The following is a 72,089-nucleotide window of genomic DNA, read 5'->3' as shown; positions in this document are numbered from 1 at the left end:
GAAAAAGTCAAAAGTTATGACATCATGCATGATGCCATAACTAAATTAATAAATTGAATTATTTAATTGGGATTTTTTTTGTGGTCTTCCACAAATTAAATTAGATAAAGGAAAAGAAAAAAAAAAGAAACAAAAAGGTCTTCTTCTTCCCTTGGTTGCCGCCCACCTTCTCCCTCTCATCTCCATGAAATTTTCTTCCTTAAGCTTACAATTAAGCTTGATTCTCTCCACTTAATCAACATAACTCCCTTAAATACCTCACTAGAACTCGTGATCTCAACTTGAGAAGAGGATTTCAAGAAGAAAGAGGAGTTAAAGATAGTGATTTGAAGCTTTAAGTGAGGTTAGCATATCAAACTCCTTATTTTTCCATTTACATGCATAACTAGTGGTTGAAATGAGTTTAGAACTTGATTTAAATGAAATAAAAATGGGGGAAGAACCAAACTGAATTTTTGGGCAGCTTGAGAGGAGTGTGATTTGCATGAATATGATACATTTGAATGAGTTTAGAAACCTTCCTTAGTTGAATGATTAGTATTAAAACCATTAAGTGTGATTAATTGCAACAAAGTAGTGAAATTGATGAGTTAGGGTTTTGAATGCTAGGGTTTGTGAACCAAATTTTGGAAAAATGCATAAATGGCATGTTGAACCTATTGTAAAGTGAAATAATGGTCAATTATGACCAAATAACTTGTGTGGGAATGATAGGAAACTAAGTTAAATTCGGAGGTAAATGGTCATGCTGCTGGCAGCATGACCAAACTCACTTTGAAGGACCAAAACTCAAATTTTACAAGTCCAATTGATATGCCACCAATTGGGGATGAAAATAGACATAAAATAGCACAATTTTCATTAAGGAACCATGGCAAAAAACTGACTAAAACTTGGTGAAACAATTGACCAAAGTGAAATGAGAGCAGTGCCATCGCATTAAACCGACCAAATGAACAGTAACTATTCATTTGGTCATAACTCGAGTTAGACAGGTCAAATTGACCTGAAATTTGGCCAGAGGTTAGAGGAGATATAGATCTAAAACGTTCATGCAGAATATCACCCCAAATTATGTCATTAACCCATTCAAATTATTGAGCAAAGTTGAGTTACCAAACCTGCAACTCTGCAGATTTTCATGTGAGCAGTAATGTTTGGATGGCTATAACTCTCTCTAGGAAACTCGGATTTAAGCAATTCTTGAACCGATGGAAACGTAAGACATAGTAGAACATTTCATATGAAGAAAGTTAGACCAAATTATGAACTTAACTTGATCAAATTACTGACCAAATTTGGATCAAAATCTGCCAGAACCCAAGATACCAGTATGAGCGATTGCGTGAGCAGAAATTTATTTTGACCATAACTTGATCTACAAAACTCCGATTGAGGTGATCCAAAAATGAGAATACACTTAAGACAATAAGGAACATTTTCTATGAAGGAAGTTTTGTCAAATTTTAACAGTAGATCGACTAATGGAACAGTGCAACTTTGAAGCACTAAAACCGAAAATTGGCAATTTTGCCAAAATGACCTAAGCTTTGAAAAAGTGACCAAAACCAACAAGTTTAATGACCAAAATGTGGTATGTGGGTGAAGTTGGAGTTCCCATACCTATTAATCCCTAAAAAGTCAACAATTTGGCTTGAATAGTGTAGTGAATAGTAACCCGAAACACAAAAACTTTGAGAACGTCGAATTTAACGCAATAGAGCTAGTTAAAGTGAAGTTAAATTTATTTTTGGACTTATGTTAAGTTATGGTACTGAAACACTATGAAATTGTGTGTTTCAGCTGAAAAAGACTTGGAAGCTCGGAGAGACTGAGTCAAGGCCTAGAGGCGACTCCAGTCAGGTTTGTGCACAATAAACCTTATTTAAGCATTTTACCCTTGAAAAATTGACTTAGCACGCATTATGAATTTATGAACTTTGGTGTTGCCACCTTGTGATCAAATTGTAACTTTGGAAATTGATTTGATTTTTGTATGCAATATTTGAATGAAATGTTTGAAATGGATTTTGATTCACACTTAGCATGACAGTTACTTATTATTCCTCCTCCATTTATGGGGTTGAGATCGTTTATTTTCCTCCCTCTCTGGCTTGCCAGTTGAGGTTGTAGATCGGATGAGTACTCATTAGCTAGCTAGCCACCTCCCTCATTGGTTTCGATTAATGGGGTTGAGATTGCTTTGTCGTGGTGTACAACGCGGCATTGATCGAAAATTGTGTCATGGCTTAAGTTGTGTATGACTTTGGCAACACTGTGTTTATGAAATTATTTGACTAAACTGTGTTTAATAGATTATTTGACAAAATGGTGTTATTATGAATTTTGATCATTATTGAAATGTGATTGAGAAACATTTGAATTGTGTTTGGCAATGAATGATTTATTTATTGCATTTTAAATTTTTATTGTGCACCACTGAGTATTTTTATACTCAGCGATGGCTTATTTTGCTGTCGCAGATAAGAGCAAGGAAAAAGCAGCAGAGTGAGCTGCAATTAAATCGAGGATTACATTGATCTTTTGTACGGGTATTATTTTATGCCCTTGTAGATAAATTTTGATGTAAATATGGAAATGTTGTATGTATCAATATAAAGTCGAGCAGTTATAAATAAATTGTAATGATATTATTTTGGACTTTCTTCTGTAAATTTAATATTTGTACATATGAAATTCCTACTTTATGCTTTGTGAATGGAATTATTAATTATTCTGAGTTGATAAATTTGATTTAGATTGTGGAACTGTTTTGAAATGAATTGATTGGAGTTGAATTCTGATTTATTGGAGGTTGGGAGTTGTGAAATATTTTTGGAAGTGCTTTTTACAGGTCTTTGAAGAACTGGTTTCTCAAAATACAGAGGGAACTCTGTCAAAATTTTTATAAAAATTGCGGCAAAATTTAAAATAGACAAAATTTTTACTAGTATTTAAGCTTGAATAAATGACTTTTTAATTCTCAGTAAAATGCTCACCACTTCCAAAATGTAAGAAAATTGTTTTAAAATCCCTTGTAGGGTACTTAATGAGTTATCGGTAGGTGAAGTTCGGTAGTTCATTAAGTATTCTACGGGATCATGTTATGCCTTACGGAGGGGTAAGGTGTGACATGTTTTAGTGGTATCAGAGCATGGTTTTGCAATAAATTTTGACTATGTATGTGAATATTTCTTTGATAAGTACAACTGCTCAAGTGTCTTTAATTGATACATATGACATATTTACATCATGAATATGCACTAACGGAGGTCAACCTCCTTGTGTTTAATCTCAGGAAGTAGAAAATTTGAGAAAATGGAATGGAAGGAGGAGATCATTCCGAAGAACAATCTGTTGAGGCTGAGGTTCAAGAGGAAGCCCCAGCACTCCAGAACGTGAGTGGGTTAGCCACTCCAGCTCCTGCTCCAGCACCGCAGTTTCCTGCTCAATTTATGCAGCAGATGGCTGCCTTCTTCCAGCAAATGGCAGGTAATGTGCCATCCCAAGCTCAGATGCCAATACCTGTAGCCCAACCACAGCCCTCAGCTTGGCAGTATGAAAAATTGATGAAATTTGGGGCCATTGAGTTTAAAGGCACTGTGGATCCACTGGAGGCAGAACAGTGGTTGGAAAGAATGGAACGAGTTTTCAGGAAGCTACAGTGTACAGAGGAATTGAAGTTTGAGTATTCTATTTCCTTGTTGCAAGGGGATGCGTTTGAATGGTGGAAGACCATCCCCCACAGCCTGGTTGAGCCACCTGTGCTGACATGGACAGACTTTTTGAGGGAGTTCCGACAGAAATGGGTTCCCGATGCATATGTGGATATGAAGTTGCAAGAATTTTTGAGTTTGAAACAAGGGAACCGAACTGTAGCAGAATATGAGAGAGATTTCTCAAGGCTAAGCCACTATGCTGGAAGCTTAGTCTCCACCCCCAGAGACAGATGCAAGAGGTTTGAATTCGGGCTAAGGCAGAGTCTGAGGATGCAAGTTGTGGGTTTCAGACATCAGAATTTTGCTGAATTGATCTCACAAGCCTTGGAATTAGAAAGGATAGAATCCGAAGGGGCAGTGAAGAAGGGTTCACAAGAGAAAGAGAAAACTGAAAAGACTACTGAACAAGCATCTGGAAGTTGTTCTGGGAAGAGGAAACAGTTTGGGGGATCTAGCTCCCGTAGAGGCAGAGGCAGATTTTCTGGCCAAAGACCACCCCGGTTTGGTCGTGAGACCAGTGAGCACCGAGGATCTCTATCGGTCCGGCAGTGTGAAACGTGTGGTAGAACTTATGGTGGGGTTTGTTTCAAGGCTACTGGTGCATGCTTTAATTGTGGAGGAAGCGGACATTTCGCTAAGGATTGCACTAGTCCGCGCTGGTCTGAATCTTTTGCCACACCTGAAGAATCAACTCAAATCTCTGCACCCAGGGTCACGATCATTCTAGAGGCAGAGGCAGAGGTAGGGGTCCTGGTAACACCCCTGGAAGTCAAAGCACTGTTAAACAGCCAGTACCTAGTGGCGCACCAGTCAGAGTGTATACCATGCATCAGAGGGAAGAGGCTGAAACATCAGATGTTGTAGCTGGTATTTTCTCCATCCTTGACCAAGATGTGTATGTGTTATTTGATCCTGGCTCCACACATTCATATGTTAGTGCTAGTGTGATGTGCTCTACTGCTATTCAGTGTGTACCAATGGACTATGATGTGTTAGTAACTAGTCCATTAGGCCAGGAGGTCAGGGTAAATAGACTATATAGGGACTGTCCTTTGGTGATCCAAAGACATACTTTTCTATCTGATTTAATTGAAATGCCCTTTAGAGATTATGACATTATCTTGGGCATGGATTGGTTAGCCAGGCATCATGCCATGATTGACTGTAGACTGAAGACAGTCACTTTTGATCTCCCTTTATACGGTGATGTGGTAATACACGGGGATAGGCATTTACTGCCATCAAATATCATTTCAGCTGCACTGGCCAGAAAAATGATTAGGAAAGTGTGTGAGATGTATTTGGCACATGTGATAGACACCCAAGTGGGGAGTCCAGCACTAAGGGACATCCCTACTGTATGTGACTTTCCGGATGTGTTTCCTGATGAATTGCCAGGATTACCTCCAGAAAGAGAGGTGCAGTTTGAGATTGATGTTATGCCTGGTGTGGACCCAGTCTTCATAACACCATACAGAATGGCACCAGCAGAACTAAAAGAATTGAAAGTGCAGTTGCAAGAGTTGCTTGATAAGGGCTTCATCCGCCCTAGTGTGTCACCATGGGGAGCGCCAGTGTTGTTGGTAAAGAAGAAAGATGGCACTCTCCGTTTGTGTATTGATTATCGGCAGTTGAATAAGGTGACAATAAAGAACAGATACCCATTGCCCCGCATCGATGACTTATTTGACCAGTTGAGAGGTGCAGCTGTATTCTCTAAAATTGACCTGAGGTCAGGCTATTATCAGTTGAGGGTACAAGAGCAGAGTATTTCTAAAACTGCCTTCAGAACCCGCTATGGCCATTATGAGTTCTTAGTCATGCCATTCGGGTTAACTAATGCTCCGGCTGCTTTTATGGATCTGATGAACACTATCTTCAGACCATACCTCGACCAGTTTGTTGTGGTATTTATTGATGATATATTGGTCTATTTGAGGAATACAGAAGAGCATGATAGACATCTGCGGATTGTACTGCAAACTTTGAGAGAGAAACAGCTATATGCCAAATTGTCGAAGTGTGAATTTTGGCTGAAGGAAATATCTTTCTTGGGGCATGTATCAGAAGAGGGTATTAAGGTAGATCCTAGCAAGATTGAAGCTGTCCTTAATTGGAAGCCACTCAGAAATGTCACAGAGATTCGCAGTTTTCTGGGGTTAGCTGGATACTACCGTCGATTTGTGAAGGGATTCTCCATGTTGGCATCTCCATTGACTAAGCTACTTAGAAAGGATGTGAAATTTCAGTGGACGGACAAATGCCAGCAAAGTTTTGATGAATTGAAAAGATGTTTGACAGAGGCTCCAGTCCTGACTTTACCCACACCGGGTAAAGAATATACAGTTTACAGCGATGCTTCTCACAACGGGTTAGGTTGTGTGTTGATGCAAGATCGAAATGTCATTGCCTATGCATCACGTCAGCTAAAACCGCATGAGAGGAATTATCCGACACATGATTTGGAGCTTGCAGCCATTGTGTTTGCTCTTAAGATCTGGAGACATTATTTGTATGGGGAGAAATGTTACATCTACACAGATCATAAGAGTTTGAAGTATTTGGGCACCCAGAAAGAGTTGAATTTGAGACAGAGGAGATGGTTAGAGTTGATAAAAGACTATGATTGTCTGATAGACTATCAGCCAGGGAAAGCTAATGTTGTGGCTGACGCCCTAAGTCGCAAGACTATGGCAAGTCTACGGGTTACTCCTTTGTCTTTGGTACATGAGTTGAGGTTATTACATGCCAGTTTAGAGATTAATGATGATGGGCAGGCAGCAGTTGCATGGCATGTACAGCCAGTGTTGATTGATCAGATCAGAATGGCTGCTCAGAATGATGAAAGGTATCAGAAGCTGTTGGAAAAAGTCCGGCAGGGCAAGAAACCAGAGTTCTCAATCAGAGATGATGGTTTACTGCTACACCAGGGCAGAATGTGTATTCCTAATGATGTTGAATTGAGGCAGATCATTTTGAAGGAAGCACATGAGTCTCCTTTTGCTATGCACCTTGGTGGTACAAAAATGTATAGAGGGCTAAAAGAGCATTACTGGTGGATGGGTATGAAGAGAGATGTGGCAGAGTTTGTGTCAAAATGCCTAACTTGTCAGCAAGTAAAGGCAGAGCATCAAGTACCAACTGGGTTGTTACATCCACTACCAGTGCCAGAATGGAAATGGGAGAGAATAACGATGGATTTTGTAATGGGACTTCCGAGGACACAGAAGAGTCATGATGCAGTATGGGTTATTATCGACAGACTGACTAAGTCTACTCATTTTCTGCCAGTCCGAATGGACTACAGTTTGGACAGATTGGCCAGATTGTACATTGATGAGATTGTGAGACTGCATGGAGTGCCAGTATCCATTGTATCAGACAGAGATCCTAGGTTCACTTCTAGATTCTGGGGTAGTCTTCAGAGAGCCCTAGGAACTAGATTGAACTTCAAGATCTTGCATTCCACCCACGCATGCATGGCCATGCGAGACGGTAATTTAGATCTTGGAGGACATGCTACGGGCTTGTGTGATTAAGTTTGAGGGTAGTTGGGATACACACTTGCCTTTAATTGAGTTTGCTTACAACAACAGCTACCAATCAAGCATTGGGATGCCTCCATATGAAGCTTTATATGGCAGAAAATGTAGAACCCCGTTGTGTTGGGATGACGTGGGTGAAAGAAAAATGATTGGACCCGAAATTGTTCAACAGACTGAAGAGAAAATCAAGGTGATCAGGGGTCGACTTAAAACTGCATCAGACCGTCAAAAGTCCTACGTTGATTTGAAAAGAAGGGATATTGAGTATGCAGTGGGTGAGAAAGTTTTCCTCAAGGTTTCTCCTTGGAAGAGGATTATGAGATTCGGCAAAAAGGGGAAACTAAGTCCTCGTTTTATCGGGCCATATGAGGTTCTGGAAAGAGTGGGTCCTTTGGCATATCGGTTGGCACTACCTCTAGAAATGGAGAAGATACATAATGTCTTCCATGTGTCTATGTTGAGGAGGTACCGATCAGACCCATCTCATGTACTACCAGTAGAAGAAATTGAAGTAAATCCAGACCTCACATATGAAAAAGAACCCATAAAGATTCTGGCTTATGAGGTGAAGCAGCTACGGAACAAGCAGATACCATTGGTAAAAGTGCTGTGGAACCATCATTCGGGCCAGGAGGCTACTTGGGAACGAGAGGAGGACAAGAGGAAACAACACCCACAGCTGTTCAGAGATTAATACCAGGTAAAATTTTGAGACGAAATTTATTTAAGGGGGGGGAGAATTGTAACACCCCTATTGGTATAGCCTGGTATATTTCATTGTTCCGGTGACCGGTGTCGGTCCGGACAATTAAGGAGATTAGAGCCACACTTAAGATAACATGAGAAGCCATAAACACAAATAATTAGTAATGTTTAATTAGTTAACTATAAATAAGAAAAACAGAACATAAGAGGTTAAACGAGCCGAGAGTCACAGCGATGAGTGACCTCCTCGGGAACGACTGCGAAGTCGTTTTAAACTCAAATTTCGAACCATAAAAAGTGACGCTGCGGTCCTTAGGACCCTTATGAACACAGTGAAAAAGAGAAAATCACGAAAAAGAACTGTTAAGCCAATCAAATAATTAGGTCAGGGAGCCGGAAGAAATATTGGATTATTTGCAAACCGGGATGAACCGGCGAGGGGCAATTTGGTCAATTGATCCCGAAAGCTGACTCCTGACCTAACTGTCCAATAAAATCGGAGAAAAAAATTTCGGAATCGAGAATTAAATTAAAGAACTAATAGAAAAAAGAAAAAAGAAAAAAGAGATGAAAATGAAAAAGTCAAAAGTTATGACATCATGCATGATGCCATAACTAAATTAATAAATTGAATTATTTAATTGGGATTTTTTTTTTGTGGTCTTCCATAAATTAAATTAGATAAAGGAAAAGAAAAAAAAAAAGAAACAAAAAGGTCTTCTTCTTCCCTTGGTTGCCGCCCACCTTCTCCCTCTCATCTCCATGAAATTTTCTTCCTTAAGCTTACAATTAAGCTTGATTCTCTCCACTTAATCAACATAACTCCCTTAAATACCTCACTAGAACTCGTGATCTCAACTTGAGAAGAGGATTTCAAGAAGAAAGAGGAGTTAAAGATAGTGATTTGAAGCTTTAAGTGAGGTTAGCATATCAAACTCCTTATTTTTCCATTTACATGCATAACTAGTGGTTGAAATGAGCTTAGAACTTGATTTAAATGAAATAAAAATGGGGGAAGAACCAAACTGAATTTTTGGGCAGCTTGAGAGGAGTGTGATTTTCATGAATATGATACATTTGAATGATTTTAGAAACCTTCCTTAGTTGAATGATTAGTATTAAAACCATTAAGTGTGATTAATTGCAACAAAGTAGTGAAATTGATGAGTTAGGGTTTTGAATGCTAGGGTTTGTGAACCAAATTTTGGAAAAATGCATAAATGGCATGTTGAACCTTTTGTAAAGTGAAATAATGGTCAATTATGACCAAATAACTTGTGTGGGAATGATAGGAAACTAAGTTAAATTCGGAGGTAAATGGTCATGCTGCTGGCAGCATGACCAAACCCACTTTGAAGGACCAAAACTCAAATTTTACAAGTCCAATTGATATGCCACCAATTGGGGATGAAAATAGACATAAAATAGCACAATTTTCATTAAGGAACCATGGCAAAAAACTGACTAAAACTTGGTGAAACAATTGACCAAAGTGAAATGAGAGCAGGCTGCCACTGCACCAAACTGACCAAATGAATAGTAACTGTTCATTTGGTCATAACTCGAGTTAGACGGTTCAAATTGACCTGAAATTTGGCCAGAGGTTAGAGAAGATATAGATCTAAAACTTTCATGAAGAACATCACCCCAAATTATGCCATTAACCCATTCAAATTATTGAGCAAAGTTGAGTTACCAAACCTGCAACTCTGCAGATTTTCATGTGAGCAGTAATGTTTGGATGGCTATAACTCTCTCTAGGAAACTCGGATTTAGGAAATTCTTGAACCGATGGAAACCTAAGACATAGTAGAACATTTCATATGAAGAAAGTTAGACCAAATTATGAACTTAACTTGATCAAATTACTGACCAAAGTTTGATCAAAATCTGCCAGAACCCAAGATACCAGTATGAGCGATTGCGTGAACAGTAAACTTATTTTGACCATAACTTGAGCTACAAAACTCCGATTGAGGTGATCCAAAAATGAGAATACACTTAAGACAATAAGGAACATTTTCTATGAAGGAAGTTTTATCAAATTCCAACAGTAGATTGACTAATGGAACAGTGCAACTTTGAAACACTAAAATCGAAAATTGGCAATTTTGCCAAAATGACCTAAGCTTTGAAAAAGTGACCAAAACCAACAAGTTTAATGACCAAAATGTGGTATGTGGGTGAAGTTGGAGTTCCCATACCTATTAATCCCTAAAAAGTCAACAATTTGACTTGAATAGTGTAATGAATAGTAACTCGAAACACAAAAACTTTGAGAACATCGAATTTAACGCAATAGAGCTAGTTAAAGTGAAGTTAAATTTATTTTTGGACTTATGTTAAGTTATGGTACTGAAACACTATGAAATTGTGTGTTTCAGCTGAAAAAGACTTGGAAGCTCGGAGAGACTGAGTCAAGGCCTAGAGGCGACTCCAGTCAGGTTTGTGCACAATAAACCTTATTTAAGCATTTTACCCTTGAAAAATTGACTTAGCACGCATTATGAATTTATGAACTTTGGTGTTGCCACCTTGTGATCAAATTGTAACTTTGGAAATTGATTTGATTTTTGTATGCAATATTTGAATGAAATGTTCGAAATGGATTTTGATTCACACTTAGTATGACAGTTACTTATTATTCCTCCTCCATTTATGGGGTTGAGATCGTTTATTTTCCTCCCTCTCTGGCTTGCCAGTTGAGGTTATAGATCGGATGAGTATTCATTAGCTAGCTAGCCACCTCCCTCATTGGTTTCGATTAATGGGGTTGAGATTGCTTTGTCGTGGTGTACAACGCGGCATTGATCGAAAATTGTGTCATGGCTTAAGTTGTGTATGACTTTGGCAACACTGTGTTTATAAAATTGTTTGACTAAACTGTGTTTGATAGATTATTTGACAAAATGGTGTTATTATGAATTTTGATCATTATTGAAATGTGATTGAGAAACATTTGAATTGTGTTTGGCAATGAATGATTTATTTATTGCATTTTAAATTTTTATTGTGCACCACTAAGTATTTTTATACTCAGCGATGGCTTATTTTGCTGTCGCAGATAAGAGCAAGGAAAAAGCAGCAGAGTGAGCTGCGATTAAATCGAGGATTACATTGATCTTTTCTACGGGTATTATTTTATGCCCTTGTAGATAAATTTTGATGTAAATATGGAAATATTGTATGCATCAATATAAAGTCGAGCAGTTGTAAATAAATTATAATGATATTATTTTGGACTTTCTTCTGTAAATTTAATATTTGTACATATGAAATTCTTACTTTATGCTTTGTGAATGGAATTATTAACTATTCTGAGTTGATAAATTTGATTTGGATTGTGGAACTGTTTTGAAATGAATTGATTGGAGTTGAATTGTGATTTATTGGAGGTTGGGAGTTGTGAAATATTTTTGGAAGTGCTTTTTACAGGTCTTTGAAGAACTGGTTTCTCAAAATACAGAGGGAACTCTGTCAAAATTTTTATAAAAATTGCGGCAAAATTTAAAATAGACAAAATTTTTACTAGTATTTAAGCTTGAATAAATGACTTTTTAATTCTCACTAAAATGCTCACCACTTCCAAAATGTAAGAAAATTGTTTTAAAATCCCTTGTAGGGTACTTAATGAGTTATCGGTAGGTGAAGTTCGGTAGTTCATTAAGTATTCTACGGGATCATGTTATGCCTTACGGAGGGGTAAGGTGTGACATTGTAAATTTGCCAATTAATAGATGTGAGGGACTGATAATAGATAAATACGAGAAACTTAAAAAAATGAGTTCTGATGGAGTACTTACAGATGAAGCTTGAGAATGCTATTATACTTTTCAATGACTTCTAAAGTGCATTTGATGACTGTAATGCCACCACCTAGCACCACTTGTTAACCATCTCTTTCAATAAAGTTTATATATATATATATATATATAGAAACACCTCCCTTCAATTGAAAGTGTGCTAAGGTTATGTCCTTTGACGTCCGCAGCATGTGTTCAATTCCAATGCAACTATAAGTTGCAAATTACAAATAAGTCTCTGTTTTTTCTTCTTTTTTTTTTTTTGAAAATTTTAGGGGGCCCCAATTTCCCCCTTGGCCCTAGTGTGACTCCGTCCCTGCACATGGCACTTTCTATGAAGAACCTGGTTTTTTGTAACTTGATAAATTGGGATTTTTTTGTAGTTGAATGACTATTTTTGTATTTATTGCACTCCAACGATCATTTTCTTGCCAAAATTATAAATAAAGACCATTTATGATTGGAGGGAGTTACAATAATTATTTTTTGAGAATTTATTATGTTATAAAGATTTTCACTCTTTCTCTCTCTGTAACGATCTGGCTCCAGCCACTAGAGGAATTGTCCGCTTTGGCCGTAAGCCTCATGGTTTTGTCCCATAGGTAAAATGGAGAACTTCCCAGGAGGTCACCTATCCTAGGATTTCTCTCAAGCGAGCACGCTTAACCCTGGAATTCTTCCAACTCTCTAGGCCATTCCACCAAAAGGAGCATCTAGTGATTAGTTCCCCCATTTTATATATCATTACCTTGTCCTCCTATTTTGATGTAGAACGTGTTTCCTTGTCTTTCAAAGGAGCTTTACGCCACATCCAGCCTAAGCCGGGCTCATCACCCCCTTAAGCTTCGAGCGTCCTCGCTCTCACACCGTACTGAGGGAGTGTCCGACTCTGATACCAATTGTAACGGTCAGGCTCCAACCACCAGAGGAATTGTCTGCTTTAGTCGTAAGCCTCACGGTTTTGTCCCATAGGTGGAATGGAGAACTTCCCAGGAGGTCACCCATAACCATGCTTTGATACTAATAAATGTGACACCTATCGCCGTAGGTTCGGCTCGTTTAACCTTCTTGCAGTTCATTCTCTAAAATTTTTTCTTAATTTTTCTTATCATCATTTGAGTTATTTATGACTCCTCACTCTATTTTAAATATAGTTCTAGACATTATGGCTGTCCCGACAGACATTGGTCATCAGAATAGTAGAACGTATGGACTATCTAAAGTGAGGATGTCACACTCTCTCTAGAACTTGAGCTACCATAATTGATTCTTGAGAGCTTAATTGTTTAAGCTGTAATCTTTGAGTTCAAAGAGTTTGTTCAAAGTTGTTGTGAGCATTTATTGTAACTTGAGTGTGATAGAGTATTAAATTGCTCTTGTGAGAAAAGAGATTTGTAAAAGAGTAAGAGTTTGCTCTTGTGGTATTTTTAAGGGATTTATTCTTCACCCAAAAAAGAATTACAGTGAAGTTAATTCTCAAGTAGGACCTTGAAGAGAGTACATAGGCTTGAGATAGCTGAACCTCTATAAATTTTTGTGTTCCTTCTTTTTTTTTTCCCCCTTTTTCTTGTGCCTTTTTCTCAACAATTACCTCTTAGCCTTTAAATTTTGTAATTAACACCCAATTCACACCCTTCCCTCTTGGGTTGCTACAAGGGATAATAATATATATAAATCATGCATGTTTTCCTTTGATGTTATCACATGGCACTTTCTATGAAGAAATTAATTTGTTAATTAGTAAGCCTTTTGTGCTATTTCAAGTGATGTTTCTTTTTTTTTTTTTCACTTTATTTGCCTTTTCAAAAATTAAGAAAATATTAATTATTTTTTAAACTTTATCTTTATCTATTGTTGTGGGTAATGCATTTATTTCTTCTTTATCACCTTTTTTATTTTAATTAAATATAATGATACTTTAGCCAATTATTAGTATTTTTTAAACATACAAATGAGATACTTTCTTAATTTTTATGTAAAAATCTTTAAAAACACTTGAAATGTAACTGAGAGAGTAGTTATTTACTATTAAGTATTGCCACATATCACTTTCCATAAAAAAGATTGACCACTAATTAATGATTATTTTCTATTAAAGTATAATTATTTTTATATAATTATTAATTTCTTATATATATATATATATATATATATAAAGAGGCATATTTTCTTTTAGTATTTTCATGTGATATTTTCTATAAATAAATTAATTTGCTAATTAGTACTTATTTCCTATTAAAAGTGTTGCCATGTGTCGTTTTTCATGAATAGATTAATCGTCGATTAATATTATTTTGTCCTTATTTTTGTGTTGCCATGTATTACTTTCTTAAATAATTATTTTCTATAAAAATGTAATTCTTTTTATACAATTATTATTGCATTGTGACACTCTCTATAAATGAATTAAATTGGTAATTAATTCTTATTTTCTATTAGAAGTACCTTTCATAAAAAATTAATTACTAATTAGTAATTATTTCCTGTTAAATTATATTTCTTTATAAGCTTTTAACATTGTCCTGTAAATCATTATTAATTCAATTATCGTATTAATTTACATTCTTTAATAATTATTTTCATACTTTTACTTGCGTCCAATAATTTATCCAAAAAAAAAATCATACTCTATTTAAAAAAAAAAAATCAAACTCTAAGATTCAGTTTGTTTCATGGAAAATATTTTTCTAAAAAATATTTTTTATATTTTATTTTTTAAAAAAATATTTTTCACATTTTATGGTATTTGAAACACTAGAAAAATTAATCAAGGAGAAATATTTTTCTAGTCAAAGAAAAAAATTGACTTTCATTTTTTAAAAGAGTAAGTCATTTTCTATTTTCTAGACTTTGATAATCTTATTCAAATATGAACATACTTTTATATATATATATATATATATATATATATATATATATATATATATATATAAAATAATAAATACATATCAATAATTTAATGTCATAAATAAACGATAAAAAATATTTTTTAAAAACATATTTTTCATAAAAAATATTTTTATATATAAATTATTTTTTGTGAAATAAATGGAGCCTAAATTATAATTAACACACACTACTCCTATTACACGTAAATTCCATCTCAATAACTTAGAAAGCAAATGACGTAAAATCTCATGAGAAATGATCTGATTAAAATTTAAAGTTCTATACATTGAAGCTCTTAATTAAAACTGACAAAATTATAATTTTGATACAAATTATCAAAGTCTTTTACTATTTAATCCAGAATCCTAAAAACTTTGGCACCACATTTAATTATTTGATTATTTAAAAATTATTTTTTTTCAATGAAAATATTTAATATTTCATTAATATTTATTTTAGTTTTTAATTTCTCCAGGTTTCCTTTTAATTTAATTAAATTATTAATATTTATTTTATTACAAAAATTTATGCATGTTATATTATAAAATTATTTAAAAAATAAAAATTATAAATAAATTGTGTTAGTTCAAATTAAATTTAAATTATATTTTAATTTAATATAATAATATTAACGACTAAACGAGGTTGAAACTAGTCAAGTTCAGATTGAGCCAAGTTGAGCTCGAGTATAATATTAGAGTATGAATTAGCTTGAGCTAAACTTGGAGCGTAAAAAAATTATAAGAAATCAAACTTGAGTTATTTAAAACTCAATTTGATTAAACTTCGGTTATAAATATATGCACTATTTTATATAATATATTTACATAAAATTATTATTGAAAAGAGCGGTCACAAACTCTAAAAGAATTAATTTCTTTATATATTATAAATAGAAGGTAGAAAAATATATGAGAAAAAAAAAAAACCCTTGGCAAACGCTAGTGCGGATTTCAATCATTTTGGATGATTGATTTATTTAATTTATTTATTAGATTGTTATATAATAAATTTTCAATAAATTTGAGTTAATTTAAATTAATTTTTTTTAAGTTAAAGTGTTATATAAAAAAGATAAAATTTATTTTTTGATTTTCATATTAAAATTCATAATGATTGAATCAATTCAATCATATCATTTTCTAATTAGATCATATGAATTGTTGTATTAATTATTAATTAAATCCTTAATTTTATTAATTGTTCGAGATTAAATTATTTTAAATTTAATACGAGTCCCGAGATTTTTTTAGTTAAAATATTGTTTTTTAAAATAATTTTTATTTTGCTTAAAAAATTTTATTTATTTTATTTTCATATTAAAATTCAATTATCAATTTAAATAGATTATTTTTAAATTATAACCCTGTTCCACAATATAAGCTGTTTTAGTAGCCGTTAACTGTTTTAGGGGTGTTTGGTTCACCTTTTAAGTATAGTTGATAGCTGATTGATATTTTATTTTCATATTAAAATTTAATTATCAATTTAAATAGATTATTTTTAAATTATGACCCTGTTCGGCAATATAAACTGTTTTAGTTGCCGTTAACTGTTTTAGGGAGTGTTTGGTTCACCTTTTAGGTGTAATTGATGGCTAATAAACACAAAAAAATATGAATTAGAGTGTTTGGTAATTGATGAGTAACTGATATAATATTTATACTATATTATCCTTTTTCATGTAACTCAAAAATTAATATTATTAATGCTTTTATTTTTTTTTATAATCTTAACGTCTTAATTAGCTTATTACAACATTGTTAAAATATTTTTTATTAATAATATAAAATATAAAATATATATTTATTATGAAAAAATAAATTTTTTACATTTAAAAACTTAAAATTAATTATAAGTTTTTTCTTTATCAATAATAATAATTACTTTATTATTTTATAACAATACTTTTAAAGTTATTTAATTATATTTTTAAAGAATTTAATTATTTTCTTATTTTAATAATAAAATAAGTAATATAATATAATAAATCAATAATTCTATATTTATTTCAATAATAAAATAAATGATACAATATATTAAATCAATAATTATATATTTATTTTAATAATATAATAAATTTATAATTTTATATTTATTTCAATAATAAAATAAATTATATGATATATGTCTTTATTAGTCATTTTACATATCAACCGTAACAGTTAAACATAATTTTACCAAGTACTTAATATAAATCATATATTATCAGCTACCAGTTATCAGCCATTGGTTAATAGTTATCAGCTATATCTAACAGTTAAACCAAAGAAGCTCTTAGTAGCTGTTACCTATTTTATTAGCTGTTAGCTATTAGATATTAACTGTTAACTATTAGATATTAGCTATTAATGGTTAGTTGTTTATATAGTGATTTGAAACAGAAATGTTCAGTAAAAATAACTGTTATATTAACTGTTAAATGTAAATATAGTGATATCTTCTTGTTAATCTTGGTCAAAACGCTTTAAATACTAGGAGGATAGCTTTTCATAAATTACTCTCTTAACCTTTAAAAACTAGGAGAAGTATTTTTTCATGAACTACTCCCTCAACCTTTAAATACTATTATGAATACTGTCATTTAATAGTATAAATAAGTGAGGAAGTGTTTTGAAAAAGTTTAGATTAATTAATTTTATGAATTATTTAAATTTAAATTATTTTAAAATTTACACAAAATGAAACGGATTATGAATATTTTAAGTTAAATAAATTCAAATCAAATTAATATATTAGATCAAAATTTATCATTTTTATATAAAATTTTACTTTATTCAATGCAATTCGTATATAAAACTAATTGAAAAATGTCTTTCACAACTTGAAACTAACTTTTTTTATATCTTTAAATTCAGAGCTTGAATTGAAATGCTTTTTCTTTGAACTAGAGAAAGCCCTATTTCCCATGCCTTCTTTTTATTGTTCGACTGGATGCTACTTTGGATTTTCTTTTAAGGAAAAAAAATGCCAAATGCATCTCAATTGATGGGAAGATCGAGCGAGTGAAAATTTGAATTTTTTTTTAAATAAATACATATATAAATTTAAAAAAGATACACGCTTCTTATTAAAATTATGATAAATTGCATTTAATTTTTATAAGTCTACATACCCATCCATATATAACTGATATGGGATCTCGAAAAATCAATTCATTGACAAATGAATACACCCTAAATTTTTCGTTATGAACACAACTCGAATCTAAATCCAGCATATGGGTGATATCAATAGCAAGTTAGATTAGGCCTAACTTTTCCTTTTTCTTGCAATTTTTTTTTTTAATTATCAGAGCCCACCAAATAGTGCAAATGTCCCAATCTTGGTTCAACAAACATAAAACTATCTCAATGGGTTTTGTTTATGGCTCTCATCACAAAGCCTATTAAATCATGGCCCATCTTATCTGCTCAAGGTTGGTTGAAAATTTCCTTGGCCAACAACTGAGGCCCCTATCCCTAACCAATGATACACCTCATGCTATGACTTGGGTCACAGAAACCAGTGTTCCAAATCCTTGTCATGATGGAAGCTCCCAAATTTTAAAATAAGCAAGAAAAAGAAAAAGAACCTCCCATTATTAAAGTCGCAATAGCAAATTGGGTACTTCTCCAATATCTTATTGTTTGTTGGAATTGAACTTATGCCTTTGTACAAGAATCATAGGCGAACAACTTTAGGCTGCATTCTTTTTGCAGTGTCAACAATGGAGGTTCAATTTACAGGTCAATTGATGTAAAAGACATTTGGGTATTGGATTGGATGGATTTTGGCCTCATCTGTTTAAGATGGGGAATATTGAAGTGGCCCTAATTTAGCAAGTATTTTTGGTGACATAATCCGGTTGCATCCTATCCCATTTTGGCCCCATGCGGATGTTTTCATGAAATACAATCCATTAAATATTTTTATGGGCTTTAGGTCAACATCTTGTCTTAATTTCGTATGGATTCTCCTGCCTAGTCCACAGGGATAATTATATGTTTTTTTTTTTTTTTTTTAAGGTAAAAAAGATTTTATTCATATAATCCGGTGGAAATAAAACTAGGGGTGAATAGATTTCGGTTTAAATTGAAAAACAGAATTAAATCGAGTCAATTCAGTTCAATTAGTTCAGTTTTAAAATTCAATCGGTTTAGTTTTAAAATTTAATCGGTTCGGCTTAGTTCAGTTTTATATTATAAAAATTTTGGTTATTTCGGTTTAGTTTGGTTTTGAAAAGAAAAAAATCAGTTAAATCAAATCGAACCGAATAATAATTTTATATATTCAAATCAAACCAAATTGAACCGAATTGATTTTTGAATTGATTTATTTTTATGAGAAATTTATGAATTATATTTAATTACATATATATAAATTATTTAATTTTATTGATTAATTGTTATTAGGTTCAAACTAAAGTCAAAATTAGATCAAATAACGTGAAAATCAAGTTTAAATTAAAAAATCAATTAAAAATCAAAACTAATGAGTTTGAACTGAACTAAACCAAACTGAAATAGAGTGGTTCAGTTTGATTTAATTTTTCATCCATTTCTGTTTCCGTTTCTAAAATATGTAATTCGGTTTGTTTGACTTAATTCGATTCGGTTTGGTTTGAAACGAATGCTCACCCCTACTCATAGAATAAAAACATAACAACATTTTCATACATTTATATTCACAAGAAAGGTTTGAAAATATTCTTAAAAAGATTTGGAGAATAAAAAAACATACTTTTTACCTTTATCTTTGTCGTTTACGGAATGAGAAATGCATTGATCTACAAGTAAATGTACAAAGATTTTTTACTATATACAAATTAGTGACATCGTATAAACTTACCTTGATATTCATGGTTGCTTGAAAATTATATTATTCATCAAATAGTTTGAAACAAAAATTTTTAAAAACCTTGATGGATAGTTATTTGAAAATAATCTTATTCACAAAGTAAGTTGAGGCAAAGATTTTCAAAAAATTATAGAGATAACTCTTCTTTTAAATACGAAAATAAAACCATATAAGGAAATCTCCATCAAAAGAAAAGAGAACTAAACAAATTCATGAAGAAAATCATGAATATGAAAGAACTACTTTTTATTAACTAATAAAATAACTAAAAAAAGGATAACCGAAAAAAAAAAAAATTTATATTTTTCAAATTTTTACAATTTTATTCCGTACTATAAAAATTATCAATCCTAAATTTTTTAACTCTTACCAAACCTGTCTCACCCTTTAAAAAATATTATCTCATTAACAGAGATGCTATGAATGATAACATGTAAACACGGCTTAATTGCAGTTAACATAAAAGAGAAAGACATATCTTTAAATGAAAGAAAAAGAACATGTTTAATTTAATATAAATATCTTATATTAATATATATTTGACAATTTACACTTAAACAGTTTCTTAATGTTGATCGATGAAACAAAAATATAAGGCTAAAATAATTTAAAAGACTGAGAACATATTTTTTTAGAAAAGAACATATTATTAAAGTTATATTTTTTATATGGCGCTTATATAATATTTTTATTAGTAAAATAATAATTTTTTTTAATGATAAATAAAATTAATAAGGATTAAAAAATTTAAAATTTAATTAATAATTTTTATAATATAAATAGAATTAAAAAAACTTAAAAAAACAAGGCGACTCTCAGTCAAAGAAGGGCGGCAGCAGCCCTTGAAGCCGGGTAAGAAGAGGGATGCGTACAAGTAAAGCTGTGGAACGCGTAAATAGGAAGCTAACGGTTATGGGATGATGGCATTAACGAGAGAGGACATTGTATGGGCAGTGTAAATTTTGGTTTAAGTTATGTGCGCGTGATGGTAATAGTAGAAGTAGCTTCTAAGCTTCAACATTAAACAGTAGTGTATTATAATATAATATAATATAATATAATATAATATTATTGCTCAATTTGCTTCGTTTGGCCCTTGAAGCTACTGGGTCAGGAGGAGGACTGCATCTTTCACTTTCTTTCCTTTCTTGTGAACCAAAATACAAAAACATAGATCCACAGCTCATATGCATATAGTTTTATACAATTATTGTTGGCAAATAATTTTGTTCAACAGCTTTTGCTTTGCTAGCACACAGAGAACCTAAAGCTAACATCTCCTATTGACTAAACAAGTAAAATCATTATCAACATCCCTAGTGATTATGATTTCATTCATCTTTGCATACAAATACAGATTGAACAATGGCAGAAAGGAACGTTTATTGGGGGTTATTTAGTGATATATGTCTTTGAATCTTCATGTCAAATCAAGGGAGGTTACCGCAGTTTTCATCAACTGGAAGGTACAATGGAGAGTTCTAATCTGCCTGTCCATTCCTCTCCTGGCTTCAATGTGATTGACTTCTCTATTGCTGCCCCATCAACACACAGCATCTGCTTGTACTCTTCATCTCCGAAATCTACCATGGACTTTGATTTCTTCTCCCATGGATTCCAGACCACTACTTACAAGCACTGCTTCAGTGCAGATTTCAAGGGTTGAAGAGAAAAATAAAGGAAAGGGGAAAGAAAAAGCTTACCAACATCAGGAAGTCCTTCTTTTCTTATCATGAACGTGCGCTTTCTCTCGTGATCAAAAACAGCAACAACATCTGAAGAACTGAGGTAAACTCTGTCCACCTGCAAGTTACAATTCTATGTCTATGCTTTGTCTTTCCATTTGTTAATTCATAATCCAGTCTCAGAATTCAGGGACAGGAAAATTCCAGGAAGGTAAATCAGTTTCGAAACAGAAAATCTATCTATTACCTCAGATTCAAACGTCAAGGTATCTCCTTGTTCTGTGAAGCGTTCCTTTTGGCACAGGTTGTCAAGATAATCAAGAGTTTCCAACCCTTCAACCCTTACTTCACTGTAAGCAAAGCTCCAATCAGATTGAAAAGCTACACAATTATTTAACTCTAATAAAACTGTTAGGTACTAAATTCCACAGAAGATTGCTTGTAAGGAAGGCTAATTCTATTATTAACATGAGAGAAAAATAATTCATACCTAATGTCTGAGATTGCGAAATACGTGTGGTAAGCGATGGAGAAACTAAATGGCTTGCTGTTAATATTCCTGATGCGCGATAGCAAGGTTAGGTTTCCATCTGCTGACAAAGACACCCTGAGACGAAACTCGAAACTGAAAACAGCAGGCCAACCGTTAATAAATAGTTAGACATCACTCACAGTTAATTAATCATTTCTGGTATAAGATTAAACTATTCAAGTCCAAATCATATGATGCTTAATATTATCTGACGGAGGCTTTATTCAGACTTTAGCTACTATTTCTAAATGACATTATTGATTATCTCATATGGGGATATCATATGCAGCAGATAATTAATAATTAAAGATGATACCTGTGTGGCCAGATCTTTAGATCTTCTTCAGACGGCCTGAGTATCAAGTCAACATAGGCTTTACCACTGGAATCATTGGGATGCAATGGTGGTGGATTATAATCAATCGCCCAAAGTTTCTTCCTAGCAAACCCATGTTGCTCCAACGCTCCCCGATTTCCGAACTTTTAATACCATATTAAGGAAACCTATTAGCCAGAGATTTCCAAGACTGGCAATTTGGTATGCATATTGCTGATAAACATATATATAAGCTCAATATACCTGGGGAAAGCAAATGGGAATTCCTCCTCGCACTGGGTTTGGTGGCTTGAAAATTGCCTGTTTCAGAAGAAAACCAAAGATAAACACGAGTAAAGCTTAAGAAATAAGCATGAAATTATCAGCAGTAATCTAAAATTTGAAATAATGAAAAGAAAAATGCATGTTGGAATGCAAAATGTCTAATTCTAATTGGATAATACTAGAACACAAGCGATATAAAAGATCCAGAATCTACCTTACTACTAGTGAATAGCAATTCTTCTCCCTGATCAGTCCTCCATGAGAGAACCTGTCCTCCAAACAAGCTAACCTGGATGAATATGATAAGACATAAATCTGTTAATGCTAGAACTGCAATTTTGCACACCCAGCTGAAGCGTCTAATTTGAAATCTAATTAGATTAATTTTATTAAAAGAATAAAGAAAAAAGAATTGACTACAGAAGGAAGAAGAAGAGAAGATAGGAAAAGATTTCTGACCCGAGCTGAAGCTCCTCGAGGGTTGCGAAGCACAATTTGATCAATTCCGTTTCTGTCTTTGGTAACTTCAACTGCTGCCACTTTCTGATCACATACTGCCCCAGAAGGATTCATAGTGAAAACAGAGCCAAGTATACACAAGAACAAGAAAAAGCAACAACACAGTAAATCTCTCTTTCTCACTGCTCTAAATCTAATATCCAAGACAGTGCTTTGAGATTCTTCTGAGCCGAGAAAACAAATTAAGAAAGAAAAAGAAAACCCCCGAGCAAGCAAAAAAAGGCCCAGCAGTTACTGAAGCAGTTGAGAAATCTCAACTTTCCCTAAGCACCTTTCTTGTGACAAACCTGATTTTCCCGTGAATACAAAACCAGAACTCAACAACTAATTTTGAACTACCTTTTCTCTCTCTGCTAGAAATCGATAACCCTTAGCTTGGAAAACAGAGACAGACCAACAAAAACACAGAATCGGTATCTCTCAAGGGAATTTTCAATAAGAAAAATAATTACCCAGATGACCAAAACTGTCTAGAATTCAAATAGAACCAACCAAAAAATTTAAAAAAAAAAGAGAAAAAGATAATAAAGTTCCAAATTGAAACGTTCTAAGCCAGTTTCAAAGAAAAAAGCATTTATGATGGGAACAGTTAGTGGGCGATAGTCAACATTGGATCACAAGTTTTCCGAGAAAGAAAAGAGAAAAGAAGAAAGATATATATTTACACAGGATTTGGTCCAACCATGTCTTATTAATAAACAAATACAGAAGGGCCACACCAAAGAAATAATCTTCAGATACATCATCACAAGGAAGGTGACTTACAGAGGATAACAAAATTAGTACCCACTTGCTAGATAAAGAAATCTTATATGGTCGGTTTGGCTTCTTCTGAACTTGTGATGTGGACTCGAGGATGAAACATGCGACCATTATCATTACCAGAATTAACGAATAACTTCCACTTGAAAGAATTTTGGTTGAATATTCAAAGTTTTGGTATGAGGAAGGTCTTTATTCTTTAGCTTTGGTGCTTTTAATTGACGTCCAATTGGACTTTTTCTTTTCAAGAACTTGGAGTTTTATTTTTATTTATTTTCAACAAAAGGAAAAACAAAGAATGGTTCTCGGAAGCGAAGCAATCCTCGGTCATATTTCCATGGCAAAGGCCTGCAGTGTCCTGCAGGTTAAAAATTTAATATAAATTTTTAAAAAAAAAATAATTTAATTGAATTCTAATGAAATTATTATTTTTTTAATTTTTCAAATATTTTTTTTAAATTAAAAATTAAAATTTTATAAAATTTTACATTACAAATAAAGGACATGGCCAGTGATTTACAAGACCTAAATTTTTGACCCAAGCATTCATTCTCTTTATTATTGTTTCTTGACCCATACTTATTTCCATGGGTTTTTTGAATTTAAATGATCTGAATTACCATGATAACGATTTGTTGTTACATAATTGACTTTAATATTTGTCAAATTGATCTAGTGGATAAAGCGTGCCTTCATTCGTGGGTTTTCCTTTATTTTTTTAAAAAAACAAAAAATTAAAAGCATGAACTGTCAACAACTGAAGTTTGGAATAAATAAAATTATCTTTACAACGATCAACATGAATCCATGTACAACACCAACAAAGATTTCCATGTTCACCAGCGGCTGCAAGTTCAAGCGAACTAACATGTACCTAAAGGTTGTTGGAAATGTCTCATTACTATATGGCTCCGACCCCACAAACTAGCATTAGACCTTCAACCAAAAACCAAAATATGGTCATAGGGGAAATTGATATAGACGGTGGTATCAACGTGAGCACAATCAACCATTATAATAAAATAATTATATATGCATTGATTTTATTATATAAATTTTCAGTCATAGCTATGAATTTCAAAGGAGGACATAGTTTAGAAAACTACATGTAAAAGTGCCTTAACTTGGAAAAACGTCGCAGCTAGCCCACCAAGAAATAGTTGGAGATAGCATTATAGATGCAGTGCACCGCCCGTTAATCCTTCATAGCCATTCTTCAAGAAACATGAGTCTTGATCTTTCAGCTCCTTGTATGAGTTTTCTCCTTTGAGTTAAATTTGCTTTACAATGCACTTTTGGCCTACCCTTCCTAGCATAGAGAAGAAAATTCCACACTAAAAATAAGTGTTTTACTGTAAAGATTACAATGTCGTGTTTACAAAGCAAAAGAATAAATTTCGTCAAGGAAAATTCAGTTAACAAAATTTGGGATTAAACTTGGGATGAGTGGCTGCCAACAAGTCTTCCAAAATCTGCTTCAGGTAGAAGCGTGCTGCTTTCATCCAACTGCTGTTTTCTAAATCTTGATTAGCTTTTCAGAGGCAGGAATTGATCATAAATCAACCATACCACACCAGCATCAACTACAACTCATCTCCAATGGATTATATGAATCTTTGTGGGTATGTCGAGAAGCATTAGAGATGATGCACGAAAAAGAGTGGCATCCCTTACTAAATTGTTGATTAATTTCATCTAAATGTATCAAGGTTGCATTTCAATTCTGAGGAGAGTCTAATCACACAGCTGCACATAATGCTCCTGAAATGTCATATGGAATTACCCTAAAGTTCAGCATGATGTTTTCTTGTTGAGAACAAACAATTACAATCAGCATTTAGAAAACCAGTACAAAGTACCTAGCCTACCATAGATTTATTAAATTGCCGCATGCCATAATTGAATATCAATACATGTAACAAAAATTAAAAATAAAAATAAAAAGGAAATCCTTGTAAATCTGAACCTTGCCTCATCTTTTGTCTTAAGCTCATTCGGAAAGCTCATGTTACGTATATAGTATGAATAAAATTTCAAAGCTGAAGATCAAAAAATTGCCAATTGATGGCATGGGAAGCCAGAATACATACATTATGAGTTCCTTTAAGAAGTTTTGAGAAAACTATTTATTATATTTTGCAGATTCAAATGCAAAAGGCTATCCACTACTAGTGAGACCAACTAGACATTGAAATTAACACCTTTTCATCCTTCTCACCTGTTTCAAATCTGGAGAATCATAGCTCATATGATACTCTTTCTAGCTCACCATGATCTTTTTCCTTATGAAATTCATTGTTTTCAAGTCATTGGTGGTTGTGAGTGTGTCAGTATGTGTGCGAGAGAGAGAGAGAGAGAGAGAGAGAGAGAGAGAGAGAGATACCAGTTGACCATGAGGAGCAACAAAATTTCCCTTCATCAATGAACTTTGCGTCGAGTCCAATGAACCATGATCCAGTACTGACATCATCATGTGCATATGTTCTAAGAATAGACCTGCAAAATGTACAGTGCTCAAGTCAATGAAGCCATAAGCCTGTGTAATGTCTACAGGAGAACAAAAGGAAAAGAACTACCTGTTAATTGAAATAAACTGAGCCAAAGCTTGTGAAATGGCATAGACTTCACCTGAGGCATGTCGGAAGTATCTGCACCACAAAGAAGATTTTAGAACTAGAGATTTTAAGAGCAAGGTACTGTGAAATTTCATTGCATTTGATGTATGTTAATTATTTCCTGAATTCAAACTCAAGTACTAAACATTATTGTATACAAATACAAGTGATGATCTGTGAAGGATCTGTAAAGGCGTGCTACCATTTTGTTTAGCACAATGTAACAATTAACTTGTCTGTCACATAGATCAATGATCCACCAACGTGGAAGTACAACACAACAGGATGCCTTGTTCGGTTATGCAGTCAGTCACAGAACACACTGCTCACTTATTATCACTACTCTCATCTTTCAACTAGAACAGTCTCTCTGCTTAGTGTAATTCTATTATAAGATTCAAAAGCTATGAAAGAGAAAAGAAAAAGAATTGACAGTGTTAGTCTTGTTGTTGAAACCAAAAGAAATTGGCAAATGGAGCAACCTTTCAATTTGGTAAGCTAGACCATGCCACACATAAGGGGACTATAAATCATAAATATCCTTCCATTCAATGAGTTGCGAAAAATACAATGTTATGTACTTACGATTTTCCATCACCGAATTTCCACCAGTCTGGTTCATACCATTTGTGGTTCCTACAAAATGAAGATTCCAAAGGGATGAAATAAATTATTCTTGAATGTCATTGATCCATCCACTAGGGAAAAAAAGAATATCATTAGATAAAACGTTTTGATAAAACTTACTGCTCAGAAAAAACTTCGCCTGATTTCATACACCCAATATAAACCCGAGGCTTATCCAAATGAGTGGAAAGTGTAGCTCCCAGGGCATCTATACAACAAAGAGAACAAGCCATAATAAGCAATGTAAAATCCAAAGACTACAGATTTGTAGCATTCATGTTTTCCAAATAACCAAGGTATATAAGTATTATTTTTCTCAATTTTTAGGGCTCTGATTCTTCTTTTTCTTGTTTATTTTATCAAGACTTTGAACCCTAGTAAATTAGATATTATATGAACAATTCAATAATAACTAGAGTAATAGGAGTGGTAGACAAGTCATTTCAACAAATACAAGGTTCTTTTTCCAGAAGATTAAAATTATGCAGATTGGATATAATAACAAATAGGATTTTACTATTTGTTCACCACCAAAATGAGCTAATATAGACTACATACCAATATTAACAAAAACATCATCATTGACCTTAACATAAAATTCAGCATTCCAGTTCTCTACAGCATTTATAAAGAATAATTTTGTCTTTTTTGGAGCCTCCTCAGTTGCCTCCACTTGTCCATCCTGTTGAGGCAAAAAAAGAATGTAAATTACATGCTAATGCTTGTTCCTTCAAATTACCACATCTGTGAACATGATAACAATTAAACTCTCATAAGTGCAATTTTTTTTTTTTAAAAAAAGGAACATGTACATGAATGTTAAATCAAGGTCTTTACCATGAATATAAAAAGTTGGAACTTTTTGAAGCAGAATTGAAGTTGGCTTCTTTCTCATTAATTAACATTTAAGATTGCATTGGTCAAATTATGAGTTATATTGGTTTAGTAAGACTTTCAAATGCTTAAGCTAGAAAGCTAGAGATTGTTTTCTTGTCATGCTCAACTTAAGCATGGGTGCGGTCCCGTTCTGAGCTAGAACTAGAACCAGACAGGCAGTTCCAGTCCTAAGAGCTGGAGGCCTGGGACAGGACCAAAGGGTTCCCCTATGTTCTAGTCCTGGTTCCGGTTCAGTTTAGTTTCGGTTCATCCAATTTGATCAAATTCTAGTGTGAAAATTTTTTTAATTTTTTTAATTCTTTTGAAAGTGAGAAATCCGGTTTTGATATTGAACCAGACCGATTTAAAAAGTGAAAATTCAGTCCAAATCTAGACCAGATCCATGTCTAGTTCAACTCTCTTAGAAAGGCCACAAATCCATTTCTAGATGGCAAAAATAATTAAAATTTTGATTTAAAAAAAAAAAAAAGAATCTCTTAAGAGCTTAAACCAACTAAATATTTTTCAATTCACTTCAACTAACAAGTGAACATACAAGAACAATGAAGTCATTAGTCTGCCTATTTTCGCTGTCAATCTCCCTGTCCAAACTGTCTCCACGATTTGCACTGCAATAAAAATGAATGTAAATGAACAAAACATAGAAAAATAAACACTGCTATCATATAAAAGATAAATTATAAAAAAATAGAAACCTTCTGCCTATGACAAATCGTACAACAATGCCCTTTTCATCCTCCAGTTTTTTAATACCTGCACCAGCACATATTGTCACTTTAATGTTAAATACTACTTGAAAAAACAACTTAGATAATCAGCGAGAAATTATGATTAACAAAGAACTGACAATAGATACAAATGAACATTCTATTAATTTAATCACTGCACTCCCCTTCCTTTTCTCTTTTTGGAGGAAAATAATTTCTGTACCCATCCCCAACTAGTTATGAACTATAGCCTAGCTAAGTTCAGTTGGAGTTTTGGACTATACTCCCCTTCATATTTATGCATATACAATTGCACTGAACTGATATGGAGTGCATTTCATATATAAATAATTTAGATTATCGAAGTACAATGTCCATGTTTACACCAACAAAAAAAAAATGTAAAAAACAAAGAAAGGGAGGAAGCTTACTCACCAGTCGGCATCCATGCCTTGCGAATTGCATCTCTGTTTTTCTTGCGGCCAAATGTAGTAATGATTCCAATAACAGCTAATAGCTTCTTCTTAGAATGACCATCTCCCTTCTCTGGAGAGTGCTTCGAAACAAAACCTGCTTGCCTAGCTGCAGCCAGATCCATCTCAACCATTGCTAACTTCTTCTTTTGTTCCCTGGAGAACAAATGAAGTTCAATTACAAACCCCACATTCAAATCGTCAAATTTGATCCTGAAATATCAAAAAAGAAGAAGAAAATTTACCTGCAGGATAGAAGTTTTAGAGTATCGTCAACCGATATGGCAGATTTAACCTGGAATAAATTTAGAGACGGAGATTTCCTCGTTATCAAAGCTGAGCATTACCAATGAATTCACCTTATCAATAGAAATCAAGAATTACAACTACCTTACTATTTCTCCTCTCAAACTCTTCAGCTAAATGCAATCTATTCTCCGCGTCCTGCCATAGACTAAACAAAACCAACACATTCCCTTCAAAACACACTCACTGCATCGAAAATCCATTACCTATACACTTGGAACGCTAATATCTATAACATTAATGGATATACTAAGTGACTTACCGGCCGGCGACGTAAATCGTGGCCATGGTTGCAAACATAGCTAGCAAAAGAAACGAGACTCGAGACGTGAAAGCCGAACGACCACCACCACCAGCAGCAGCAGCTAGCCGGTTACTGGATCCGCGGCTACGCATTACTTCTTTCAAAGAGTTGTGTAAGATTTTTGTGTATCGGATCTGAAATGGATTAGAGATTTTGAATCTCAGGGCAGAGGCAGATGATGCAATTGAAGAATGATGGGCAATGAGTGGGACGTTGTAACTGAAAAATTGAATCGAAGGTTGTTTTCAGTTTCATTTAAAGGGTTAAACGGAAACGGTAAAGGTATTTCCTATTTTTTTTTTTTAACTGCGTTTTGCATTTCAAGGCCTTATATGTCCTCTCAACACAACACGGAGTAAGATTCTATGGGTATTTGTGAGCCAATTACAAAGCAGACCTTGATTCATTTTAAACTTTGCCATGTAGTCGGCCAAAGCATTAGCTTTTCTATTAATTAATGAAAAGAATACATTAGATAATAAAAGTATTAAAGTGGCTATTGCATCTACCGTTGCTTTGATCTCCCAAGCAAGGCATATATGATCATCCCTCATAAATGAAAGAAGAATAGATGAGTATGACTCCAAGATAATTGAAGTAGCACCCATATCAGCTAGCCTAATTGCTTCAAGCATTGCTCTAGCTTCACCAACCAATGAAAAAGAGCAGTAAAACTCTTTGACTAGACCATCAATCAGGTTTCCATGGTGATTTCTCACAACAACCACTGCCATAGCTTTTGCATCGTCACTTCTCCAAGCTACATCACTGTTAAATTTGAAAACACCCACTGAAGGAGGTTCCCATTTCTGCGGGTGGGCAGGAGCATAATTTCTGGAACTAACTTTTGAAACTGATTGATCCACTTCCTGTAGCTCATTCAATGTTTGGAGAATAATCCTAACTGAAGCAATAAGGTCGGGAGAAGCTCCTTCAAAGACAGCTTTATTCCTCTCCTTCTATATAGTCCTAACATAATGACTATCATCTGGAAAATATCTTGGTGATAGGAATCTCTACCAAAAGTATCCCATTGGGATATCCACCAGTTTCCAAGGGAAGAATATCCAATAGGATCAGGTTTGTAAGAGCACGGACTAGAGAACCACACTGCCTTGGCATGACAACATAAAAAGAATGCATGCTCCACTGTTTCAATGCTTTCACGACAAATGGGGCAATAAGGGTCAACATGTATACCTCTCCTATTTAAATTCCAATTAACAGGGAGAGCATTTAGGATTGCTTTCCACATGAACACCTTCATTTTTTGTTGGACTTTAAGGTTCTAAGTTTTTCTCCAGATATGCACAGGGACTTGATGGGAGTGAGAAGATTGTGCATTATGATTGAGACTTTGAACTTTATTCATTAGCTTTCTGTAGCTCGATTTCACAGAGTACTGGCCTGATCTTTCCAAACTCCAAATTAAATTATCTTCACACCTTCTTGGACTTGTTGGTATGGATAATGTGGATCTTGTTTGATACTCATTGAATAATTAGTTAACTGGACTTTCCTTCCATTGTAGCCTGTTATGATCTATCAAGTCACTGACCATATTAACATTAGGAGGACAAATTATAAGCTTGTCCACCTCGAAGTTGGGAGCCATTGGAATCCAAGGGTCTGACTAGATCAAAGTGTTTGAGCCATCTCCAATATTCATGCGAGTTCCCCCTTGAAGGACTTCTCTGCATGCTAGAATGCCTTGCCAAATCCAAAACCTGCGTTGCCCTCTTTTAGCTTCCCAAAAGGAAGATCTAGGAAAATATAATCCCTTCAAAACTCTTACCCATATGCAGTTTGGTTTGGTGGCCAGCCTCCAGCTTTGCTTTGCTTTGCTAGGCATGTAAGGTTGAACAATGCAAAATCCTTGAATCCCATTCCCCCTCGGAACTTTGAAATACATGTCTTCTTCTAGCTGATCCAAGCCATTTTCTTCTCATTATTTTTACTCCCCCACCAGAATCTAGATACAATCTTATTTAGTTGAGTACAAAAGGACTTAGGAAACTTGAGAATAGCCATAGCATAAGTGGGGATAGCATTAAGAACCGATTTTATGAGCACTTCCCGTCCAGCCTGTGAAAGCAGTTTTTGTCTCTAGGATTGTGTTTTTGTAGTCAATCTCTCTTGAATAAACTTTAAAACCTGTGTCTTTTATTTTCCCCACAATGTTGGAAGGCCTAGGTATTTTAAATTGCATTTCTTGCATGCAAAGAGTCTCCAAGATGAATCTTTTAAGATTCGGTGGGGTGTGTTTGCTAAAGAAGACATTTGATTTATGAAAATTGATCTTCTAGCTCGATGCTGCTGAATACTTATGAATAATAGCTTACAAATTAGAAGCTTCAGCTCTTGTAGCGATACCAAATAAGAGAGTGTTATCAGCAAACAAAACATTAGTAATAGCTGGAGTAAATCTGGTCATTAAATATTTAGTTTACTTAGCTGGCATACAATTCACCCCGTAGATCAAATATTAGTCCTTATTATTTTAATTCCCTATTTAAAAAAATTAAATATTTATAATATATTCATTTAAATTAAATATTTTTATTTTTATTTTTAAATAATAAAATTAATAAATAATAAAATATTTTTATTGAAATTACTTTTTATTATTATAATTTTTATCTCAATTTTTATATTTAAATGCTTCAAAATATTAAATATATTTAATTACTTTATAAATTTTTTATTTAATATTTTTAATATTTCATTTCATTATAAAAATTTAAGAATTATATATCTTAAAATTAATAAAAAAAATTATATGAATTAGTTATATGTATTCTTTGAGATTATTAATTTATTAATTTTATTATTTAAAATTTTAATAATAAATTTAATGTAGGTATTACACTTTAATTTTATTAAAATTAAAATTTTATTAATTTAAAATATATTATATATAACATAATATATTAATATTATAAATTATTTCTCAAATTTTATTTTTATAAATATACCCATCAAGCTTATATTTAATCTCTATTTTGTATTATTAAATTATTTATTAACAATTTTAAATTTAATATAATTAATTAATTATAATTTTGAAGTAATAAAATATTTTCTAAATATTTTTTCAATCATATCAAAATAATTTTTTTTTTGAAAAGTTAATTTTTAATTCATTTATCTTCCCCATGGCAATCTCAAGTAAAATTTTATTCACTAGTTGCAGTAGTATATATGCTTATACATAGTGTCCACGTCTCTCATTTTACAATTATGATCATTTGGATATCTATAATAACTCCAAATTAAATAATATCTATTAAATAAAATAAATAACAATTGATGATTTTTATTTTAAAATTGATCAAATATTAATTATATTTAGTATTGAATTATAACTTATATATAAATTTTGCATTTATACATTATATTTATTAATGAAATATATTATATTTGTGACACTTTTTCTTACAAAATAATTTTAATCATTAATTATAATAGTTTTATAAAAGAAATATTAATAAGTTATGCTCTCTATACAGTTAATGCTTTTTTTTTTCCTTTAAACTTGAGAACTGTTTTTCAAGTTTTCAATACAATGGGATAATTCTTTTCTCTATTTGACTTTTATTTAATTTAAGTTATGGCCATTAAATTGATGATATGCCACATATGTTGTTTCAAATGGCTAATATTTTAATATTAGATGGTCTATTTTTAAATATTTTATTGCAATGAGTTAATATTCATTTTTTTTAATTAAATAATGATTAATGATAAAATTGAAATTTTGATTTAAATATTTTATTATTCTTTGCTTATAAATAATTGATACATTATATCATTTGAGACACATCAATAAATAAATAAATAAAAGTTATTAGAAAAAACTTTTCTTCTCATATTTTACTCTCAAATTCTTTTCTTGATTTAGTATATTTTTATTATTTTTATTCAAGATTTATTTAGTATCATTATCAAAACTCATTAAAATTTTTATTGCTTCCTGATTTTCTATAATATTAAGAAAAGTTCGTTAAATTTTAAAGAATAATAGCTTGTACTAAAATTATTTTTAAGGATAATGTCATCGCATCTTAAATTAATATTTTAATTATTCACAATTTTATTATCATTAGTTTTTAATATAATTATTTTTTAATTTTAATTCAATAGCTATATTTTTATACAAAAACCATATCCCAATTATACTTATGTGCAGTAGTATAATCTCAAAGGTAAATAGTAAATATCATTATATCGAAAATTTAATTATAAGAAAAAATGATTGAAAATCAAAGATACAATATTAAAATTATCAGATATGTCTTTTAAAAAATAATATATATTTTTTAAAATTTATTAAATTAATAAAAAATGATAATATTTCATTATATGCATATATTATATATTTATTTAAAAATTTAATTTTTATGAAATGTATGTATTTTATATTATATAAGTTTATGTAAAAGATAATTATTTTTATGAAAGAATTATTTTATAAAAATATATATGATAATAATTAAAAAGTTACAATTTACAAAAAATTAAAGATATAATATTTTTAAGAATAATAAAGTAAATATTATTTTTAATTAATAATAAAGCTATATATTTTTATGATTATTAAAATGAAATAATTTTTAATATATTTTTTATTATATTTTTTAATCTATATATATTTTTATATTAATTACAAGAAAATATTAAATTTATTTATTTTTTAGATAGTATTATTTTCTTATTAATCTAATATATTTTTTGCAACAAAAAAAATTTTACATAAATTATGAGATAAAATATAAAAATTTCATTAAGTTTAATTTTTTGAAATAAATAAAATTTAAATAAAATAATCATAGAAAGTTATATGTATAAAAAGAATTAAATAAAATATTTTAATTAATTATACCATAAATTAATTAAAAAAATTACTATTATAATGGATGAAAATTTATTTTAATTAAATTAAATAAGAGAGACATGTAGATAGAAATTAATTTAATAATAACAATTTACCCTTATTTAGAATGTAATTAAGAATTAAATAAAAAAAATAATTGCATCTAATCTAAATATTATATATATAAAAGAAGGACCTCACAGGAGAACTTAACAATTGAGATTTGTGTATAATTATTATTTTTTTTATACAATAAAAAGTTTTTTCTAATCTTATATAATTTTAATATAATAAATATTTATATATTTTTCATATGTATGATTAAATTTATTATTATAAAAATTTTAACTTTAAATATTTTTTCTATTAAAAATAATTAAATGTTATTATTTAAAATTTTAATTATTTCTTAAAAAATATTTACATATTAAAACTTAACTAAATTTATTTTATAAATATTTATATAATACTATGTGTAAATAATAATTATAATAATATATTATTATTAATTTTATAATATTTATTTAATAATATATCAATTAAATTCCGGCCCAACCCTCGTTGAAGCTTAAACCCCTTAGCCTCCATCTCATTAATTACGTCGGTTTTAAAAACTTGAGTTTAATACTTAAAAAAAATTCAGTGGTTGCTTTGTGAATCTAATTTATTTATGTGTCTATTTCAACGTTTTAATTAAAAAAAAATAAATTTGTTATAAAAAGTCAAAACTTCCATTAATGGGGTTTTTGAATTGATGAACTCATTGAATACGTTCCAATTTCAAAAAATTAAAATTATGCGCCGGCCTATGTAATTAAAATTATGCGCCCGCCTATGCAATAATATCCACCTTTAGTTTCTATAAATTTAATTTGGCCAAATATATATTTACGCTCCATATTATTTAAAATTAACTTATTAAACAGCTAAAATAAAATCGGAACTTAAAGAACATTTGAATTTATAAAATTAATAATAGAGTAATGTTATTTGACCAAATAATAACATGTTCCAACTGTTTCAATTAGCTTTAAAAATCTAAATTTAAAAAATTTAAATATTAAACTTTAAAATTTTAAATTCTAAAACTCTCAACTTAAAATTTAAATTCTAAACTCTAAACCCTAAAAATTTAAATTCTAAATACTAAAAACCTAAATTCTAAAAATATAATCCTAATTCTATGAATTTTAGGAATTAAAGTTAAAGTTTTTAGAATTTAAAGTTTAGATCTTAGAGTTTAAGTTTTAGGGTCTATAATTATAGGGTTTAGAATTTTAGAGTTTAAATACTTAGAATTTAAGTTTTTATAGTTTAAGGTTTGGGATTAAAATTTTAAAATTTAAATTTTTTAGGGTTATATATATATATGACATATTATTGTTGAGCTAAGTAATATTACTCTCAAAGAATATTTCATTTATTATTAAATGTGCTCAAATAATATTAATAATAATTATTATTTTTTTTCTAAAATTAATTTATATTGATTATATAAATTATTTTTAATTATTTAACTCTGTTAGATATTAAATTCATATTAATTAAATTTTCTAAATATTAATTAAATTTTTTGAAAATTAAAAAATAATTTTTTTTTTTAATTTTCTATTTAAAAATAAAACTTCATATTTTTATTTTCTTAAAAAAATTTTCAAAAAACTGTCACAAAATTTCAGAAGTGAAATGGATAAGGACACAAGGTAAGGTGCCCTTTTCAAGTTAGCACTTAGCAGCTGTGGGGAGGGAAGGAAAATTCTTGAGAATGGCACGCTTAGCTTCGCTCGGGAGCTCTTTCCTAGGGAGTCGGCAACACCTTTCGGCATCAGCGGCAGCGAGGCCAAATTTAACTTCAGAGCCAAGGTTTGTAAGGATCGAAGCCAAAGTCAGAACCAGACGTGAAGACTGGATTGCACGCCATGTTCCCATCAGAAAGAAGGTGCTGTATTCATTTCTCTTTCCTTTTAAGAGGCCAAATTGGGTGTAGTAATTTTCAATTTTTTCAGAAAGTGAATAACTTTGTCATCGGGTTTGCTTTATAATGTCTCTGACATTGTGTATTCATGTATCGTCACACTACAGAGAGCTTGATTACTTGTTCATTCTCAATGTATGCATTCTGTTGCTTGTCTTGTCTTGTCCTTCTCATATTTATGATCCGGAAATTAACAGATTTGGTAGAATTACAATTCAAAATCTTAGTAAGATCTGAAAAGATTTTTTTCTAATTTGAGTATAAAAAATATTCTTCAATAAGATAAATGAATATTTTCAATATAAAATAAAACTCTTATTTTCGTGTTATTTCTAAATTGAGTGGGACTCCTAATCGGATTATGATTGAGAGAATTAACACTATAAATAGGTAAATGGTAAAAAAAGTTATTTAGTTTTTAACTCATAGAGTGAGGCTGTTGCCCATTGTAAAGAGGGGCCTTACCAATTGTTGAGAATTTGGCTCTGCCCATTGATGAGGGACACTTGCCTATTGCAGTGCAGAGAGACTTCGGCCTAAGGTGGAGTAAGGACATAGAATTCAAGAGGAATGGATTCTTGTCCATTGGTGAGAGGGCTCTTGCTCATATAGTTGAAGACACCCTTTGTGGTGTAGTATTGTAATAGTAAATATATTGGATAATGTCTTGAGAAGACTGAGAGAGACTAACTATTATATTTACTATGAGCAGTTTGATGTTGTATGGGTTCTCTTGGGTGTAATTGGGTTGATGGGTAATATAGCTATGAGTTTATAATGATGATTTATTTATTATTCATAGTGGAATGGCATACCCGTGGATGTAGCCCTATATTGAGAGGGTGAACTACGTAAATATTGGTGTTTTGTGTGTTTACTTTATTTCTTTGCAACGCTTCCGCAGTGCACAACAAGATTCACTCATGAAGTTTAAGCTTTTACACTAGTTTTTGTTTCGATTGCCCGAGCTCTTGGGGTTGTGGTGGGTTGAACATAATTTACAAGGAATAAACCCTGAGCTGGAAGGGTGGTGCTTGGAATTCAGGTTTTTGGGTAATGCATTACCGATTTAAAGCCTTTTAGGCATAACATGATTGCTAATTCAAGAGTTTATAGGCATGACATTATCAATAGGAAGAATTCTTTACCCTATGAATTGTGATTAGGATTACCAGTGTCCCGAATGAATTTGCTTTTTTCCCTTTTGGATGGAGGAAGTGCATTGAACCGAAGTGCAGTCCTGTCTCTTGCTGCTAAAGTGGGATATTCAAGCCATCTCATTCATATTCAAAATTGGTGCTGATCTACTCATACCATCTTAAAGCAAAACTTGGGACTTGGTCACTTGCCTTTTCTGTTTATAGCATAAAAAAAACTCTAGAGTTGACATCTTGGACCTAACTCAGAATGTGATTATAATTAGAGGGCAAAATAGTTGCAAGATCATAGGGTTCATCCAGTTCCCTTGTGATTTCTATGGTGTGTGCATGCAAATTGCTGGTCTTGACTTTAAGTAATGCAATGTACCTGCCTTTGCAAACTCTTATTCTCTCACGTTGAAGGAACTCTAGAGAGGCCAAGGTTGTGAGTCTTCCGTTCCAACAAGCATCTCTATGTCCAAGTGATTGATGACTCAAAGATGCACACATTGGCTTTAGCTTCAACAATGCAGAAACCTGTATCTGATGAGTTTGATTATAGTTCTGGTCCTACCCTAGTAAGTTTGTAAATAAAAGTTAAAAATCTCCTTGACCAATTTAGTTGCTAACTGGGATTGCCTAATGCTAAGATTGTGGCAGTATAGTTATGTTGACCACATAATAGATAGTTTGAGCATAGCCACTTACGACCCAAACCAAGGTTATTGTAGCCTGGGTTGGGTTCAATTGGAGATTGAGATTATTGGCTTAGGCTCTATGTGTAACACAATTTAAAAATCTTCACTGGTATTGCCGCAAGGGTTTCGCGGTCACTAGACGATTCTCACTGAAGTGAAAAAAGTGAGGAGTCGCCACTTTGATTTTAAGAGAAATTAAAGAAAATCATTTGTAAAAAAAAAAATTAAAGTTTACAAAAACCACTTCTAAAATAGAGATTCTAGGTTCGGGGTCCATGCACAGGTGGGGAAGGTGTTAAGCACCCCACCTCGTACCTCAAATAGGATAAACAGATTTAACGATGTGCTCTTTATAATTTAAAATCGATAATTTTTGGGGTTAGAATTATGATGTTGGTCCCTGTTATTGATAAAATGAATGTTTAATAATTTGCATCTTAGGTTTCCCCAGAGCACGAGTATATGGGATGACCCTACAGTGAATTGATATTGTATTTGTTTAATCAGTTATGTATTTATTAAATTCCTCTCTCCTCGAATTAGGAATCTAATTCTGAAGAGGTATTATTTGGTCCCTAAAGACTCATAATGAGTGAGGAGGACTCTCGGCTCACATATTATGTATCTCATTATTGGCATTTAAATAACCGAGGGTGCAGTGTGTGTAATGGATATACAAGAACTGATATGGGTATAGATTTTCATTCCTTTTAATTAGGACTTTAATTCAAACGGGATGTGTTAATTAAGACTTGGAGAATTCCCTTTATTAATGAGGACTCTCAGTTAATAGAGGGAGATCCCATCATCGGCATAATTATCCATAAAATCTTTACCTATATCGTTTCCTATTAACTTGTTTAATATTTCTTAATAATGGTATTTCATTTGACTAAACAGAACTAAAGGGAGGACTCTCCCCTTAGCAATATAAGTATGAGGACCTTGAGAAGGACTCTCCATCAGGTCTCATTATAATGTTCAGGGTTCTAGGAAGGACTCTCCGGCGAACCAATTATCAGAACATGTGATTTTTTTAATAGAAATGCTGGGGCTACGAAGGAAAGGATTATTTCCCGATCTCCCCAATTTTATACAAAAATAATTTTATTAGAAGTGTAACTATGGGAATCTAGGAAAGGACTCTTTCCCGATCCTCCTAATTTAATGCCAGAGAATTTTTAAAAGGTACGAGAATTTCAAGAAAGGACTCTCTCTCGATCTCCCCTAACTTTGTACCAAATAATTTTTGCTAGATAAAAACTACTAGAACCCGAGGAAAGGACTTTCTTCCGATCCCTTGACTTTATACCGCTGATTTGAGAACTATAGGGATCTCAGGAAAGGACTCTCTCTCGATCCCTCTATTTAGAAAAGTGAATTTTGAACATCATGTATTTCAAGCTGAACTCCTTCTCGATCTCCTTCTAAGGAGCCAAAGTATTGTATCGTTCGCGTAATTTTCTCGATCTCTTTACTATCTGAACTCTCTTGATTTCTGATCTCAAAACTTATGATTTGATCTTGTACCGGCTTCTAACATCGTAATTTATGAATTCATTTCTGTTTTCGATCTCGTAGCTTATTTGCACTAGTTCGTATCGATTTTCGGCCTCCCGCTAATTACTCGAATCCTTTCACATCTGTCCAAACTACCTCTACTCACCCTAATTATTTTCCCCTTTAACCAGATCGAAACTCTTAATGTCAACACTCCCACCCTTACTTCTTACAATACTTATGAAATCTCAATAACTTTTATATCACCCAAACTTTATTCAAGTACTAAAAAAAGATAAAAATAAGGATAAAAATAAAAATTCTTTGAGATGATGTAGACGTCACAATAGAAAGCTAACGGTGATATTTGTGAGACAAATTAAACTAATGCTATCCTATCTTGAAGGTTCGGTATGACATGGTATCCTAAAGTTCTTACATCATGAATACAGGTTATTTATATTTGGAGAATGAAGGATTAAAATGCTTACTTATGAAGAGCTGAAGTGATGGAAGAGTCAATACTAATGCCCCGTAAAGTTGGAACTGCTAGAGTTGGGATGACTTGATCTATTGGAAATGATGAGAGCAAGGTCTTGATGACAATCTGAGATTGGACCTTTAAGTTGGTGTATGAGTACTTAATATATGAAATTGCTATATTAGTAGCTCTGATGATAAGATCCTTTAGAAAACCTGTTTCTAAAGTCTCTAGAAAACTTAAGGGCTTCCCCAAAATGAAAGCAACAAGGCTACAACAATATTTAAATTTAGAGTTTTCTCTTGGCACTGTGATCCCTCCTCTATAGTATTGCATACAGGTATTTATAGGAAATGGGTACTCCAAATAGAGGGTCAGGATTTCAGTAGGAAGAGATGAAAGGTCTGGATTTAAAAGGACACGACCGATGTCTCAGGATTAAAGAGAATCAGAATTGAAGGTTGTGACATAGTTTAGAAATTCTACCCTTTCATTCTTTATATCTAACTGTTAGGAGTCTTGCCTTACAAAATTGATCTAAGGGCTGGGAGTGAAAAGTGTCAAATTAGTTATTCTCTTTTAATCTGAAGGTCCCAAACTCATCCTTACAAGTGAGATCAATGGTGTGAATTGAGGTGTACCAGGATGCTTTAACCTTTTAGGATCCAATGGTTCAGGTTCATCATTACAAATGGGATGGATGGTGGGGATTAGATCTTACCCCAAATGCTTTAACCAACTCAGATCTGACGGTGGGGAATGGGCTAAGGGTTATGATCGACAGTGATTTGATTCCCAAGCCTCCCGATCTCTATAGGCTTACCCTTCGGTCCACCCAATCCCTCATTATAGTTCTGAGACCCCTCATTCTGATCTCTCTCTCTATGTCCGATCTCCTCTCGCTTCTGATCTCTTCTCATCTCTTCTTTGTATCTGACCCGTATCAACGAACTTTTAATAATGAAGCATTAAATTTTGTCAATTACCGATGAGCCGCTTCGAGTTCTGCACGCAATAAATGCCAAGGCCCTTTATATATTAGGCAAAATTTCATCATTCTCACACTCACACTTCCTTCTCCAGTGAATTTCTAATGTTCTCCCTTTCTGATCCTTATCTTTCCGGTGAAAATTCTTATCATGACAATCGCCTTGATCTTTTCCCAATTGTCTTCTTTGCCCATCACCTGAAAATGGATGGTGCAGGCAATTAGAAAATTATGAGAGCATCGTCTGATGATGGCGAGAGAACCAGACTAATTTACCAATCAGGGACCAAAATGATTACTGTACCGATCTCTAATTGGTTTACTGGTATGCTTTACAGATCGATCTCGAACAATGGGACTGCTAATTTCAATCTTGATGTTGGTGACCACCTCTTGAAGTTCATTTGGCTCCTAACCATCTCAGGGGTCCCAACTGTTGCTCGGTTCTGGTTGATGACATCGACGATGACCCTGAGCTTCTCATAGTTTTTACCATAGTTGACGAGAGCTACCCTCCCGATCTCCACGTATCTTTCGAATGACCCCTTCAGATCGAGAGAAGTCTGTATTGCAGGAACAAGACAGGTAGAATATAGGGTAGAATAGGTGATCTATCTAATTATCGATCTTAAGAGGCCGCCCGGATGATGTAATATGATCTTTTGAAAATGAAATGTACTTTTACTTATTAAAATCGGCTTCATTTATTCTATTTTTATTTTATCATCGTATTGAGTATTTTTCGATCTCTAATGATCGTGTCCGATCTGATCTTTTATCGAATCCCTAATTCCACCGATCTCTCTTGTTCGAGCTCTATTACTATCTGCTCTATGGTCATACTCTGGAACCAACGTCACATGTTCGATCTCCTTGCCATACTTCTGGAATTTTCCTTTAATGCAAAATTGAGATGACTGGGTTTTCGCTAATCGATGCTTCACCTAAGGCTTCAAGAACATTTAATGCTCGGACGAGTATAAATAGGAGGAGGGGGAGGGTAGCCATTCAAGGATTTTCTTAAGTTCTTGATTTCTTCGGCGCCGATTTATAATCAGGTAGTAATTTTAATCTTTTTTCGGTCATTTTGTCTTTGTTACCTGAAAATGAGTGGCACTAACGATTAGAGAGTTGTAAGCCTGCTTTCCGTTCACATTTCTTGGTCTTCTAATGAAGGTGATTAAGCTGAACCGAGTAGGCGACCCGAAACCGTTAGGGCTATCATTCTGACCACTAGTCATCCTATAGGGCCAAACCAGCAATAAGCCTCAATAATAAGGAGAGAGCCTCCCATGGTAGATGAGCTCACTTCAGTTCTGGGGATGTCCGATCTCGAGTTAATAAGTCAGGAGTTCAACCTTCCACCCGACTCCTTCTAACTCATTCGATGTCATAGGGACTTTCGCACCAATCACTACTTTGACAAAGTTGATATGATTGTGCTATACGAGGAGTAGTTGCGGACTGCAGTTTCCTCTGGGATCATTTTATAAGGACATCTTGAAGTACACCCGGTTTGCGTCGCCTAGGTGCATCCTAACTTCTGGCGAACCGTGGTGGCTTTCAGAGAATTATGCCAAGCTAAAGGACTCGAACCCACGGCGAAGGTCTTAACCAAATTGCACAGGATTGTTTAATGGAAAGACGATGAGTTCTAGTTCTTTTTGGCAAAACCACGCTGTCGGTTGTTCACCGATCTCCTGTCTTCACTCAAAAATTGGAAAGATTGATTCTTCGTACTTCAAAGTAAAGACCCCCGTGGCTTTGAGGGGATTCCTTGAAGTTAGAATTATTTGGCTGAGAAGCCGAAAAGAAGAGTTGTGTAATACCCTCCCGGTAACTACTCCGTACATCCTATTGTTCCGGTGACCAGTGTCGGTCCGGATAGCTAGAATGTCCGGAAAAATATTTAAACTAAAGTGAGGAACCATAATTAATTCAAATATTGATAAGAAAAATTTAGTAAAAATTTTAAAAATAAAATACAAACAAGTTAAACGAGCCGGTGCCCTAGCGATGGGTAACCCAGAGGGAAGTTGCGGTTCTCGCAACTAGGAGCCCTAGACCCGAGAGAAAATTCATAAAATAATTTTTGGGACTCCAGAGAAGGGTTATTGAGGTTCCCATGGCATTAGAGTGCCAAGAAAATACCTAGAAAATTTTTTCAATCGGTACAGACAATTTTGACCCGTTAAGCCAAACGGAGGGCATTTTGGTCATTTCGCCTTCAGAGGTGATTTTTGGCCGACTTGTCCAGTTGAGTAAATAATTAATATGACATAAAATATGAATAAACATTACTAAAAATTGAATTGAAATTAAGTAGAAAAGAAAAGAAAAGAAAAATGAAAAAAATGGGACTTTTGACATCACATGGTGTCATTAAAATTTCTCTCCACCAATGACAATCAAGTAATTTCATTAAAAAGGGAAAATGAGGCAAAATTGAAACAAAAAAAAATATGTTCTTCTTCCTTCATCAATCGGCAGCTTCTCTCTCCCTCTCTCAACCTCCATTAAACCTCACTTCCCAAGCTTGATTCTTACTTTGTTTCACCACAAAACCCTAACCTCTCTTCATTAAAATTTTACCCCACACCTTAAACAACCTTTTGGCAGCCAAGAAAAGGAAAGGAAGTGAAGTTTTGAGCTTAGAAAAAATCTGCCTATAAGAGGTTAGTGCACCTATCTATTTAAAACTCTTATTTTCTATGTTAGGAACTTGAAATCAACAAGAATTTGTAACTTAAATGAACAAAAATTATGTGTATAAATACCATGGATTCCGGCAGCCCTATTGAAGGAATAGGAATGAGTGTTTTGTTGGACTTAGAGTAGACTAGAAATGATGTTTAAGGTACATATACACATGTATAATGAATGGGTGTGCTAACTAAGGTAAATGGGTGTAAACCTTGAAATTGAGCTAGGGTTTAGGAGTGAAAAATTTGATTTGGCTTATGAAATTGTTAAAGAACATTTTAATGGTCAATTAGTGACCATTTGAGGAAATTTGACCATAATTGGGATTGAAATATAGCATGGCAAAGTGAATGAGTATGCTACCTAGAGAGTGCAGCATGGTGGCTGTGATTCCAGCCTACTTAGACAGCCATAACTTTGGCTGTGTAGGTCCAATTGGTGTTTGGCCAATTGGACATGAAACTAGGCTTATAATGGCACATTTTTGCTGAAGAAACCATGCCCAAAAGACCAAAGCAAGAGGACCAAAAGTTGGCCCCAATCTGGATACCACAAAGACTGCAGAAATGACCAAATGAACAGTAACTGTTCATTTGGCCATAACTCACTGTAGATATGGTCAATTGACCTGAAATGTTTACAGCAACAAGTTAAGACATAGATAAACAACTTTCATGAAGAAACCTACCCCAAATTATGACTAAAACCTAACCCAAATGGCGATCACGATCCTTTGTTTATGGTAATAGATTTGGTAATTCTGCAGTTTTTCCAATCCGGCCAGCTGTGGTTTTTGGACCATATCTAGAGCTACAAAACTCTAAATGGAGTGATTCAAAAAAAGAAATTCAACTAGACAAAATAAGGAGCAACTTTTATGTTTACCAATTCCTCAAATTTCTACTGTAACAGTCCCTAATGGAACAGTAAAGTTATGGTACAAAATCTGAAAATTCTGCTCCTTTGGTATTAATGCTTAATGCCAACAAGTTTTAAATGCAAAATGTGGTATGTTGGGAGTGCCAAAACCAATGTACCTATTTTCTACCTAAAAGTCAACATTTTTGTTGACCAATGAGGTGAATAGTGATACAAAAACTTGAAATTCACAAATTGAAGAATTTAAAAGTTTCAAATGCCCTAGTATACCTAACAAGATTGGTTTGGATAGTTTGGCATGCTAATAGGGTTCAGTTAGCAGTACTGCACATGGCAATATGCCATTCTGTGATTTTATGGCTTTTAGCCATTCTGACCTTGTATTGAGATTTGGCCTTGTGCCTGATGTATTTACAACTTGTTAGCTGTTTTGTTGCACACCGGGAGATGCATATGTGACCGATGGTGTGACGGCCGGAGGTACTTGATACCCAGTGCCAGTTTACCCATTTATCTAGCCTAGTCGTCTAGTGTAGGTTACTTGGGCAACCAAACGAATGAAAGGGGACAAAGTTAATGATACACAAATTCAAAACAAATAAAACATATACATTCACTACATATTTATTTCTTGCTATTTCTTTTATTTTATTATTGCACCACTAAGCATTATTGCTTAGCGCGTTGCTTTGCCACTGTAGGTTACGGAGATACGATCGTGAGCCAGTGAGCCAGATGGGTGAGTCCATCTGTAGTTACGCACAATGTCGTGTCACCTCAACCTGGTGCATTGGTAGGACACTAGGTGTCATTTTGTCATTTTGTAACTAAATTTTTATTTTCTCATATGTATTTAGAATTATGTAATGTATTTGGATGTTCATGTAAATTATGAAAATTGTATTTGTGAATGGAAAAGTAAATATCTATTTGTGAGTTATACTTGATTATCACATGTGATGGATGATTGAGAACTGAAATTGAGAAATGTTATTGAGATTTTGATATTGGAGTTTAAGATGATGAGATATGAATATTGGAAGTGTTTTTCACAGGTTCCGAAGAACTGTTTTCTCCATTTTTAGCGATTTTCTTTAAAATTTTCGGAACCTCAAATAAATAATAATTTTGATAAATGGCTTAAATAAATTATATTTCATAACTAAATCCAAAACTATGACAACAATTAATTAAGGTAAAAATAGAGTGTGCCGGTACACCGTGTGACATTACTTACTCGGATATACTGTACACGGGTATGGGGTGTCACAAGTTGTGTTGACTGATGTTGAGAGCACCATGGTAAAGGAGCTCAAGAGCTAGGCGAACTCTTGCAAATATTCGTGCTTGGATGTGATCATGGCCTAACTCAAGTGGTGGTTGATGAGTGTGATCGCTCATGAGAACATCCAGCTGTAACTCTTTCATCTGGGTCCCAGGATGGGTAAAACCTGAATCTTTAATCTCTTAGTCCCTGGCGATCTCACTAATCTTATTTTTCTGTGTGGGTATGGCTGTAAATGAGGTAGCAAAAGAAGCTCAAAAGCGGAATAAAGAGCTCAGCAGGAAGGTATTAGAAATGAAGAGATCTAAAGCTTAGAAGAGAGCCCGAACTAAAGAGACGAGCTCGGAGGTTCAAATCCAAGATTAACCGATCCCAGAGGTGCAAATCCTTACCGTGGAGCTTCCTGCCCGATCTGAAACTCCTCCCCAACCTATGATCACTTTGGCTTCAGAGGGCGGATCCTTAAGGCAGGGAGCTTTATCTAGATGACCTCTTTCACAAGCTGTTAGAATACAACTCCAATCATTGGAGAAAAATAAATCGGTGCAGGGCAATCTTGATTTGCCAAAAGTATTGAGCGCCACGATCTGTTTCCTTGAGGATCAGACCTGAATGGGCCCTGAAAGTATTGATGATCTTCTCAGCCTTTTAATGAGCTTGAGCTCAAAAGTAATGGTGACCCAGAAAGCGGTCAGAGAGAAGGTTTATCTTATGAAGAGGGAGATGTTGAGGATGTCTCAAGATGTGGTGTCAATGCAGAACCAAATCTCTACCGTGAATGCTCAGATCATCTAGCTGGAAGAACAAACAAAGTCTTATGAAGAGAAGGCAGCTCAGCTGGAAAAGGAGCTTGACGATGTCCGGGTTAAGTTCTCCGAAAAGATTCAAGTGAAGGATAAGGAGGCTCTGATGAAAGAAGTTGGGGCTTATGTGAAAGCTCATAGTGATCTCCTTGCCAAGCTCATCAAACGTTATCCCAACAAGGACTTCGCCTGGCTCAAGGAACTACTTTTGGGTGCTGAATATGACACCCCTCACCCGACTACAGTGTAACCGAGCGAGGTGTGCTACATTCGGTGCCGGAGCACCCTAACTTATCTTACTTTATTTCTTTAAAAATTTTATTCTCGTTATATTTAATATTGATTATTTTTCGACAGAGAAACTAACGGAGTTTCCCCTATTTTATTATCGTTTGACGTATTTTACTATTCACCTGCTTGAAATTTTCAATAATATTTTACAATAAAAATATCATTCATGCTCATCATATTCATCTCACTTTTAATTCTTGTAATTCACATACTCATTTGTACAATTTCATTCATACTCAGTTCATAAGTAAACATTCTCAAATTACATAAGCAAAATTTTCTAATTTCCTTAATTTAGATAATTTATAAAATAATTATATAATTTCATAATTTACATGATCTACAAATTAATTATAGTTTCATAATCTATATTTTAGCATATAATTTATAGTTTATACTACAAATAATAACTAATTATAATGTATAAAATACATAATATGATCTATATGGGCCCTATCTACATGCATTGCTGAGGAGGTGACAACCTTGAACACTCTGCAGATCAGAACTCCAAAATCTCTGTTGGTATTTGCTGGGCTTTAACTTCAGTACCTGCGCGAGAAAACAAATCCATTGCACTAAGCATTGCTGCTTAGTGGTGCAATAATATAGCAAGAAAATAATATACAAATAAAGGTAGAAATAAACATAATTAATTTAGTTTCTACTATTAACTGTCTTCTATCTTGCCATGTTCTTCTTAGGAGGTGCTCAGTTCAGAAGTTTGCATTAATAATGTACTAGATACGAATAATATAAAATTTAAACTTATGCTTACATTCTTATGTAAGTCACATTTGTAATGTTATTTAAGTTATAATTCTTCTACTAGTCTTTTTATCACTTCCTTGATATTTTCCAAGTTGTTTACAATCATTTCATAATATTTAAAATTTTTAGAACTAATTTAATTTACTTTAGACCCTTCTAAGAAACAAAATTTTGGAGCTAATCTAATTTATTTCAAAACTTCTTACTTATTTATTTGCTTTGTAGCATTTTTAATTGCAAATTTTCGTAACTTATTTTAATAAATTAGACTGCCAAAGTAACCTACGACAGGCTGACTAAACTGGATAACGGGTCGTTGGCACTGGACATTGCGGTGCCTCGGGCCGTCATACCATGGGACGCAAAACGTCAACCACGTATGCAATCAGTATGGCTGAAAAGCCATGATATCACATAATCGGGCATAAAAGCCATGAGTACGGGCATAAAGCCATGAATACGGGCATAAAGCCATGAATACAAGCATAAAGCCTTTCACAGTACTGCTATAACAATGCCCTATTGGCATGCTAAACTATCCAATCTGACACACATGTCTAGGCAATACAAGGGCACATAATATCATTAAATATTAATATATTATGTTTTATGACTTCATTATTACATAATAATTTTCAATTATAATGTATACATTCATTTGATCATTTATATGATCACAATTCATATCAATTATCTTTTTATACTATTGTACTCAAAGTACTTTTCCTTTCTACAATAATGAGAACTAATGTCTCATTCATGCATTAATATGGTTCATGTATTCATTCATTATGTTATTCATATTGATCACAATTCTAAATAATTGTTCACATGTACCATTGTATTCAAAACATTTTTCCTTTCTCTCTTCATGGGAACTTAAATATCAAATGGCACTTTTATCTCATTTATACATTCAACAATCCATTCATGTAAAGAACATTTCATACTTTAAGTTGTTTTGCTAATATATTATGAATTCCACTGGTGTTGGGAGTATAAATCTCAATTACCTATTCCAAGTAATCCATGAACATTTTATGGATTCCAAATTTCATGCCTTAATTTCCTCTACCAATTTAGTTCTTACACTTTGTGTCTTTGTATTACTATTCACCTTACTATTCACTCAAATTGTTGACTTTTTAATACATAATGAATTTATTGAACCTAAGTTCACCAAGATACCACATTTTGCATTCTAAAGTTGTTGGTATTGGTTGCCAATACCATTTCAAAGCTTAGTGTTAGTTATTCACAATTTTCAGATTTCATGGTATTGGTTGCCAATACCATTTCAAGACTTAGTGTTAGTTATTTACAATTTTCAGATTTCAAGCACTAAGTTTACTGTTTCATTAGTCATTTGTACAATAGAAATTTGACAAAATTGTTTTCACGAAAGTTGTTCCTTATTGTGGCTAGTTACATTTCTTTTTTTGAATCACTCCATTTGGAGTTTTGTAGCTCAAGTTATGGTCATTTTACCATAACTGGCCGGATTGACCTGTACCCAAAATTTTTGGGCAATTTGGTTCTGCTAGATTTGGTGACCTAAGTTTGGTTAGCAATTTGACTAGGTTATGGTCAGAATTTGGATTTGTGTTCTTCATGAAAGTTGTTGGGCTATGTCTCAGCTATCTGCTGATAAAATTTCAGGTCAATTAGACCTTTCTACACTGAGTTATGACCAAATGAATAAACACTGTTTATTTAGTGATTTGCCCAGGCAGAATGTAAGTCACCCGGATTAGGGCAATTTTTAAGTCAACTTGGTTTAGTTTTCTGGGCAAGGTTTCTTCACTAAAATTGTACCATTATGTGTGTAGTTTCATTTCCAATTAGCCTTGCTCCAATTGAACCTATACAACTCCATTTATGGCTCAAACAATACATTGGACCAAAGGTCTAAATTTCTTGCATAAGAATCAACACTCCCAAATTCAATTCTCCCAACTCCACAAACTTCATTTGACATATTTGGCATTTCTAAGGGTCATTAAATCATCTTAACATCATCAAATTCCAAGCAATAATACAAAAACTAAGTTAGGTCAAAACCCTAACTTATAATTTCAATCTCAATTATACATCCATGCAATTTGATTTCTAATGCCTTAAACTTCATTAATCATCTTTACTAACTAAAACAAAATCATCAAAACCATCAAATTCATTTACTTCCTAGGGCTGCCACAAATTGAAACTTCAACATATTCCAAGTTTTCTTTTCTTTTCATGCCATTTCAACTTAATCAAGCAAGCTTTTCATGCTTAGGAAAGATAAAGGGTATGGTTAGTGCACTAAACTCTTTGGAGCTTCACTTCTAAGCTTGGTAAACCTCACTTTTTCTTCTTCTAATTGCTGCTCTAAGCTTGCTCTAGTGGTAATGACAAGTTTTTGTGAAGGGAAGATGGGCTTTTGAGGTGATTTGGTAGGTGAGATGAAGCTTGGGTGAAGTTTGTTAATGGTGGAAGAGAGGGAGAGGGTGTGTTACGGCTGGAATGAGGAAGAAGTGAGCAGAATTCCTTTTGATTTTTCAGCCCATTTAACTCCTTTAATTGGGTTTATAATGAGGTGTTAAAATATAATTGGGTGGGAGTGCTTTAGTGACATCATGTGATGTCATAATTCCCAATTTCTTTTATTTTTCTTTCCTTTTCTTTTCTACTCATTTTCAATTAAATTTTTAGCAATATTTATTCATATTTTATGTCATAATAATTATTTATTTAACCTAACAAGTCGGTCAAAAATAATCTCTGAAGACGAAATGACAAAAATGCCCTCTGTTTGGCTTAACAGACTAAAATTGTCTGTACCAATTGAAAATTTTTTTCTAAGCATTTTCTTGGCATTCTAATGCCATAGAAACCTAAATGACTCTTTTCTAGAGTCTCAAAAATTATTTCACAAATTTTCTCCCGGGTTTAGGGCTTCTAGTTTCGAAGACCGCAACTTCCTACTGGGTTACCCATCGCTAGGGCACTGGCTCATTTAACTTGGTTGTATTTTATTTCTAAAATTTTTTCTACATTTTTCTTGTTAATATTTGAGTTAATTATAGTTCCTCACTTTAGTTTAAATATTTTTCCAGATGTTCTAACTGTCCGGACCGACACCGGTCACCGGGACAGTAGAATGTACGGAATGGTTACAGTGAGGGTGTTACACTGAAGCCAAGAGTGAGAGCGAACAAGAGAGAGAGGAGGGAGTAAATGTTAAAGATGTAACTGAAGAGCAGGCTAGGGAAGATCCTCCTGCGGGATGACTTGTGTATTTTATTTCTTGGAATGAATTTTAAAGTTTTTTTTTTTGTTTGTGATCAAATCTTGGTAAGATTGGAAAATATTAAACTAAGTATGGATGAGTATTGAATCAACTCCCACTTGATCGGATAAGCTCGGACACAGAACTTAAGATCGGTTATTAATCATGAAACATGACTGTTTAAAGGGATCGGATAAATTTAATCGCAAGTGCGAGATCAGAAAGCCTTGTGACCGAAAATCGATTAAAACTTAGATGTATATAAAAATGATTTGAGAATAGGTCTTAGTCTGAATTTGATAAGTTCGGGACCGCTCATTTAAAGATCGATTAAAACATTAACTTGGTTAAACACTTGAACAATTCGAGCGTGGTAACTGATCACAATACGTCCCAGAATTGGGGATCTTGAACATGAAGAGATCGGAAAACAAAAATACAAAATCAGATGGTCTGAAGATTAATCAAAACAGGTCAGGGAGATCGGAAAACACTTGGTTTGAGCGTTCTTTGAAGCTTATTATTTATCTGGGAGGTTATTAGCTCAAAGAAAATGACCTGGGGTCTGATAACTGGTTGAGATTGGTCAAACGCTTATTAGAGAGATCAACATAATTGCAATTATTTGAACTATGAATTTGAAGTCGACCAAAATATGGTGTCTACAGGTATCCTTTTTTTTTACTAAATTTCATATTGTGGAGTGTGATGTTCAGCAATATTCCTCAATTATTGCAAACTTTTTCACCAGAAGTAGCAAAAAAAGTGGGTGAAGTCATAGCAAAATCCTGTCTAGAGAAAGGGATAACTAAAGTGGCCTTTGATCGAGGTGGACACCCATATCATGGACGTATACAAGCTCTTGCTGATGCAGCTCGGGAGCATGGCCTTCAATTCTAAGATGTAGTTGGTTAGTTCCTTCTGAACGCTTACTTCCTTTTGAGCAAAATTTGTGTTGGAAGATGCTCAATTTGTGGATGAGACTATTTGTTTGTTTGAAGTGCAAATGTGCAATATGGAAAGGCTTTCTGTTCTCTTAGTTAATACCTTTTGTTTGAATTTGAAAATAAATATTCAAATTCGATGTGATAATCAAAGTTGATGGTTAGAAACTCAGAATCCTCATTTAATTTGCACTACAAATCTTCTGTCTCCCATGGTCGCAGGCGCAATGGATAAGCAATAGTTGCTCGGTATGACTCCTTAGTACATAATGAGCTTGATTTCCGTAGAAAGAAAAGGTGGTTGCATGGGTAGGGTGGGTTAAATGATAAAATTTTGGTTTAGTTAAACATGAGATTGGTATGGCAGCAAATGACTCTGTGGAGTGGTCTTGAGAGGAGGAGAGAGGGTTGATCCATATTCCATTTCAATGGCTGAATTACCATTTTAGATCAGTGAAAAGTCACTTATAATTTCACCTTTAGCTAAGCACCGAGAGATGTGGTGGCAATTTTATTTTTTGCCTTGGAAAAATTGCCTTTGTTGCAAAATTGATCGAGAGATTTCTAGTTAATTCCTGTGTGGGTTGAAGGTTTGGATAGAACTCAACTATGCAAAGAAACATGCACTTGCCTACATGCATAAATTACACATATTTTGTACGTATGTCAGTTTGGCCAATAATACATAAATTCCCAAAATCCAGTTTGTCCATTAAGGCCATACGTACCTTCTATTGATATTAGCCGTAAGCATTGATTCTCACATTCGGGGTAGTACCTTGCAAAAGAATAGGCATCAAAATGATACTGCTGTACGTTTTCCCATTCCATGTCACAGTAAAATAGTGTGGTCCCCCCTACATTGACTGAAAAGTCCCAGCCAAATTCGCTTCCGTCTGGAATGTTCTGCTGGGCAAGATCATCATCTTTGGACTGGCAGTGTATTGTTTAGTTTTTCCCATTGCCTAATCTGTTCATGATACTTGTGTGTTTCTTGTCTGAAATTACCAGGTTGCAAAAGCAGGATACTTGGACAAACACAGGAATATACCTAATTCTCCCTGGGGTTTGCATATTAAATCACCAGTGGCTTGAACAATTCTGATTTTGCAATGGAGGAGCGGCTGGTATTGCTTTATGTATGCAAAGCAAGTTTGGCATTGCCTTGCACACAAGGCAAGGTTTTTCCTTAGTTTGCCGAGGCATTTATTATATAAAAATTATTATATTTTATAATTATTATTTTTTATATTAAATATTTAATTTTATTTTTTATTTAATTTTTTTTAATTTCTTTTTAAATATTTTAATTATTATCATCATCATCACAATTTTTATGGCTAACTAATTAAAAATATTAGATATGTTTCAATAATTTTATAAATTTTTTATTAATGATTCTTAAATTTTTAATTATTTTATTTAATTATAAAAATTTAAAAAATATATTTATTAAAATTAATAAAATAATTTAAAATTATACTCTAAAAGTAATTCCATGGAGTTAAATACTTTATCATCTCTCTCTTTTTTATATATTTAATAAATTTTAACTTACTTTAATGTTGTTTTATATTTATTTATCCTATTTTAATACGCATTTATTAAAAACATATTTTCAATTATATATATAGAGAATTATGGAAAAATAAAATAAAGTTTTATTTTCATAGTTATGATAAATAAGAAATATAAGTTATAAATTATTTAATTATTACAAATACACGAAAAGCTCAATTTAATTAGAGATATAAAAAAAATAAAAGTTAATTAAACTAATTTATTAATTATACTTAATAAATACGTTTGCTAATTTTATATATGTTTCATTTTCGCTTCTTGGCGAAGAGGTGATTAAGATTTTATAAAATGATAATTTTTAATTGAATTTATTGATGATAATTTTCTATTTTTTCTAAATAGTCGTAATATATTATTATTATATAATTTAAGTTTTTAAATATAATTCTTAATTAATTTGATTTTCTAAATTCAAATAATGAAAAAATATTAATTACAAAATATAATTATCATCCAATGATGAGATTTCTTAATTTTTAATTTGAAAACATCACTAACAGTAAAAGCAAAACTTTCGTTTACTTTAAAGGAAAATTAAAATCGTCTAGTGAAATATCTTTAAACATATTTATTATAATTAAATTTAGTATTTAATTAATGATGATTTGCTAAAGATGTTTAATTTTAAAATTTAATGAATATTATTATGGCTCTCTAATTATTGTCATAACTCTTTAAAATATCCGCTCCAAATTAGTCTAAGTATCAGAGAATATTTAAATTTTTATGAAAAATTAATGATTAAATTTTTTTTTAAATATGTCTAATTATTAAAGATAATATCTATCTACTAATAATCTGAAAGTAATCGTCAACTTACTTGGTTAAAATTTATTACTAACAGTTTTAATATTTTGAATAGTAACTTTAAAAATTTTTTAATAAAGAATAAGATTTTTTTAATTATTAATAATTGAACGACCTAATTAAATATATATGAATTCTCTCTATTATATATATATATATATATATATATATATATATATATATATATATATATATAGCATAGGCATTCCGGTAGTTAAGTAATTTTTCTAACAAAAATATGGATCTTAGCAAGCAACAATACAATTTATACTGTTGAAAAAAACAAGGGACTAGAGATATTGTTCGGTGTATGACTTGTTACCTATGTATATTTTTAATTGTTGAGCGGCAAGGTTCTGACATTGGGATTGTTGGAATTGTTGAATTCCTTTTGTTAATTTTAATTAATTATGTAGATAAAAATATTTATTAATTTAAAATTATTATTTTTATTGAATCATATATTTATAAAAATTATGTGATATATATAATAATATAATTATAAATTAAATATAAAAAAATAAAATAATAATAAGTTTTAAAAATAAAAATGGAGGAAGACGTTTAAAAATTAATAAAAAATGTAACGTGTGAATCAGGATTTACCCTTTATACATATATGTGTGTGTGAAAATATATTATATATACTTATAATTTCAACGTTTTTATAATTTAATTAATTTTTTAAATTTTTTAATATCATAAATAATATAAAGAGATTCCCACTCCTTTTAAATTTAATTTTAATTTTTTTTAGCCAATTAAATTTAATTATTTATAATTATAATTAATTTTAAATTACATAGCCCATTAAATTTAATCCTTAATTGTTATTACACTAAATTACTATGGGTATTTTTGAAAATCTCAATGTTGTCCCCTCCTTCATATATTTATATATTTTATAGATATAGATTATTATAGATAGATTATAAATTAATTATATTTGTTATTTTTTACTTATTAATTTCTTATTTTAGTTAATTACTTTTTTTTTTAAATTTTATATTTAACTAAAGTTATAAAATAAATAGGAATACAAATTTTAAATTTATATGAATTTTAAAATTAAGAATTATGAATTTATTTAAATATTAAATTAATTTAGATAATAAAAATATAATTATAATCAATTTGAAAAATGAAAGGCATTTTTGGCAAAACTAATGTTCTCTCTCCTCTGCTTCCCATATTTATATTCTAACTTTAAAATATCAATAAAAAATAATAATAATATTAAAATAATAATATTATTATCAAAATAAAATATCAATAAAAGTAACATAAAATTAAACTAACAATTATCATATGAAAATACAAGATAACATTAAATATTTATAATAAATCATATAATATTTTCACATTTTAAATTATAAAATAACAATAAATCAATAAAATTATTATAATTTAACAAGTTATTCATTTATTTCTAAGATAGTCAAGAAATAAAAATAGTTAAGATAGCTATGACAGAGTATTAAAGGTAGTATAAAATACATTAAATGAAATAGATACGTAACAAAAAAAATGGAAGGGAGATATTCATATAGAAATTTTGTATATATTTTGATTTATAATAATAAAAGTATTAAAATAATTTAATTTTAGTGTTGTGGACATTATTTATAAAATTTTTTTGTAGGTTATCATTAAAACTTTTTAAAATTAAAAATAAGAAGACTAATTCAATTTTAAGTCACTTCATAACATATATCTTAATAAATAATAACTGCATTTTACTATCTTATACATATTTTTTAATTAGACAATATACCATATGATAAAAGGTGATTTTGTCATATAATTAATAACCATAAAATGACTTAATGCATTTATGATTACAATAATAAAAGTTAATATTATATTACATATATACACTTATAATTAAGGATAAATAAGTTTATACATATAATCTTAATTGCATAAAAAATTATAATTTCATTGAAACTCTACAATATATCTAAAAAATTATAAAAAAATATGTATAAAATCAATTTTTTGATACGATTTTGATTCGATTCTTTGTAAAGAATTAGAATCAAATCAAACCAAAATCAAGCTAAAACAGTAAAATAAGTTTGATTTGGTTCCTACAGTAATGATTTTTTTTTCAGTTCTGATTCAATTTGATTTGTTATGATTCTTTCATTCCGTTCAACTAGAAATCGGCAAAACCCTATTAGAATTACAAGAAAAAGGTAAAAAAAAAAAAAAAAGCTTATATAGGTAGCTCATTATTTTGAAATATCCGATGCTTTGTGTTCCTCCATTTGGAATATTACCATTTTTTTTACTTCCATTGGTCTGATGGAGGGTGCAATGACCTAAACCAAGTACACTACAACATCCCATATCCTTGTTATGTTAGCCAGTCAAGAGAAGCAAAGTCGCATCGAGATTTTTGCGTTAATGAAAATAACTAATAGTGGCGGACATAGTTTAGTTATAGCTGTATAAGTCTTTAAAGTATTTAGGGTTTAAATAATTCATTTAATTTTTTTTAAAAAAATTAAATAAATTTTAAAAATTTTAAAAATAGGTCAAATAATTTCTTTTATTATTTTGAGGATAAATAAACTCTTTAATTTTTAAAAATAAAAAAATATTAAACTATAATTTACCTCTAGTGAATGAGATCCTCATTAGTAATTATGTGTTTTTAATTTGTAACATCTCAAAAATAAAATGATAAGTCATTTTTACTGAATGATTCAATAAGTTTCTATATAAATTCATTATTTTCATCACAGCTTTTGTAGAAAAATTTATTGAACCAGTAAATAATAACTTATCAATTTGCTTTGAAATGTAGTAAATATTTATCGAGATGTTATAAATCAGATTTATAGAATTGTTAATAAGGACATATACATCTTAAAAACTTATATTACTATTTAACATAATTTAGAGGGTTTAAATAAATCTTTCGAAAAAAAAGATAGTACTGTTGGAATCAAGCCCCATCTTCCAAACCAATGATATATGGTTGGAAGGTAAACACTCCTAAAAGAGAACCATTTGGCAATTGCAGAACGAGAGATTATTGAGTTGATGAAGAAATATCAAGAGCTCCTCATTGTACCTTGTTTACTAAAATTTGCCATCTTGACTACTTCTCATCTGTGGATAGCAATGCATGTGGTGGGAAGCCATTTTCTTCGCTCCTATAAAATTTTAATGCTATGTTTGGATTATGGAATTTGATTTATAAATTTGGATTTAACTGAATACATTGGTATTTCAAATTCATCCCAACATAATCAAATGTATAAACTTTACATGAAATCACAATTCTAGGCACTTTTATAATAATTTTTTATTAGCCAAACAAAAGACTTTTAAATTTATGAATTTTATATTCTAAATTTTAAATCAAATATTTAAAATCCAAATGCAACCTTAAATCACAACCAATAGAGCTAAATGTGATCTCATTGATTTTTATTGAATATGTTATAAAATAAATTTATAATTATCAATTTCTCTATCAATCACTCCATTTTTTTTTTTAAATACAACTTGTTTTGACAAAAGATTTTTTTTTCTCCAAAACATTGAATAAATTTATTTTTATTCACACCGATGTAAAGACTAGGAGTATTTGGTTCCGATTCAATTCGGGGTTTGCTTAGAAACTAGAATCGAACTGAAATTTTAGTACAGTTTTGATTTAGTACGGTTCTCGATTATTCGTGTCACACCCCGGCTTAGTGGGCCCCAGCTCAAGCCCCTCTATGGGTGGCCATCTTGCTGGCGTACCCCTCTAGAGGCCGGCGATGCGACTCAAATCGGTACTGTCCGCTTTGGTGGAGTTCAATCGCCAGCCTGCGAGCTAGGATTCGAACCCATATCACCTCACGGATTTGCTTCGCCTCTTACCAATTAAGCTGCTCAATTGGTAAGAGGCGAAGCAAATCCGTGAGGTGATATGGGTTCGAATCCTAGCTCTGCAGGGCGAAGGGATTGAACTCCACCAAAGAGGACAGTACCGATTTGAGTCGCATCGCCGGCCTCTAGAGGGGTACGCCGGCAAGATGGCCACCCATAGAGGGGCTTGAGCTGGGGCCCACTAAGTCGGGGTGTGACAATTCGATTCAGTATGGTTCTCGATTTTCGATTTTTAGTTCTTAAAATAATTTTATATAATTATTTTTTTAAAAAGGTCATACTTAAAATAGAAACGATGTGTTTTGAATCAGGGCAAGTTGAACATGCATCACAACCGGTTTGGTTTTACAGAATATCCAAAAAGCTTAAAATCATTTTCACAATCTGTTTCCATTGCCAAATTGGCTATGGTCTAAGATAAGTAGATGAGATGGGATAGATAAACCCTCTCCCTTTTTCACGTAATATCTCTCAAGCTGTCTCATAAATAGATAAAAGTTTGGTAAATCACTATCAAATTCTTGTAGTATGTTAAAATTAATTATTTAATTTTTATTTTTTAAAAAATTTAATTAAAACATCTATATATTTTATAAAATCAAACCTTTTTTAATTCTTCTATTAAAAAAGAGTTAGTTAATTTATTTTAATTTTAAATATTTATACTGTTTAGTCATTATAATTTTAACTATCAATACTGTACTCAAGGTTAAGATAAGTTGGCTAACATTTGCTTTGACAAAAGCTTAATAGAACTGAAGAGTTTGATTTTATAAAATATATGAGTGTTTTAATTGGATTAAAAAAAAGAAATAAATATTTAATTTTAATAAAATAAAGAGACCTCATAATAATTTACCCTAAAATTTTATTTTTCTAGATTCATTTGTGAATGACAATCCAAGGTCCTACATCAAGAGAAGATTCCTGCAAGGCAAGAAGCTATTTTTTGCATGATTTTTGTAGATGGGTATGTAACTTCTTCATAATCTTCCTTAGCTTCGCAATTATAACTTGGATCACACGTGTTGGAGCCAATAAAATTCTACATAAAATGGCCATTGTTATTATTAGTGTATATACAAGATCCTTTTGGACAAAAATTATGAATTGAAATCTTCTTGTCTCTCTCATGAAGATTTTAGAAATCATACATGAATGGAAGATAGGAGGAGTTTGAGTGGAACTCTCTGGATTAGTGATAATTATCATGATTGTTCCATCTAGTTGTCTATGAAAGGTAGCTTCTACAGCCTTGGATTGGTTGTGTATTACTGTAGAGTTTTCCATAGTTCGTGAGCCATTCCTTAGGGACTAGCTTCACAAGATCACTCTTAAAGAGTTGTCTTGGAATATGGACAATTGTCAGAGTTAATTCTGAATAAGTTAAACTCTATTTGTTTTATAAAAATATTTTTTAATATTTGAAATACTTAAAAAAATTAATTAATAAAGAATATTTTTATCAAATAGAGAAAATAAAGTTATTTTTAAGAAAATAATTTTTTTTAATAGGAATTTATTTTTTATTTTTTAAATTTTAATAATTTTATTAAGATATAAAAATACTAAAATAAACATATATTATTAATTTAAAATAAAAAAAATATTTTTATAAAAAATTTTTTTAAAAAAATTTTTTTCATAAAAAATATTTTTTTATATATAAATTATTTTTCGTGAAACAAATAAATTCTTAATTCTAAGTTAACATATTATAGTTGAGAAAGAAGGTGGAAACTACACTTTCCCAGCCCAATCACAGTATTCTTGTAATGAGGGAATTTGGTATCCAATGAGGAAAGCATAACAGTCACAAGGAGGTCTTGTTTTCCCTGTAGAGACAAAACTAGACGTAGAGCTCCAAAGTGTAGATAGATGTACCATTGCTGTATCCATTTTTCGATAAAAGAATTATTTGGTATTATTGTTAAAATTATTATTGAGAAAATTATTTTTTTAAATATATTAATTAAAGAGTATTAAAAAAATTAAAAATTAAATTTAATTAATTTTAATTATGAAAATATTAAAATAACAAAATAATTTTTTTTAAATTACTTTTTTTAATAATAATTAAAATAATATTTTTATTTAAAAAAATATTTTCAGCCTTTCAAACTCAATATCAAATAGGCTAAAAATCATTAGTAACATCTAAAGTTACATATTGTTCTACTATAGTGGCCTGAAGGGTGCACTGATCTAATTGAGGAATTTGGATATATTGTCAACTTGTCTTCCTAAGGAAATGAGAAATCTATAATTCTGGTAATAGATTCAAATATATATATATCCTGTGGACTCAAGAGTGGAAGAATAAATTCTTTAACTTGAGCATCTTCAGTAATATAAGAGATTTTTACTAAATTATCTATTTTTAAAGTTAAGATTTTTTTTTTTTTTTAGGGGAAAGGGATAATGAAAGAGCAGACAAAAGATGTTAAAGCAATCATTTTGAGTAAACATCTCTTTAATTATTTTAGTGCTAACTAAATCTGTGTACTCCTTTTTGGCTAATTATTAGGTGCACCCGGTGTATTAAAAAATAGTGCTCCCTCTCTCATAGAAAGTGGGTCCTTCCTGTATAATAGAAAGTGGGTCATGCACATGATTGTGAGAGAAGGTGTATGTGTACCGGGTGCACCTAATAATTCCTCCTCCTTTTTTATCCTTTATTTGGGAAGAGATTTTTTAAAGTAACAAAGGTTTTTTCAATGTTCAAAAATTTTGAACTTATGTTTGAGTGAGTATAAGGTTTTTCAAAGTAAGGTTTTTGAATTTTTTAAAAATCTCAATTTTCTAATCTAGCAAATTAATGGATTAAGAAGATTTCTTTAAAATCTTCAAATACCTTTAAAAATTTTTCCTTTTTAGGATTTCAAAACAATAAAAAATCTTACTTCAAAAAATTTTATTTTATAAAATCTTATCTAATAGAGGCTCTAGCGGGCTATTGAGTAAATGTAGGATTTACTTGATTCGGAGAAGAAAAAGAAAGAAGTGGTGAGAATAGGAAGAAAAGAAGATTTTTGTTTTGCTTTTTTTTTTTTATAAAAAAAAAAAAAACCCATGTCTTTCAATTTTTCTAATGTCGTTTAATTTTTTTTAATTTTTAAAATTATTTCTCAAATTATCATATATAATAATAAATTTTATTTATTAAAAATAAGAACTTAAATTAGGTCACATAAGACATGACAAATAAATTTATAAATAAATTTAAGGAAAGTTTACTATTTAGTACTTAGGTTTATCATTAATCATTATTTGATTTATATATTTTACAAAATGAGTGATTTAGTCTCTAACTTTTGATTCTGATAAAATTGCAAGTCCCTCCATCCTATCTAACTTTTAATCTCACTGATTTCTGTGGTCTAAGAACTTTAAAATGACTAAATTACTCTCTCCCTATTATTTCTTTCTCCCTCTCTCACTAATCTCTCTCTCTCTCTCTCTCAAATCCAAATCACAATCCTAGTTTTTGCAAAGCCACCTCCTCCCTTCACCAACAGCTTACTAGATTTTAACTTAACTCAAATCTAGCCACACCAAATCCATCCACGGACGCTTGGTCATGTAATAACCTAAATTTTTTAAAAATATAAATTTTATATTTTATATTTTTATATAGTATCTAAATATTATTTTAATAGTATCTAACTAATTTATAATTTTTGTAAAACTTTTATTTATATATTTTAATGTTATTTCTAAACATCTTTTATAAATTATTTAATAGTTCAATTTTAATTGAAATGATTAGTTTTAAATATTAATATTAAATCAATTAACAAGATATATTATTACATTATTATTAACCTCGGTTCTAAGATTTAATTTAATTGTTATTAATGTGATTATTATTATTATTACTATCAATATTATTAATTATATTTTCTTTATTATTTAATTGTACATATATTTATATTTTGGGGACCCATTTGAATATACCTAAAAAGTTTAAGGACTGAAAGTGTAATTAAAAGATTAACAAAAAAGAAAACTCAAACCCCCCCCCCCATCCTTTCTCTCCTTAACTTCACTCTCTCCCTCACTTTCTCTCTTTCATTTTCCCTTTAGTTGACGAACCAGCAACGTTGATGGTGGACAATCGGCCTCTAGCAATGACCGACAAGCTTCACGGCAATAGGAATGGCGGCTATAGTGTTCGGACGGCAAGGAACGTGCATCCGATCATTCTGGCCAGTGCCTAGAGACACTACCAGTCCCAATCAATTCTCCTTCACTTGGGGAGCTTTTCCGAACCAGTCTCACCGCCGACAGCCACCAGATTCACGCAAAATGAGGATAGAGAAAGATATAGGTTTCCCCACTTTTCGATGAGATTCTAGCCAATCTGACAATTGGATTGAAAATTTGAGACCACCATTGAACTCAGAGAGAAGAAACCTTCGAGATGGGATTGACCTCGCTCTAATTGGACACCGTTTAAAAAGGCGATCATTGGATAGTCTACATCATTTGGTAAGATTTTCGACTCTTTTGATCCCCATAAATTAAAAATAATTATATGATAATTATTAATATTTTTGGGCTTCATTTAGGTGTAATCGGATCGGCAATAGCTTACCAATACTCGAGACTAGTGATCAGTGTTTAGGTGATCGGTGCTGACCGTATGTATGTTTAGGTGATCGGTGCCGACCGTCTTCTCCTTCCAGCTGAACCAGCTGCAATCCAATCGACCAGTCTGTGAGTTGGATATTTATTATTTTTGTAATTTCAATATTAGTTATATATATCTAGCATGTTCATGTATTTTATAAATATTTAATTATGCACATATATAGTTAATATATTAGGAGCATTTTGATTGCTGCATATTTAATTATTAATATTTGTCGTGATTGCCGCCCTGATGATAATTTGGAGCTCTGTGTGTATGTTGGCGTGAGTATGGTGTGCATATAGGTATGGATAGGACGAATAGTCACAGCTAAAGCTTGACTCGCTAGGACCCAATCCTTGCATATATATATGGATTTAAGTTGATCTCGCTGACCCCCGCACTTGGATTATTAAGTGAAAGTTTGGCTTGAGTTGACTTCGCTGACAGGTATTGAATTAAAAGAGCCGTATATCGGATCAGCTCCCATATATGTATTGATGTGATACACTGAGTGTATGAGTAGCTTCAAATTAACTTCTCATGTGAACATTGGGTGAATTATTTGTTATATATGATGGATGTATATTTCATGGTATGATTACGCTAGTTTTAGATAGTTATGGAAATTACACTTATAATCAATTTTTAAGCTTTGAAAGTCGAATGCTTATTCTTGTTCAAATATTTTTCCCAGGTTGTAGGAGGAGCGAGTTTATTTCTTCGAGTCTAACCTACATTTTTCTTCGCAAGTTGTTTGTCTTAGTTTAATAGTTTATTGTATCCATTTATTTATTTAATAACTAGAGCTCCGCCGTGACATTAATTTATGAATATATTGTATTGTATTAATTAATGGGGATTAAGGGGTTTGTGCATAATGGGTATCAGGATTGAGCTGAGTTCCCCTAGTTCTAGATTTTATGATAGTTATCGGGTTAAGTTGGCTCAAAATAAATTTATAATATTTTATTTTATTTTTATTTGGATGTTGGGCATTGATTTTAGTCCTGGTTATGGGTTGGGAATAGTGAGACTTACTACGGGTCTCGGGGGCTTTATGCTGGCCCAGTCCTAGTTGTAACATCCATAATTTTCAAATAATTATTTTATATGTAAATATTTTATTCTAACCCTGATATTGTGGACTTCGCGTAAGTACTTTTGTTTCATAGAAATTCGATTGTCACCCGGATCTGCAATTTCGGGACAAGCAGATAAGCTGCTAGAATAATTTCAGAATCGGGTCAAAGTTATAGGCTACCCCAATATTTACAGATGCCCCGGACGCATTTCAAGCGTTAGAATTGGCATAGGTAAACTCAAACCTAAAGTTTCTTCAGTTATTTAGTGTCAGGTTTAAAATAAAAATTCATAAAATATTCAGGTATTATTAGAAAATTATAATTCTTTTTGCAACAGCTTTATAATATTGTTGAAGACTGCGGGGCAATGTTTTAGACTTTTTAGAGTTTATTTGAGTGATTTTTGTAGAATATCTGTTTTAGGGGCTAAAACGTAATTTTTCAAGTTTGTGACTAGTGCCTGGTTTGGAGGGCCCAGGAGGGGCCATATGATATTGATGAGATATGGGTTGAGATGTGTGATTCTAGAAGTGTTATTTGAACCATTATGTAGTTTAGGCAGATCCTAGATGTAGAGAAAATTCTACTGAAATTTTAGCCAGATCTTAGAAACTATTTTGATATATGGTTTAAATCAATTATTTAGTTTTATCAGTCTTTTGATAGAAGTCGGTGTGAATGTTTAGATGATTGGTATTGGCCATCTTATCCTTTCAGCCAGACTAGCTGCTGTTCAGTTGACTAATCCGTGAGTAGATATTTATTTTATTTACAATTTCAAAATTATTATATTTTTGGCATGCTCATGCATCACTATTACTTATATTTATGTAGTTAAATATTAGGCATGCCCTGCTTTGCATTTATACTTGATGATATTATTTTGGTTGCTGTGTTTTGATAATCTGAAGCTGTGTGTGTGAGTTGGTGTATATGTGGAGTATATGGATACGGGTTGAATGGGTGGACGTAACTGGAGCTTGACTTGCTGGGACCCAATCATTATTATGAATAAGTCGGGGTAGGCACTGCTCTAAATTGATCTCGCCAGCCCTCGCATATGAATTATTAAGCGAAAGTCTGGCTCGAGTTGATCTTGGTGGCAGGCCTTGGATTAAGAGAGCTGGGTAGAGGGATCAGCTCCCCATATATGTATGCGTGAGTATGAATATAACTTGGGTGCGTGAGTGCTCCAGATTATCTTTGATGTGACCTGACTTGTTTGCATGACTTGTATAAAGATGATGCATTTCATTTCTAAGGATGCATTAGAATTAGATAGTTATAGAAATTATAGGTAAAATAAATATTTACTCTCTAAATCGAACGCTTACTCCTGTTTACTATTTTTCAAGGATACAAGAGAGCCTTATTGTAAATGACCTGTTCCCTTCCTCACAGGTCCACTTATGTTCATTTTGTATAATTTATGTAATCAAGGGAAGTTTTAGAACTTCGCATGTGTAGGAGTTATTTAATTTGATTTGGGCTTTAAAGATTATGTCTCTTTTCTTTTAAAAATTTATAAACTTCTTATGATGCATGTGGTATTGAATGGACTGGGTATATGGCTTGGTTTGAGGGAGTTGAGCTCCCATTTGATTTTATTATGATTTGTGGATGATTGTGAGGGTGAGCTGAGCTCCCTAATGGATTGGATTTTTGTGTTTACAGGTCAGGTGAGCTAAAAACTCCCCATTGGATGGTCCATATTATGGCCGGACTCTGTCCAGTTATTTTCTTAAAATTAGGCCAAATATGGGTTTATATTTGGGTTGAAAGATAATTGGACTTGCTGCGGGCTTCAGGAGCCTTATGCTGACCCAAGTCCTAGTCTGGGTAAGTTTATGATATTAGTAGATTCAAGAGAGATAAGAGATTGGGAGACCTAGTCTGTCGGGACGTATCATAGCAATTATACAACATTCTCGATGTTCGCTCTGTAAGCTGTAGATTACAGTACTAACATGAGATTATTATTTAAAGCTGCATGCTTCCCCATGGTGCTCCATGATGAGGATGTTTGCAGATGGCCTCTGTTTGATATAGTTATGCCAGACTAGAGTTCTGTATCTGCAGAGGAGTTAGGAACTCCTAGTTAGGGGTTTATAGTCAGAATATCGAAAGGTCATAGTAGGGTGGTAACTAAAGTCAGTGACTCAGTTACCCTAACATGAGCTAGAGTTACATTAGGAGTTGTCATCAAACTAGAGGTGTCGGGTTAGTTGCAAAGTAAAGGTGACACCAATAGATTGAGACCATCTAGTCTTCAGTGTGGGATTTTGGACAATTTTTGCAGTACGATGGATGTTTTACCTAGAGTGTAGTGAGATTGGTATCTCCCTTGCATGGCAATAAAGTGAAGAATACGACTTTGCTTCTAAAAGGAGACAAGATGCTATGAATGATGTTTATAACCTGTTAAGTAACATTTTAAGAAGTTTGCAGTGTGATAAGAGAGCAGATGGCCTGGCATAGTTTTGGCAAGGTGGCAGGTGCAGTACTTCTTTTATAGTTAGTTGTGATATAAGGCAGAAGATTACTACTAGTGATGGTAACCTAAAGAATAGTGTCCCAGATGGGACTATAGAGTGTGGTAAAGAGTAGTTGGCTCAAGTATCCTGAAGAGGATATAAGTTTCATTATAAGAACTATAAGTGATCAAATCATGATGGATGCAGAGCTTTTGAGTAGCAAGGGAAAAAGGAAATCATGTAGATTCCTTCCCTGAGGTAGTAAGGGTAGTATATGATCTAAAGGACAGAAACAGAGATCACATAGTGAATGCATAGCTATTATTCCTTGAGTTCCTCATTAGCTTCTTATTGCTTGAGACAAAGGTATACTCTAAGTAAAGGAAAGGATAAAGATAGAAGTTAGCATGGGTAAATCATAGAATATGTGCATATATAGAAGAAGTGTATAAGGCAAAAATAAAATAGTTAGATCAGGTGCAGCAGGAGAGATAACCTGAATACCAGTAGAAGTACTAGCCAGAACAGTTAGAGGACCAATTTTGAGTAACATCAAGGTATTGATGACTTGATAGAGACAGCGAAGGATATAAGTTCCTGATATGATAGTCAGATCAAGAAAGAGAGTAGCACCAAAGAATAAAATAGTTAAGTTCTATTTTGGGCACGATAAAAGAGATGAGTTAAGGATAGGATAAAGTACATAAAGTGCCATTCTGGGCAAGGTAAATAGGATGAATTGAAAGGTAATATTAGAAAGCCTAAAACGAAATTACATGAGTGAGGATAGTTGTTAAGATATAGGATCCAGAAGTGTAGGACTTAGAGCAGGTCATAGTTAAAGCAATGTCAGGAGCTAAAACATGGAGTTTAGAGTTACAAGATATGGATCAAATTCTGTCTATTCCTATTCCCAAGATGGGATAGGTAGCAATGGGATAAGTCCATATAGACTTCTAACAGTATGAGGAATGCAATCAAAGCAAACAAAAGTTATGGGATATACAATGGTGTCTTAAATTGCCCTATTAGACAAAGGAGTGAGTTAATAAGTGGTAAGTTAAATAAAAGTAAACTTATTAGTTCAAATAGGCATAACGAACAAAAAGGATGGTGGAAAATGGTACATAGGCTTAGGTCTTAAGAAGATATGGTGATATAACATTTATGGGGTCTGTGATCAAGGGTTAGGTAAGCATTTTCAGCATGACCAATAGAGTCACTTTGTAAGAAAACATGAATAAAAATAAGTGAAAGAACGATAATAGGAGATAGAGTTGGAAGAAATATGTATGAGTAATAGTCACAAGTCACTGAGAAGTACTATAATAAGAGTTATGACAGTAAATATGATTGGAATGAATTCTAGAAGAGTTTGTTAGTGAGAGGTATCTTCTAAAATACAGTAAGATGTAAGGATGTAAAAGAACGAGGGTAAGCATAAAAGGTAAAAATGGAGTATAAGTAAAGATAGTAAATCTCAAGATGTTATGTCAAGCAAATCGGTGGTACAACAGAAGGATTGTTGCAGCTGATATCTTATAGGAAGAGATGATGAAATTTCAAGAAAAAGACCAAGAAACATGGGTTGAATATTATTCTACAGACAATAGTGTACTGATGATTGTAGGAGGAGATTTCTCCTTCTCTTCAAGTTTAGCTTATGCTTTTGGCTCAAGAAGACTACATAAGCAAGGGAAATTGTGTTGAGGTAACCCAGTATTTAAGAAGTTGGTAGGCACTAGTCCGTACGCATTCTCTTTAAAAAGGAAATGACGATAAGGGTGTACCTAATGTTAAGTATGAAAGGATGATCAGAGAGGTGACGGGAGTTAAATCGAGTTAGTTACCAGGGCTTACAAACCTTCTGAACTATAAGCCGGAGGAAGTATTATTTGTTAATGAGTTACAGTGAATGAAATTGTTGCTAATGGGAAAATTTGAGGCTAAAGTTTGGAGAGCTATAGGCAGTATATGTGGTTATATTAAGGAGAATGGACATGTGAAGTATCTTGTCTGGAATTATGGCATAGCACACATTTTCCATAGTCATGTTAGTTCAGGTGGAACTTATAGTTTCAAGGGCTCCTATCTAACTATGATGAACAATTTTCTACAAAGGGTAGTAGGGAATGATAATGTTCTAATGGTTAAGTTAGGAAAGGAGGCACAAAAAGAATTTTCTAGGGTCAATTAAAAGTGTTACATAATGTGAAAGATTTGCTGGTAGGAGCCAATTGTAAGGCTAGAATTCCAGAAGTAATGGAACTAGTAATCAACATAGGACTAAGAAATAAAAATAAGGTTAAAGTTGATGATGGGATAGATATCCTTGAAGGAAATGGTATGAGGGTGAGAGAGAACAAAGGTTAAAAAATAAGTACTGTAGGTTGGAAAAATGTTGACAATAGCGAAACAGGAAAAAGAAGTGGATAAGATTCAAAAGACAGGAGAAAAGCTCGGTAGCATTGGTTTCAATGATGAGAATAAGAAGAATAAGTATGCTAGGGACACACTAAGGCATATTTAAAACAAGTTATAGTGAGATGATAGATTCAAGGAGTAGTAGAATCACGAATTAAGTGTTAATGTGTCAGGAAGTACGTTACATAATAAGAAGTTTTAGGAAGAAATCAAGATATTTCCATTCTAGAGGAGGAGTGGGAAATGATAAAGTCACATGAACTGAGTTGTCAAGAAATACAAACACTTTTGTCATACAAGAGAAGAGACTCAGTTCACTTTCCAATGTTGATAGATGGTGTAGGGTACACTTGGCACTTGGATGGAGCTCTATAGGACTAGATGCATAAGATGGACAGGAGTTGACCTAAGGACCTTACTAATGACACAAGGTAGATTGGAAATTTGAAGTGTTATGAGAGTGAGAAGATGCACAAGTGTTGACCATTGAGGTCATGGGACAAGTAAAGATGTCGAACAAGATGCCTATGATAGGTGTTATAGGAAAACATCTCATAAGATACTATAAGATAAGGAACATAAGTCATGTCTGTAGGAAGCAGAGATTGTTGAAATAGAGGTATGGGGACTGAAGTCACTGGGAGACATGTTAAGGCATAATAAAAGTAAGGGAACTGCCAAAATTGATTGAAGTTATGAGATATCAAGTTAAGCGCAGTGGAGTTATAGTGAGTATTGGAGACATAAAAAAAAACATAAATGAGTAGTCAGATGTGATGGTTTAGTCTCAGAAGGAGGACGGTAGCTGGCATACTACAACAGGGGCAGATAAATGTAAAACATTTTTAACCATCCATGCAGGTCCAAGACAGAAAGATGTAAAATTTGCAATGGGCGACTAGGTATTCCTAAAGGTCTTCCCAATGAAAGGGGTCATGAGGTTTGGGAAGGAAGACAAGCTGCCACCTAGATACATAGGACCTTTTGAGGTCATTGATAAAGTTGGAATAGTTGCTGACCAGTTGGAGTTACCACCAAGCCTTTCTCATATTCACCTAGTATTTCACATCTCCATGCTGAGGAAGTATGTTCCTGACCCTTCACATGTGATGCAACCAGATGTAGTAGAGTTGAATGAGAACCTGACCTTCGAGGAGCAGCTTATAACCATAGTAGACTATTAGATGAGGCAACTAAGTTCAAAGCAGATCCCTATGGTTAAGGTTTTATGGAGAAGCCAGTTAGTGAAAGAATGTACCTGGGAGTTAGAGCGGAATATGCACAGCAAATACCCGTACTTGTTCAATATGTAATCCTATAATTTTATTCTGCCTTGTATAAAATTCGAGGATGAATTTTCTATAAGGGGGGAAGAATGCAACATCCCTAATTTTTAAATAATTATTTTATATGTAAATATTTTATTCTAACCCTAGTATTGTGGACTTCACGTAGGTGCTTTCGTTTCGTGGAAATTCGATCGTCGCCCAGATATGTAATTTCGAGCCGAGCGGATAAGCTGCTGGAACCATTTAAAAACTTGGTCAAAGTTATAGGCTACCCTACTATTTCCAGATGCCCTGGACATGTTTCAAGCGTTGGAATTGATATAAGTAAATCCGAACCCAAACTTTCTTAAGTTATTTAGTGTCAGGTTTAGAATAAAAATTCATAAAATATTCAGGGGTTATTAGAAAATTATAATTCTTTTTGCACAGCTTTATAATATTGTTGAGGACCGTGGGGCAATATTTTAGAATTTTTAGAGCTTATTTGAGTATTTTTGTAGAATATCCATTTTAGAGGCTAAAATGTACTTTTTCAAGTTTGTGACTATTGCCTAGTTTGGAGGGCTCAGGAGGGGCCATATGATATTGATGAGATATGAGTTGAGATGTATGATTTTAGAAGTGTTATTTAAAGCATTGTGCAGTTTGGGTAGGTCTTAAGTGTAGGGAAAATTCTACTGAAATTTCGGTAAGATCTTAGAAACTATTTTGATTTTATGGTTTAAATCAATTATTTAGTTTTGTAAATCTTTTGATAGAAGTCAGTGTGTATATTTTGGTGATCAGTACCGGCTGTCTTCTCCTTTCAGCCAGACTAGCTACAGTCCAGTCAACTAATCCATGAGTAGATATTTATTTTATTTATAATTTCAAAATTATTATTTTTCTAGCATACTCATGCATCACTATTAATTATATTTATGTAGTTAAATATTAGGCATGCCCTGCTTTGAATTTATACTTGATGATATTACTTTGATTGCTATGTTTTGATAATCTGGAGCTGTGTGTGTGAGTTGGTGTGTATGTGGAGTATATGGATATGGCTAGGACAGGTAGAAGCTGCTAGAGCTTGACACGCTAGGACTCGATCCTTATTATGGATAAGTCAAGATAGGCACGGTTTTGAGTTGATCTCGCCGGCCCCCACATATGAATTACTAAGTGAAAGTCCGGCTCGAGATGATCTCGCTGGCAGGCCTTGGATTAAGAGAGCTGGGTAGGGGGATCAGCTCCCCATATATGTATGCTTGAGTATAAATATAACTTGGGTGAGTGAGTGTTCCAGATTATCTTTGATGTGACCTGACTTGTTTGTATGACTTGTATGAAGATGATATATTTCATTTCTAATGATGCATTAGAATTAGATAGTTATAGAAATTGTAAGTAAAATAAATATTTACTCTCTGAGTCGAACGCTCACTCTTGTTTACTATTTTTCTGGGATACAAGAGAGCCTTATTGTAAATGACCTATTCCCTTTCTCACAGGTCCACTTATGTTCATTTTGTATAATTTATGTAATCAAGGGAAGTTTTAGAACTCCGCATGTGTAGGGGTTATTTAATTTGATTTGGACTGTAAAAGATTATGTCTCTTTTCTTTTGAAAATTTTTAAACTTCTTATGATGCATGTGATATTGAATGGACTGGGTATATGGCTTGGTTTGAGGGAGCTGAGCTCTCATTTGATCTTATTGTGATTTGTGGATAATTATGAGGGTGAGCTAAGCTCCCCAATGGATTGGATTTTTGTGTTTACAGGTTGGGTGAGCC

The 72,089-nt window shown here is 32.4% G+C and overlaps 2 protein-coding genes and 1 pseudogene across 2 annotated transcripts; 1 reads left to right on the top strand and 2 right to left on the bottom strand.

Moving 5' to 3' along the window:
* Positions 1-20,661: 20,661 nt before the first annotated feature.
* Positions 20,662-23,593, bottom strand: LOC110638563 (putative glucose-6-phosphate 1-epimerase). The gene is made up of 9 exons (XM_021789158.2): positions 23,520-23,593; positions 22,778-22,872; positions 22,533-22,607; positions 22,298-22,354; positions 22,034-22,197; positions 21,676-21,810; positions 21,433-21,535; positions 21,204-21,303; positions 20,662-21,125 (listed from the first exon to the last, which is right to left on the bottom strand). The coding sequence occupies exons 1-9, from the start codon at positions 23,581-23,583 to the stop codon at positions 20,956-20,958; spliced, it is 963 nt and encodes a 320-aa protein (XP_021644850.1). The 5' UTR covers positions 23,584-23,593; the 3' UTR covers positions 20,662-20,955.
* A 1,333-nt stretch (positions 23,594-24,926) lies between these two features.
* Positions 24,927-29,840, bottom strand: LOC110638562 (hydroxyproline O-galactosyltransferase HPGT1). The gene is made up of 12 exons (XM_058153711.1): positions 29,487-29,840; positions 29,309-29,372; positions 29,164-29,213; positions 28,881-29,074; positions 28,434-28,512; positions 28,274-28,346; positions 27,400-27,523; positions 26,962-27,049; positions 26,800-26,850; positions 26,176-26,247; positions 25,983-26,095; positions 24,927-25,360 (listed from the first exon to the last, which is right to left on the bottom strand). Exons 1-12 carry the CDS (start codon positions 29,618-29,620, stop codon positions 25,338-25,340), a joined length of 1,065 nt encoding a protein of 354 aa, XP_058009694.1. The 5' UTR covers positions 29,621-29,840; the 3' UTR covers positions 24,927-25,337.
* A 6,294-nt stretch (positions 29,841-36,134) lies between these two features.
* Positions 36,135-52,213, top strand: LOC110638571 (50S ribosomal protein L18, chloroplastic-like; annotated as a pseudogene).
* The last annotated feature ends 19,876 nt before the right edge of the window (positions 52,214-72,089 follow it).

This window comes from Hevea brasiliensis, chromosome 9 (genome assembly GCF_030052815.1).
Source record: "Hevea brasiliensis isolate MT/VB/25A 57/8 chromosome 9, ASM3005281v1, whole genome shotgun sequence".
NCBI classification, from domain to species: Eukaryota; Viridiplantae; Streptophyta; class Magnoliopsida; order Malpighiales; family Euphorbiaceae; genus Hevea; species Hevea brasiliensis.
Note: the sequence above shows the minus strand (reverse complement) of the source record. Positions and strands in the feature narration are given on the sequence as shown.

Excerpts from the sequence above, each read along its gene's own strand:
- LOC110638562 (XM_058153711.1), bottom strand. The coding sequence starts at position 29,620 with ATGCGTAGCCGCGGATCCAGTAACCGGCTAGCTGCTGCTGCTGGTGGT. Across the intron at positions 26,096-26,175 it reads CAGTTTATTTCAATTAACAG|GTCTATTCTTAGAACATATG; the intron begins GTAGTTCTTTTC and ends TACATTTTGCAG. Across the intron at positions 25,361-25,982 it reads TTGCTCCTCATGGTCAACTG|GAGCATTATGTGCAGCTGTG; the intron begins GTATCTCTCTCT and ends ATGACATTTCAG.
- LOC110638563 (XM_021789158.2), bottom strand. The coding sequence starts at position 23,583 with ATGATGTATCTGAAGATTATTTCTTTGGTGTGGCCCTTCTGTATTTGT. Across the intron at positions 22,873-23,519 it reads TTGTTTATTAATAAGACATG|TATGTGATCAGAAAGTGGCA; the intron begins GTTGGACCAAAT and ends CTTCTGGGGCAG. Across the intron at positions 21,536-21,675 it reads TTCGCAATCTCAGACATTAG|TGAAGTAAGGGTTGAAGGGT; the intron begins GTATGAATTATT and ends CTTTGCTTACAG.